Source organism: Alexandromys fortis, unplaced genomic scaffold (genome assembly GCF_014885135.2).
Source record: "Alexandromys fortis isolate MF-2015 unplaced genomic scaffold, M_Fortis_MF-2015_v1.1 scaffold_390, whole genome shotgun sequence".
Classification (NCBI taxonomy): Eukaryota; Metazoa; Chordata; class Mammalia; order Rodentia; family Cricetidae; genus Alexandromys; species Alexandromys fortis.
The window spans coordinates 258,581-309,975 of NW_026068261.1; the positions used below are offsets into that span (position 1 = coordinate 258,581).

Below are 51,395 nucleotides of genomic sequence, written 5' to 3' on the forward strand. Positions count from 1 at the left end.
TATTATATACATAATAAATAAATAAATAAAATAAAAAAAAAAAAATTCTGGGGGGGCTGGAGAGATGGCTCAGCGGTTAAGAGCATTGCCTGCTCTTCCAAAGGTCCTGAGTTCAATTCCCAGCAACCACATGGTGGCTCACAACCATCTGTGATGAGGTCTGGTGCCCTCTTCTGGCCTTCAGGCATACACACAGACAAAATATTATATACATAATAAATAAATATTTTAAAAAAATACTGGGGGGGCAGATTGTAAGAATATATCAGTGGTAAACTGTTTGGCTAGCCTATTTGAGGGCATATGTTCAACACTTAAAACTACTAATACAAAATTAAAAAAAACAACACACTTTTTGGGGGGGCTAGTTAGTAAATGGCACACCCCTTTAATCCCAGCACTTGAGAGGTAGAGATGGGTGATCTCCAAGTTCAAGGCTAGACTAGTCTACATAGTGGGTTCCAGGACAGTCAGGGCTACACCCAGAAACCCTGTCTAAAAACAAACAAAAATCTTTGATTCAAACATGTTGCCATATGTCTGTAATCCCTGTAATGGGGTGCTGAGGCAGGAAAATGAAGAGTTGGGAGACTTAGCCAGGCACGATGATGCACACGTGGTATAGCAGGCATAGCACTTGGGAGGCAGAGGCAGAGGCAGCCAGAGTTCTGTGAGTTCAAGGTTAGTCTTGTATTTACAGTCTATGTAGTTAGACCCTGTCTGTGGAAACCAGCCTTGGGTACTAAGACCTTATCCTCCAAAATGAAACAAATGATACATATGTGTATATTTATTCTTTTGGTCATGACAAAGAATTAAGGTCCAAGAATACCATTACATACAAAGGGGTGTTTTATGGGATGTTAGGTACCAGAGACTAAACTTAGGCCTCACACAAGGCAAATGCTCTACCATTGAGCTAGACTTTAAAGTATATAAGAGCATGAGAAACTGGATTGAGCTGGTATAAGTCCACAGCACCAGCTACTGAGCATGCTGAAGCAATGCAACTGCCCGAGTCCAGGAGCTCCAGGTACGCTCGGACAACATGTTAAGACCCTTTTTTAAGTTGGACGGAGGTGGCACACGCCTTTAATTGCAGCATGTGGGAGGCAGAGGCAGGAGGATCTCTGTGAGTTCGAGGCCTGCCTGATCTACAGAATGAGTTCCAGGACAACCAAGGCTACAGAGAAACCCCACTTCAAAACAAACAAGACCCTGTTTTAAAAAAAAATAGCAAGATGAGCTGGGCGGTGGTGGCACACCTTTAATCCCAGCACTTGGGAGGCAGAGGCAGGGGGATCTCTGTGAGTTCGAGGCCTGCCTGGACTACAAGAGCTAGTTCCAGCACAGGCTCCAAAGCTACAGAGAAACCGTGTCTCAAAAAAACAAAAAATAAAAATAAAAAAAAGCAAGTTTAGCGGTTGAAGGGATGGCTCAGTGGTTAAGAAAGAGTTCAACATGCTCTTCAAGAGGACCTGGGTTCAGTGCCCAAAACCCACATAGCTCACAAGTTTGTAATTCAAGTTCCAGGGGATCTGACACCTTCCTTAGAACCAGGCCTCGCCTGTGTCTAAGTGTGGTGTTGAGAAATTGCTATAAGAAATATAGTTTTCTATTTTTTCCAACCACTAAGGACACAGAGAACTGTACAAAGTCCATAGTTTATATACTCTTGTCAGTATACCTCAGCTTAAAGTGCAAAGAACCACAGATGCAACATAGAGATGTGTGTATGTTAAAAACTGTTTCCACCCCCCCCCCCCCAGCCCTAAGGCAGGTTTCTCTGTAGCCCTAGCTGTCCTGGGACTCACTCCAAAGACCAGGCTGGCCTTGAACTAAGAGATCTGCCTGAGTGCTGGAATTAAAGGCGTGCGCCACCTTGCCCGGGTCAAACTGTTTTAATACTTTAAGTTGAATGACTGATTTATTCTTCCGAAGAATCCTGTAGATATAACCATTATTTTTTCATATGAGAAACGACACAGATGGGTTTTAAGGATCCTGGTAACGCCTTGGCAAAAGCCTACGTGATCTCAACACTGTTTGGATTAAATTCAAACACGTCTTTCGCAAATCCCTCCAGATCGGAACAGGTGGGACTGTATCTGCATCTCCCCACCCCCACACCGGGGTCCAGCTTCTCTACAACATTATGGGCACCTGGTCCCTTTCGCGGTGTTTGGCACACAGCCTCAACCAAAATAAACCCTGCTCTCATGGGAGCTCCATCTCCAGAGCTCCAGACTAAGGGAAAAAAAAATTAAAGACAAAAATTCAAAATTGCATGGGTAGGTTTTACCTATAAAGATGCCACACATGGGGAAACCGTTGACAGGGAAAGTAGGAAACCCCAAGAAGGAAACTCCGTCCTGTCAACCCAGCCGATGCCTACGACTCTCGCTCCAATCTGACCCACGCGCGAGTGTGTTCCCTCGTGGCCTAAAGACTCCGCGTCACCGAACCTACACCGGGGCCATAATTAGCGCGAGGATCTAAACGGGCAGTGCACATTACCTCCGCCCAGTGACACCTAAGGCACGCCCCTCCGGCCCGCTGGAGGCATGGAGGACGTAAGCGGGGCGCGGGCGGCCGAACTCACCTACGAAACCCCGCGCGCGCGCCACCAGTAACGGCCGCCGGCGGGGTGGCGGGAACGCGGATCCCGGAAGAGGGCCGATGCGCTGATTGGCTACCGGAGCTGTCTTTCAGAGTTCGGAGCGCGCCGATTGACCCAAATCGCGCGCAGGAAGCCCCGCCCCCGCCTCGCCCCTCACAGCTTTAAAGTGTGGCTCGCGGCGGGAAACACGCCGGAGGAAACGCGGGGGGCGGGAAAGGGTGGGACCTAGGAGCCCTGCCCGGTGATTGGCCAGCGCCCTGGCCCAACCCACCGGCGCGACGTCATCTAACCGCACACTTCCCGCGCAGATTTCCAAACGCCTACCAGAGAGTCTAGCGCCAGTTGCCGGCGGCTAGAAGGGCTGTACCGTCGACGTCGTCCCGGGGCCAGAGCGCCCTTCTCGGTCATCCCAGAAATGGCGCCGACCGGCTCAAGAGAAATGAGGGGTTGCAGGCTGCAGTCGTGGCCGGAGGTTGCAGATTGGAAAACTGCCCGTAGGCGTGGCGCTTGAGAACTCTCCATTGCAGAGGAATTTCATTTCTTTTTGGTTTGGACTGCTTAGTAGAAATATATATATATATATATCTAACATGACAGACATTTTGAGGTCACCTTCCTAATGGAAAATCCTAAATAAAACAAACGTGGCTAGGCAAACTGTTTTGCTAAAACCTCAAAAGTGTCATCTTTCAAAACGGAAAAGGGAAAAATATGATAAAATAATTTGTTTCATTATAATAAAAGATGAAAGCATAGCAAGAAATTGGACTTGGGGAGTTTAGAGTTCTTTCCCATCGGTTATCTCTCGGTATGTTCACAATAAAATCGGCACACGTTGAAGCTCTAAGTTGGATTCCTAACCCCATGTTCCTACTGTTTATGGGACAAATTCAAATTCAAGAAACCAAAAATAATTACTTTCATTGTTAGCATCACCAAAATCAAAACATTTTTTAGTGAACAAGGCGACATTAGTGCTATTTAATGTTCTTTTATTTAAAAGATGACTTACCTGGGTATTGATTGAATATTAACAATGTCTTTGATACATTTTCTTTCTGACAGAGAAAGGGTCTCACTATGTACCTCACCCATGTGCATAGTGGGGCTTAGAACTGACACATCAGGTCAGCCTCGAACTCCCTGGTCCTCCAGCCTCTGTCTGGGCCAACACACTTCTACATACTGCCTATCACAGCTCTCTATTAAATATTTCATTTAACATTATGTGTTGCTACGAAGGTATCAGATCCCCTGGAACTGGAGTTAAAGACAGTTGTGAGCTGCATGTGGATGCTGGGAATTGAATTCAGATCCTCTGGAAGAACAACCAGTGCTCTTAACCACTGACCCATCGCTCCAGCCTCATTTCCTCTTTTTTAATTTTTTTGTTTTTTCGAGACAGGGTTTATCCGTGGCTTTGGAGCCTGTCTTGGAACTTGCTCAGTAGATGAGGTTGGCCTTGAACAGAGATCCGCCTGCCTCTGCCTCCCGAGTGCTGGGATTAGATTAAAGGCATGCGCCACCACCGCCCGGTTTCTTATTTTTTAAAAGATATTTATGTGTGTTAGTACCTTGCTTGGATAGCTGTCTGTGCACTATTTGTGTTCCACATGCCTGCAGAGGACAGAAAAGGGTGTTGGGTCCCTTGGAACTGGACTCATGGATAGTTGAAAGCCTTTCTGTGGGTGATGGGAATTGAACCTGGGTCTTCTTGAAAACAGTGACTACTCTTAATTGCTGAGTCATCTCTCCAACTGAAAGTATTTGGTTTTCAAGACAGACTCTCATTTTGTAGACCAAGTTAGCCTTCAACCGACAAGAATCCTTCTGTTTCAACCTCCCTACTGCTTGGGAAGTTGAGTACAAGCTAATTTTACAGTCTGAAGCTGTACCTCAGGCGGTCCAGGAACTCTCTTAATTAGCCCAGGTTGACCTTTAACTTTCTTAGACCCTTCTGCCTCTAAATCGGAAAACACCGGTGTGAACCACACCTGTTCTGACTCTAGTTAATCATTTTGTATCCTGCGCTGGGATTAAAGGCGTGCGCCACCGCCCGGCTCCCTTTACACCTTTTAGGGTACTCAATTTCTATCAGATGAAACCCTGGGAAGCTTATGGGCTCTGACCTGAGTCCATTCAGTTCCCCTATCCCCTTTTTCACAATTGCAGGACTCTGCCACAGCCACGCCTAGTGAATAAAATCAACCAACCAAAAACCCAGGTGTCTTGAAAGGCACCAGAAGACGCTGATATTCAATTAGGAATTCTAATTCACAGTCTATAATGACAAGAAGACCAGGATGTCTTCACCGTGGTCCTAAAGGCTCAACCCCACCTCACCACCCCCACGCACAGATTTACACCTTCACCCTTTATGAGCATCCCTCTCAGGCAACATTTCTAGTCTGAAAAGTCCTTGCAATTTTGTTTCTCTTTCGAAACATCCTTGGGACAACTCCCTTAGAAACAGGAGGACAATCCTTTTCTTCAGGAGGGGTGCGAGGGAGTGAGTGGTGCTTACTGAAGTTCCTGTCTTGGGACCACAAAGAACTAGATAGTATGTATCAGGGCAGGACGCCACATTTCTCGGGACTTTCCGCTGAGCTATGCAGTCTGCCCTGACCAGATCAACTGCGGTGGGCAGCTTGCTGGGCGTGCCTATACCATCTCCCAATTGAGGACACCTCAGACCTCCCAAAACTTCATAGCACAAAAACCTCTCTCAGGACTAGAGGACAGGAATCTCGTGAGAGGTACTTTCCCTTAAAAATAAATACAATCACACCCACGCGCAAGCTACCCACTAAGCCTCCCACAGTACCCACCCATGCCTAACTTCATTTTGCAGCGTGGACAACAATAGAGAACTACATCTCCCGAAAAGGACTGCGCTCGCCACTGGCTCCTAGACCAATGGTCGCCTCGCACGTGATCGAGAGGTCGAATCAGCGCCGGGCTGGAGAGGCTTTGTCTGCGACCAGGGGCTCCCGCCTATCTCCCGCCCCCGACCGCGCGAACGCGCGCCCCGCCCTGCGCGCCTTTCCTCCTGCGCTCGCCGGCCTCTCCTGCCTCTTAGAACCTTCCTGCGGTCGTGGTCGCATCTCGCTGCTGCAGCCTCCGGGGCCACGTTCCATCCTTTCAGCCTGAGACCAGCCCAGAAAGAGAAATAATTATCTTTTCTTGCTTGGTACCTATCTTAAAGCCATGAGGGAAATCGTGCACATCCAGGCCGGACAGTGTGGCAACCAGATCGGTGCTAAGGTAAGGATTTTAAAATTTAGGTGAAATATGTGAGCACGAAAAATCCAGGTTAGTCATGGGTAATGTTACCAGGGGCTTGCATTCTCCATTCGTTAGCTTTGCCCCTCAAAGTTTTGCACGTATGAATATAGCCCATATTTGTGGCTAGCATTCTGATGCTGAGAAATTGAGAAATATTTTTCTTGGCACATTTTCGGAAAGCCGTTAAAAGAGACTTAAGTATTTAGGGAACCGGGAGTCTGTGGAACTGTAAAGTACCTATTTAGAGGGGTTTTCTAACGTTTCGAGAACTGGAGAGGAGAGATGCGGAAACGATCCGAGACAAAGCCGAAGCGAGGTTTTCCCCTCGCGCCACCCCCACCCCGCCTGGAGGGGGGGGAAGGGGAGAGGTTGGGCGGGCAGCTGCAGATCCCTACGACGTGGTCCGTTGCGCGTTACCTTTCAACAAAGGCTTGGAGACCGAAGGGCATTCGCCACCCCCAGGCTTGATTAAGCTTCTAGGTAGATGATGGTTCTGTGTGGGGGCTACTTTTACTTTTCATTGCCTTTAAGAAATCTTAGGGTGTGACCTCATGGAAAAGTGAGAGGCTTGCGTGTCTGTAAGTCTCGGAACGAAGTGTGTGTGCGAGAGAGAGACTATTTAGGAGAGGGAAGCTAGCAAAGGAATAAAAATCTGCAGCCATGTTTTTTTTTTTTTCTTTTGCGCGCAATTACAATGTAGCGGGGGAGGGGTGGGGAGGAGGAAGTGCGGCCGCTAAATTGTAGCCGAAGGGTGGGACCCTCCGGGGGCGGGGCTACCGCCCCTGGCGCGCAGGGACAATGCAGCCTTAGCCGGCGGGGACGCACTGGTCCCGCCCCTCGTGCCAGGCCCCGCCCACGCTACTCCCGCCTTTGTGGGCTGCTGGAAGACCGGCCCGCCACCGCAGTCACGTGGAACGCGTAAGGGGTGGGCGACTGCAGTGGCCGCACCTTTCTCTTCCCCCAACCCTCTTTTGTGCTGGCCTAGAGGGGCGGTGCCCATCCTGAAGCGCTTGGCTGGGTGCTGGTCAAATGGGCGGGTGGCTGTCCAGTCCGTCCGACCATGTGAATGCTCGCAACCCTCAGCCCCCTGAACTTAATCCTAGCCACAAATGCGGTGATTTTTCTCTGGTGGAGGTTCGGCAGGCAGATAACGGAATTGCAGTTTCTGCACCTCTGCTTCGTTTGAGCATGTCTAGAATTGAAATGCGGGCGGGAGTCATCCCATAGGACTTGAGCCTTTGACGGTTAATTGCTCTTCCCTGTGCAGTTTTGGGAGGTGATAAGCGATGAACACGGCATCGACCCCACCGGTACCTACCACGGAGACAGCGACCTGCAGCTGGACCGAATCTCCGTCTACTACAATGAAGCCACAGGTAAAGGCGAAAATCCGCTCCTTTTTCGCTGTTAACACATTTCCCGGGTCTTTTTAAACCCTACGCTATCGAGACAGGGTCTGATTTTTGCAGTCTGGAACTTACAAAGATCGGGTTACCTCCCAAGGGCAGGACGTAAAGGCGGCATCCTTGTGCCCTGATTTCCTACATTAAGTAACTGTTATACCGTTTGCATGAAGAATCTCCCTTTTCCATTAGACACCCACCATAAGGGGCCAGAGATGAGCTCTACTGCCACCAGGTGGAAGTTCCTGGAATGACAAGTTTAGTGGTTTGTGGCATTTCCCACCCAAAATTGATCTTCACTGCAGAGGGCTCTCAAACATCTACTTGAATCTCTTTAGGTGGCAAGTATGTCCCTCGAGCTATCTTGGTGGATCTAGAACCCGGGACCATGGACTCCGTTCGATCAGGTCCTTTTGGCCAGATCTTCAGACCAGACAACTTTGTTTTTGGTGAGTTACATAAAATTTATTTTCATATACCAAGGGGGATTATTCCAAAAGTTGGAAGATTAGTGATATTCATGTATGTCTCTTCTGTCTTAGTGACTAAGCTTTTAATTTTCTTCACGCCCACATTCCAGGTCAGTCTGGGGCAGGCAACAACTGGGCTAAGGGTCACTACACAGAGGGAGCTGAGCTGGTTGACTCCGTTCTCGATGTGGTGCGGAAGGAGGCAGAGAGCTGTGACTGCCTGCAGGGCTTTCAGCTGACCCACTCTCTGGGTGGAGGCACGGGCTCGGGCATGGGCACCCTGCTCATCAGCAAGATCCGAGAAGAGTACCCCGACCGTATCATGAATACCTTCAGCGTGGTGCCTTCACCCAAAGTGTCCGACACCGTGGTTGAGCCCTATAACGCCACCCTCTCCGTCCATCAGCTGGTCGAAAACACCGATGAGACCTACTGCATTGACAACGAGGCCCTCTATGACATCTGCTTCCGTACCCTCAAGCTCACCACGCCAACCTACGGAGACCTGAACCACCTCGTCTCCGCCACCATGAGCGGTGTCACCACCTGCCTCCGCTTCCCAGGCCAGCTCAATGCTGACCTCCGAAAGTTGGCTGTCAACATGGTGCCCTTCCCGCGTCTCCACTTCTTCATGCCCGGCTTTGCCCCGCTCACCAGCCGTGGAAGCCAGCAGTACCGGGCCCTCACTGTGCCTGAACTTACCCAGCAGGTCTTCGATGCCAAGAATATGATGGCTGCCTGCGACCCCCGCCACGGCCGATACCTCACCGTCGCAGCTGTCTTCCGCGGGCGGATGTCCATGAAGGAGGTAGACGAGCAAATGCTCAACGTGCAGAATAAGAATAGCAGCTACTTTGTGGAATGGATCCCCAACAATGTCAAGACGGCGGTCTGTGACATCCCACCCCGCGGCCTCAAGATGGCAGTCACCTTCATCGGAAACAGCACGGCCATCCAGGAGCTCTTCAAGCGCATCTCGGAGCAGTTCACGGCCATGTTCCGCCGGAAGGCCTTCCTCCACTGGTACACAGGTGAGGGCATGGACGAGATGGAGTTCACCGAAGCCGAGAGCAACATGAATGACCTCGTCTCCGAGTACCAGCAGTACCAGGATGCCACTGCGGAAGAGGAGGAGGATTTCGGGGAGGAGGCAGAAGAAGAGGCCTAAGGCAGAAAGCCCCGCATCACCTCAGGCTGCTTAGTTCCCTCAGCTTTCTTCAGCTGCCCATTTTTCTCCTTCAGAGTTTTCTTTCTGCTGCCTCTGTCCTGTTTTTTCGTTTTTTTCACTGGGGCGGGGGGAAGTGAACGGTGCCTGGCACACAGTAGGCGCTCAATAAATATTTGTTTGTGGAATGTCTCCTTTCTCTTTCCACTCTGACAAACCTACACTTCTGCCATTCTGAGTGTTGCCCTGTTTCCTTCTGGTACCCATTTCTCATGACTGTCAAATGTTTCCATTATATTCCCCAGGAACCTGAGTTCTGCTCCAGAGTCCGCCTAGAACAAGTCCATTACTAAAGACCCAGATAGTGGCCACCATCCTAAAGCTAAGGAGATCAGGATGGGAAGAAGGGTGCCAGGTAGAGGTCACTGGGAAGAGAGGGGCGGGTTTTCCAGTCAAGGCCGTTTCCACAGGGGAATCCACTGAGGCTTTTTCAATTGACAGGTTTTTCTCTGCCTCATCTCTCAGCCTCAGGGGACGGATTAACAGTATTATCTCCATTTATAACCTCCAGCTGTCCTGAGCCAAATCTGCCATTGGAGGTGTCTTCCCTGTATTCCTTCTTTCTCTAAGGTGGGAGTGGAACAGAGCCTTGGTCTCTGGCTGTCCAGAAACAGCCCCGTCCATTGACCTCCAAACCTGGGAAGGTGTGCTGACACTGGGGTGTCTGGGACCTGTCTCTGCTTCTGCCGTTTTCTTCCTGGTTTGGTCATACCCTTTTTTGTGTTGAACTTGGCTGCTTTTTTTTTCATATTGAAAAGATGACATTGCCCCAAGAGCCGACAAATAAATGGGAGTTGGAAAAAAGGTGTGAGGTGTGGTCATTCAGGGTTAGGTCAAGCCACAGTCGAGGCTTTGGGGCCCAGCGCATGAGGATGTCACGGGACTTCATTTTATCTCATATTCTTGGTAAGCAAAGTATCCCATCCTATCAGACAGTGCCCTATGCTCTAGCACTGACCTAATGTGCCCAGGCTACCCTTAACTAGGTGATTAGGTCTGCCTAGCAGTTTGCTGGGGACCGTTAGCTCTGGGGGGGGGAGACAACTAGTAAAGCAAGGTTAGGCAAACCTCAAACGCCAGCATTCAGCAGAGGGTTGTGGGGTGCAGAGCTGCTTGGGCCATATTAGTGCCTGTGAATTGACTCCCATGTTCCATTTTCAAACTTCTAGCCCATTCCAGATCCCTCTGGGGCTAGTCCCCCACCTCCCCAGGTTTCTCTGTAGCCTTGGCTGTTCTGGAACTCTAGATCAGGTTGGCTCTGCCTCAACATCAGGCATTAGGCGTACACTGCCACCACTAGGTTTTAACCTGTGATTCTTTTACCTCTGGTCAGAAAGCCATAGGTGGTCAGGGGCTTTGTCTCTGCAGGCTGGAGCTACCACAATGCTAGTTGTATTAGGTAGCATAATGGGCTTTGAAAGTATAAAGCAGGGTGTTTTAGGGTTACAGATGAAGACCGTGTCACGTACTCTGGTATTTGCTGTGGTACCCCAGATGATGTCTTCTTGCTTGCAGGAGTCTGATGCCCAGTGTACCCCACAGCCCACTTCCAGTGAGTTGGGTTCTTGCTGGGTAGTTCAGGCTGATGTGGAATTTGTGATTCTCATGCTTCTGGCATGCTGCAAACTATCAGTACTTGGTTATTTAACAAGGGTCATTTTGGTGTTGGTGAAGAAAGAAGCCTCCAAACAGGTTCACACAGTCTAGTTTATTCAGGAAGTTAAATAGTTGGGATGGGCTTAAGTGGGGTCTGTAAAATCTGGTGCCAGACACCAGATTTTGAAAATCTGGGCACTGGCAATGGGCTGAGAAGGAAGCAGACCCCTCCAAGGCAAGGCACAGACTTTGGCAAGGAGATATGGTGCACCTCTGCCAGAAGGCATGCTCAGGATCAGGAGAGGTGCATGCAATGACCACTGCGGCTGGCTGATGGCTCACGCTGTCCGCAAAGGCTTGTGATTCACCTAGAGGAAAAAAGGCACTCGTGGGACTAGGCACCTGCTCTCCCCAGCAACCACTTGGAAGAATGGGTTCAGGAGGGCACTGAAAAGGCCAACAGTCTTGTTAGGCGAGGTGGCATCTACTCAGATCTCTGAGTTTAAGGCCAGTCTGGTCTACAAAGCAAGTTCCTGGCATCAATGTAGTCAGGGAGATCTGTCACTGAAGGTCAGAGGGACCAGAGCATTGTATACACTCCATAGCAAGGAGCCTAGCTCAGGCCTCAAGGATGGTCCAACAAACCCAGCTTGGTGAAGGTTGCTTTTATTAATCTCAGCACTCAGGAGGCAGAGGCAGGTGAATCTCTTGAGTTCAAGGATAGGCTCCAAAGCTACACAGTGAAACCCTAATTCAAAAAAAACAAAACAAGACAGGGTCTTGCCTGGCAGTGGTGGTGCCTGCCTTTATCCCCAGCACGGAGGAGGCAGAGGTAGGTGGATCTCTGAGTCTGAAGCCAGCTTGGTCTACAGAGTTGAGTTCCAGAATAGCCTCCCAAACAGGGTCACACTATGTGGCCCCAGATGGCCTCAAACTTACAGATCAGCCTGCTTCTGCCCCCTGTGTGCAGAGATTAGAGGTTTATACTACTACACCCAACTACATGTTTTTGTGGCGCACATAACATTGCCCTAGGCACTCTGGAGGCAATCTCCCCAATGCCCCGGCAAGGGGGCTGTGACTTACATCATCCTGACCTTTGCCATAACCCACAGTGGGTAAACTCAAGGAAAGCAATGATTGCCATGAAATGAGCAATCACCAGGCAGCAGCCAATTCTCTGCTCTCCTGTGGTGCCCAGGCAGTCTGGCTGAAGTTCTGCTTCCCAGCCGTGGAGGTGGGGGGGGGGGGCGGCACACTATTTAACTTGCTGGAGGGAGTTCTCTTGTGTCTGGAAGGTGAAGAATAACCGCAGCTGCTGTTCCTCAAGCACTGTTCACCAATTTGTTGTCAGGGTCTCACTGGCCTGGAACTTGCCAAGCAAGAACCTGACATGGTGGGTTCTGGGAATCGAACCTGGGTCCTCAGCAAGGTGACTTGGGCACCAAGGAAGCACCGTCTGTGATTTCCTGGGCTCCTGGATGCCCATCAAGCACTTAGCCTACTGTATCAGACACACACACACACGCACACACACACGGCATCCACCCTCACCTGGGAGATGCTGACGCCTGTGAGTCTCTCCACACTCTCTGGCAAGCGGCTTAGGATGTCCAGGACTTCCCCAGTCACTTTGGCTGCCCCCATTGTTCCACTTCCACTAGATACCAGCGTGATCTTATTGGCTGAGGTCAGGGGACCACTGATCTCTTCTGCCACCTGGTGAGTAGAGATAGCTCAGACCACACCGCCCATCAAACTCGCCCAACTACTGACTGGAATTCCTCACTCTGGTCGCTGGCTTACAGTTGGCACCCCTCTCCCAGAGTCCCACACACTCCCAGACCTGGGGCAGCTTCTCTAGCAGCATGTCCAGCTGGGCAGCCTCCTGGTACATCTGGAAGGCTTCTGCCTTCTTAGCCATTTGCTCAGCCTCGGCACGGGCGCGCGCCGCTATGGCAAAGGCCTCCGCTTCCCCACGCATCTGTAGAGGGTACAGGGTATTTGAGAATGACGGCACTCTTTAAGAATATGAAATGCCGAGGCCAATGAGTTGACTCAAAGGGTAAAGTGCTTGTCGGCAAGGCCAACAACCTAAGTCAAAATCCCCGGGACTCACATGTATGGGAAGAAGAGATCTGGTACATGCACCATCCTGTCCTCCATATTCAACAACAAAAAAATAGACAGCTGGGTGCAATTGAGCGTGCCTTTAATCCCAGAACTTGGGAGGAAGAGGAGGGCGGGTCTGTGTGAATTTGAACCCAGTCTGCTGTTTTACACAGTGAGACAGTCTCAAAAACCCAAAACAAGCAAAAAGGAATAAGAAACCCTGACCAAGCCCTTCCCTGTGCCAAACAGGAGCCATGCCCTAACTCACCCTCACAGACTCAGCTTCGGCCTCTGCCTGCATGATCAGCTGGGCCCTGGGGATAGAAGGGAAGTGGGCTCATTGCAGGACACCTTGCCTGCCTGTCAAGGGGGCAGGAGAGGCGCGGGAAAGGGGCATTACTTCTCTGCTTCCGCCAAGCGTTCAAGCCGGTAGCGCTCAGCCTCCGCAGGCTTGCGCACGCGGGCCTCCAGCTCCTTCTCTCGCCGGGCGATTTCCTGCTCCTGCACTGCCACCTGCTGGGCGCGCTCCACCACCTGCACCTGCACCCGCTGCTCCTCGATCTGCTGCTTGGTCTTGGCCACCTAGAGGGCAAGGGGCACTCTAGGCAGGGCTGGGGAGCAGATGCCCTACCCCTCCCTCAGATGCCCTAATACCCCCCTCCCCCCCCCCCCCCACCGAGCCCGGCAGAAAAGCCAGCGGTACGGCGCGGAAAAGGCCCATGAAGTCACTTCCTGGTCTGCTCAGTCAACTGGGTACTGGGATCCATTTCAGGGACAGAATTAAGTGCAGGTAAAGGCCTTAGCATTAGAATGGGTAAGGTTGTAAGGTTGTGACCAGGTACCGGGCCTCCCTTGGGTGAAACTAAGCGTCCCTCCCAGGTCTTCCACTTGGGTAACTCTCTAGAGTACACTGAGCCCCTGGTGATCATCTTCCACCTCCACAGTCCTGTGCACACTTCCCTCCCCACTTTCCTCTGCAGAGATTCTTAGGGGAAGCTCAATGGTCACTACCGCCTTTTCCACCCTGCCAGCAGGTGTTTTTTCCCCATCTTTTGCACACAAAATAAATTCAAAAGAAGAAGTAGATAGGGGAAAAGTGGCTACCCCCTCCCTCTTGCCTCAAACCGCTTGGTTCCCTTCCTAGCAGCAACCGCTGTGACCAGCTTCCACAAATTGAGTGTGTATGTTCATATTTCTCTCTTTTTTTTCTCATTATTACTTTTATAGTTCTTCAAGACAGAGTTTCTCTGTGTTGCCCTGGCTGTCCTGGAACTCACTCTGTAGACCATGTTGGCCTTGAACTCAGATTTCCCTGTCTCAGCCTCCCACGCGCTGGTGCTGGGATTAAAGGTATGCTTGACTACCACAGGACTGCAGTGAACCTCTAGCCCCACCTGTTGTGGAGTAGAATATCTGCTTAACTGTGTAAAGATGTGTCGCGTTTGTTTACGCTGCATTTGTTTAACTGTATAAAGATGTGTCGTGTTTGTTTACGCTGCGTTTGTTTAACTGTGTAAAGATGTGTTGCTGTTTCGGCTTGCCTGCCCGAGGTATCTGTTTGGTCTAATAAAAAGCTGAAAACAGCTAGGACTAGGAAGGATACGCAGGGCAGGCGGGCAGAGATGGAGGAAGCAGGAAAAGACTGTCCGTAGATGAGGTAAACGAGCCTGGGGCGACAAGGAGATGGACAGAAATGGCGTAATCTAACTTTAACACAAAAATAGAAAACTAGCTAGAAACAGGCTTAAGCTAAGGTCGAGCATTCATAATTAATAGTAAGCCTACATGTCATGATATGGGGGCTGGCAGCCCAAGAAAGCTGGCTAACACAGCATTTGGAGGCAGAGGCAGGAGGATCTCTGTGAGTTCAAGGAGCAGCCTAGTCTACATCCTTTATCAGCCAATCAAAGTTTAATTTTAAGTGTTTTTGTTTAAAAGATACCCTCTAGACAGATGGGTGGCGCACGCCTCTAATCCCAGCACTCAGGAGGCAGAGGTGGAGCCGTGAGTTCCAGGACAGCCAGGGTTACACAGAGAAATCATGTCTTGAAAACCCAAAAGATACCTTCTAAACTAGGCATGGTGGACACGCCTGTAATCCCTGCAGTAAAGAGGCTGAAATAGGGAGCTGGAGAGGCGGCTCAGAGGTTAATAGCAGTGGCTGCTCATCCAGAGGTCCTGAGTTCAGTTCCCAGCAACCACATGGTGGCGCAAAACCATCTATAGTGGGATCTGGTGTCCTCTTCTATATAAACTTGTACATGCAGAATAGAGCATCATCTACATAAGACAAATCTTAAAGAAAAAAGGAAGAGGCTGAAACAGGAGGCTTGCTACAAGTTTGAGCCTGGTTTGTGAGACATGGTGGTGCACAATGTTAATCCTAGCCCTCAGTTGAGGGTAGAGGCAGGTGAGTTTGAGGCCAGTCAGTGGTCTATATAGCCAGTTCCAGACCAGACAGGAATATGGTGAGTCCCTGTCTTGAAGAACAAAAGAACAGTAATAAAGACGCCTTCTATTGCACTCCTGTGGGACAGTAGCCAACTGTACTTGAATTCCTGTCTGAACAAAGGTAACAGCACACACTTTCTCCATAAGGCACATCACCGCGTCGGCGCTAAGGGACCCCACCGGCACTTTAGTACTACTGGAGTGTTGTTTCCCTGTGAGCATGTGAGTGGGTTATACCCTCAGTCCCAAGAGTCATTTGAAACAGCAAGATTACTAACAAAAAGCCCAAAAATGCAGAAATGGTGTTGATACCAGGTGAAATCGTTTGAGGCCCACGAGCTGACACAAGGCAGCACATTCTAGTCTGAGCTCATCTGCAGACGGCTTCAGGAACTAGAATTCCTCAGCATCCCGTGCCTGCCCATGCTTTACACGAATGCTGCAAGCACGGATTGGGGGCTCACTAATCCCAGCGAGCAGGCAGATTCGCAACTGTGCAACCCATGAACGACAGGGACCAGCTATTCCTCTTGTAATACAAAGGGCTGCCCATAGAGCACTTTCTACTATTCAAGGCCCACGTCTGCTTCCTTCTCACCCTCTTCTTTAAGTTTTGGGGTACCTCCGCAAGTGAGAGAAAACTTCTCTTCTTCTGAACAGGTGCAGACTCCTAACACACAGCTTGGTGAACGGAGCACAGGGTGGCTCATCACTCTGGCTTCTACCTGCAGCCAGGTGCCCTCACAGACAGGCACAGGCTAGCCCAAACATGGTGACCCTCTTGATCAACCAGATTTATGGCTTTTCTTTCTTTCTTTCTTTCTTTTTTTCTTTCTTTCTTTCTTTCTTTCTTTTTTTCTTTCTTTCTTATTTTGTTTGTTTTTTGAGACAGGGTATATCTGTGTAACAGCCCTGGCTGTCATGGAACTCATTCTGTAGACCAGGCTGGCCTCAAACTCAGAAAGATCCGCCTGCCTCTGCCTCCTGGGATTAAAGGAATGTGCTACCACTGCCGGTCTCTTTTTTGGGAGGTTTTCAGCTGAATGCTCTATTCTACATGTGTGTGCAGATACACATGCATGTACAGGTGTGCATGTACATGTGTGTTTGGGAGGCCAGAGGACATTCCTCTCGAGGCACCATCTACCTTTATTCTGAGACAACTGGCCTGAGGTTCAATGATTTATGCTAGCCCAGCTGACTGGTGATCCCCCAAGATCTACCTGTCTCTGTCTCCCCGGCATGGGGAGTGCAGGGATCACATGTGTGCCACTGAGCATGTCTGCCGAGTAAGCTTCCTCTCCAGCCTCTGCCCGAGACTCTTCTGTCACTGATCATACGGGGAAGATGGGTCAAAACTGATCCCAGTCTCTCCCAGTCCAGATGGAAGAGAGAAGGGTTACTGGGCAGCCCAGACTCGCCCAGTTTGGTCCACTTACCTGTAGCTGATAGGCTAGGTCAGCCTGTGCTCGGCGGGTGTTGACCTCGATGTCATAGGTGGCCTTCTTCAGCTCATAGTCTCTCTGTGCCTTGGCCATCTCTATTTCACTAAGACACTGGGCAGACACCTTCTCCTGCTTGGCCTTAGCCTCCTAGGTCAGATTAATGAGGAAGGCCAAAGGGTAAGGGCTTGCTCTCCACCAGATGTCTCTACTGTCACCCCCAATGACCCAGCTGGACCCTCCAAACCCCCTTGTGCCCTTGTCCACTGGGTGTCTAATAAGCCAGCAGAGACCCAGCAGCCCCCATCTCCCTCACCCGTATCCCGGCATCTCTTTTGGCCTCTGCTTCCCCAATCCGAGCATCCTTCTGGACTTGCGCTGTACGAGCCTTCCCCAAAGAGTGCAAGTAGTCCTGTGGGAGAACGAAACCAGGGTCTCGGGAGGACTTGAGAGAGGGGGTCGAGGCTTCTGTCTGCTCTGTGGTACAGGGGTTGAACCAGAGGCCCAGCACGCCGACCTGGGTCAGTGCTTTACCACTAAACTTGTTCTTTGCTTTCCCAGACAGGGTCTCTCTATCACGTAGTTCTGGATGTCTGGTCTGGAACTCATGGTGCAGCCCAGATGACCTATGGATCCCTTCTGCCTTAGTCCCCACAACCTACCCCCAGGGATGGGATGACGAGCTCCAGCCACCAAGCCTGCCTCAACTGTATATTTTCACCTGGTCATCATGAATGTCCTTCAAGGTGTAGCTAACCACGCTGATGCCCATGTTGACCAGATCTGAGGAGGCCACTTTGAAAACTTGCTCTGAGAATTTCTGTCTGTCCTTATAGATCTCCTAGAGAGAAAAGTGAGGAGGAGGAGGAGGAGGAGGAGGAGGAGGTCAGATTCATCATCTGTCACAGACAAGCTGGTCCTCAGGTGCCACTCAGCCTGGCATCCCCCAGTCCCACCTCCACAGTCATGTGGGCCATGATTGCCCTCTGGTGGCCCTCCAGCGTCTCCAGGGCAATGTGGGCAATCTCGGCCTCTGTCTTCCCCAGGAACATCTGGCAGGCGGCTGCCAGCATCTCCTTGTTCTGGCCCTGGATTTTCACCTGCAGCCACAGTAGAGAGAGGAGGAGAGGTGGGTGCCTTGGGAGCGCGGCTGGAGGAGGCGAGAGCAGCAGAAAGGCAGATTAGAGAAGTCTGTGGTCAGAGGTACTCAGTGGCCAGGGAAAGGTGGGTGTGGGCTTTGGGAGGAAGGCTCTGACAGCCTCACCTGGGCAATGCCCGTGACTGAGATGGGGACCCCATGGCGGGTATAGACCTTCTCACTCTTGACATTGAGGGTCAGTGTGTTGAGAGAGATCCTAGGGGGAAAGGAGAGACAGTAAGGGAAAGAGCGGAGAGGAAAATCGGTTGCGTCCCAGGGTTCTGTGACTACCTACCTCTGGATTTGTTGGATGCAGGGCAGGACAAAAACTCGGCCCCCAGCCACCATGACTGGGGGGCTCCTGCAGAACCCTGTAAGGTGAGGGCATAATGTGGCCATGGCAGAGCCAAAATGACTACAGGGTGAGGGTGATGGGTGGAACACACTCAAGGGAGAATCTGGGAACTGAGGGACAGCATTACAAAAGCATTCTTGGAAAATAGAGGCTGGGAATCACGGTGGTTTGCGCCCACCGTGGCCAGGAGGTTGGGGCTGGTAAGGAGAGGAGGGGGGTTTAGGGGTGGAGCGGGTGTCACGGGCTGGGACAAGACTTACCGGAGACCACCATGGCCTCATTTGGGCCACAAGTGAAAAACATAATTGAAGCTGCGGCTGGGGGATGGAGAGAAAGCCTTTGCAGAGGGGAAGGGGCCTTGTGGCACCTCCTCCTCCCTCTATCAGGAGCACGCTCTGCTTGTGCCACCGCCCCACGACAGTCCTAAAATCCTCAGGGACTACTTCCTTGTGTCTGCTGATTCTCACGGCCTTCCTCTCCTGCGCCCCCTAGCCCCTCCATCCTAAAAAGCTCTCCCGCGCCCAGGGGTCTGCAGACCGTTCCGCATTCTCCCCTCTACTCGGCCGCCCATGGCTCCGCCTCCCCTTCCCACTCACCTTCCGCTACGCGGGTAGCAACCTTACTGGGGGGTCTTGGGAAGCGCGCGCGGAGGCGCCCAGAGCCCTAGAATGAGGCAGGGGCAGCTCGGGCACCCAGCTAACTGGAAGGTGCGCTGGCGCCCCCAACCCGACCGCACCCTGTTGCTGCAGCAGACGCGACCCCGCCCTCCGACCAACCCCTCGGTCCGCCCCTTTCCCAGCAGGCCCCGCTCGGGTCCGCAGCACTCCAGCTCTCGGCTGCGCGTGGGGACGCCAGGCGCTCCCCCCTCAGCACCCACCCCCCGAGGAAGCCCCGCCCCACGAGGCCACGCCCTCCATGTCAGGTCGTTGGGTACCCGCCGTCCACCGTGAGTAAGCAGGTTACCACACTACCGGCTAACCGGGAAAACCGCAGACCCAGCAATGTATGACAGCATCCGGTGACCGGATGTAGGTCTGGAACTCCAAGAAAAAGAGCTCGGGCACCAAGAAGGGGTGCGGACCTGGGACCTAGTCACATCCTCCCGCCGCCTCCTTTTTTAATTTTTTTATTTTTCGTCTTTTTAATGTTTGGTCACTTGGGAAAAAAAAAAAACACTTGGAGAACTGCTGATAATAATAACCGGCAATCAAGTTTATTCGTGTTCACAGAACATACTAGGCGACCCCCGACATCCGCCCTCTGACCCATGGACCCAAGACTCCCGCAGCCGCCCCTGAGAAGCAACCAGGGAGATATCAAAGGCCACAGACCGGATTCCCAAGGGTCTGCCGAAAGCCTTACAACAGACTACAGAGTTGGGGTGCTGGAAGACGGAGTGTTACCCTAAACCTACGAACTACCACCAAGTCTAACTCCCAGTTGCTCCCTCCCGCCACTCTGTCTCCCCGACCCTATAACTCATTAATAAATAATCCAGACAACTGTGTTACAGCAAGGGGGCATATCTCGCACCCCTGCATAAATTAGAATAAATATTACATACACCCCCTCCTTCACCTAGGAGGATATACATAAATACATAAATATTCATTAGAACACTGGGAAGGCCTCTGTCCTTCTCCAGTAGGCCTAGCCGGGACGCACGGTGCCTCGGGCTCCCCAAGCACTGGCATCTTGGCTGTAGTGTTCTGAGCTGGCGTTGCCCTTATAAGTCCCAGTTTGGGATACGCTCTGGCGCACCAGGTACGGCTGGTGCCTCTTTCTTTTTCTCGGACTGAGTGTGACCGGTCGCATTTAGAAGGCTGCTGGGTGTTGCTGAAGAAAAGCTTTGAGGTCCAGAGCGTAGTCCGAGGACTCGGAGGTCAGATTGAAGGGCTCGAAGAAGGGCGGCGCAGTGATGGGCGCAGAGACGGGCTCAGGTGACGCGGCACCGGTAGCATCCTCTGCGGCCAGGGTCTGCGATACACCTTCCTCAGCCATCAAGATCTGGCAGAAGACGATGGTGAGCAGGAGAAAGAGGACCCTCTTGGCAATGTTGGGTTCCTCGGTTGGCAACTGGCGCCGGACCTGGGAAGAGATAAAAGAGGGAAAAGTCAGATCAAGGTCTCCGCGTCTAGTTGTTCCCGGTAAGTACCACAGCGACGCGAGCCCCTGCTGCCCACTCCGGCGATACTACTCACCACTCGAGGGTAGAGCACCCTTCGGCTGCGTTTTCGGTGTCCGCGGGAAGTGTTCAGACGCGTGGCGGACGCTACCGCCGGCTCCGGGAGAGGGTCGAAGGTGAAAATCTCGGGACCGGAGCCCCGCCGGAGTTCCGAGCTGGCGGAGGGAGCGGGAGCCGGGGCCCGCAGGGCAGTCATGGTGTGGAGATGGTTGCGCGAGTGGCACATAGTTTCAGCGCTGTGCAGAGAGTGAGGAAGAATGCAGATCTCCAGCGAGGCGGCGCTAGTTATATAGTCAAATAAGGGGACGGTCCCACGGAACTCCGCCCTTCTCAGCTGGGGAGCAGTTGGCTGCGAAGGGCTGGAAATTCCGAGGAGGAAGCAAAAAGTGTAGGTGGAGCCTTGACTGCCTACTCCTTAGGTGCCCCAGTGCACGTTTTTGCCCCGAAGTAGTGAATGCGGGTGGGTGCAATCGCTGGAAGTAAGCACATGTCCGGACAAGCGGTGTCTAGAGGGGGCTCCCAGACGTGTAGCAGATGGTTCAGCCACCATGGTTAGAGACGTCCCGCAAGATCAAGGGAGCACAGAAAACACATCCACGTACTTGGAAGTATGCGTAGAAAAATTGCACAAACTTCCAAGAAGACTAAGAACACACTAAAACCCACAGACCCAGCTTTGCTTGCCTAGGCATACGTGAGAACGCAGACACACATCACGTGTATTTCACAAGCACACACGTATGTGCAATGACTGTTAGTGACAAACCGGTGAAGTTATTCAAAGAGGGGTAGAGCGGGGACAAGAAGTCAGCAGCCTCTGTTGGATGGGTCACAAAATGAGCCATAAAATGAAGAGCTTTCTAAAATTGTGAGACATCGTGTCAAGTGTCGCAGGCAGCATCATTCAGAACCCACAGGAATTCTCTGCTCCTTTGGAGACCTCTCTCTTCCTGGACACAGAAGTCAACATTTCAGGGGACCCGGAACAGTTTGAATAAAGGTGTTAAGGAAGTCACCCAGCACAATATAAAACTGTGACCCTCTTCCCTGAGGCTTGCCAAGGAGGGTATCTTGAACCCAGGATGTTTGGGACCAGTCTAGGGAACATAGCAAGATCAGTTTCAAAACAAACAAAAAAACAAAAAAGGGTCTGGAGAGATGGCACAGTGGTTAAGAGCACTTGCTGCTCTTGCGGTGGTCCTGGGATCAGTTCCAAGAACTCAAAGGGCAGCTCACAACCAGTCCCAGGGGATCTGGTGCCCTTTTCTGGACTCTGTAGGCACCAGGTATGCATGCAGTGCACATACAGACAGACAGACAAAATACTCATATACATAAAATAAAAGTGAAATGTTTTAAAATGAAACCAAACACCCCCCTCCCAAAAGCCAGGTGAGATGGCTCAGAGGGTGAAGGTGATTGTTGCTAGGTCTGATGACCCGAATTTGACCCCTGGGATCCACATGGTAGAAGTGGTTCTTAGAAAGCCACCCTCTGACTTCCACATGTGGTCTACATATGCCCACGCATACACACATCCGAATAAATAATCAAATTACATACAAATATATATGTGCTACTGGAAGCTCCCAGCTTAGCGTTGTAGGAGGGAAGCAAGCCAGATACAGCTGTCACTTTGGTCTGGGCTTACAAGGCGGCCATGACCAGAACTCTTCTGAGGGTCCTAAGAAGACTATCAAAGGGGACCCCGAGGAGCTGGTGTTCACCTCTGACTAATCAGTCAGGAAGACTTCAGCCAAGAGTGACCTTTGAGATGACCCAATAGGTGGGATATGACACATTCAGATGGGAAGAGGTGACTGTGGAAAAATTGGAGCTGGAAAAGTACAGGACTCATCTGGAGGAAAGCAATGTCACACACAGTAAGTTTCCTGGGAAGTGCTAATGGCGGGCGAGGAACTAGACAGAGAGGAGCACTCACAGGGCAGACCCCAGACTATGGAGCACAATCCAGGAGAAGAGCAATCAATCTAAGCTGGGAACTGTCTGGGATGGGCTCATCCCAGGTAAAGGTAACAGCAGCCCAAAACAAGACCGGAAGACACATTGCTGGCGTGAGATCACCAGATTTGGGTGATTTGGGTACTACGTTGGCGTATCGACGGAGGAAGAACACGTAGGAGCCTTAAAATAGAACTGGGTCCAGGGTGAGCCTGGCCCAGAACTTCATCTCGTTTTGAGCCCGGTGAGTACATGTGAGTCCCATCATTCGGTCAGAAGCTGTGCTACACACACTTGTCCTTCATAGAACCCAGCACAGTGGAGCCAAAGGAGCGAGAAGAGGGTGCTGGAAGCCCTGGAACTGGGTATAAGCCGCCGGTTATGGCTGTTGGGAGCCAAACTGCAGCCTTCCGCAAGAGCGAGAAGTGCTCCTACCTCCTGAGCCTTCTCTCTAGCCCTCAATAATCTTACTAAGTAAAGATGAAAATACAGAGCTATAAGGGTACACATAATATTCTCAGACTGGCTAGGGCCTCCAGGCTTCTGGAACATGAATACGTTCCTTTAAACTTCCCAGAGAAACAGCGTCTTAGGAAAAGCTGGGGAGCTTCTGCTCTTGTTGAGGATCCGGCTTTGACCAGCATCTGCATGGTGGCCACCCTTAACTCCAGTTCTAGGGGCTCTAATAGTGTCTCTGATCTCTGGAACTAGAGATGCACGTGGGTGCACAGACACACACATAAAAAACAGATTTATTTATTTTTATTTATTTATTATGTATACAGTGTTTTGCCTGCACATATATTTGCAGGCCAGAAGAGGGCACCGGATCTCATTACAGATGGTTGCGAGCCTCCATGTGGTTGCTGGGAATTGAACTCAGGACCTCTGGAAGAATAGTTAGTGCTCTTAACCGCTGAGGCATCCCTCCAGCCCAGAACGAATAAATTTAATTATTTGTGTGTGTGTGTGTGTGTGTGTGTGTGTGTGTTTGTTTTTCAAGACAGGGTTTCTCTGTAGCTTTGAAGCCTGTTCTGGAACTCTCTTTGTAGAGTAGGCTGGCCTTGAACTCACAGAGATGTGACTGTCTCGTCTCTGTCTCCCGAGTGCTGGGATTAAAGGCTGTGCCACCACTACCTGGCTAATCAAAACTTTTTTTTAAAAGGAAAAGCTGAAATTTCTTTTTTTAAACTTAAAAACAAAAACCCAAAAAACTGGAAACTGAAAACGAGGCCTCTGTCTGCTAGGCTAATGCTTTACCACTGAGCTATGTTCAACCTAGAAGTTTTCTGTTTATTAATTTATTTCACTTTTCAAGACAGGGTTTCTCTGTGTAGTCCTGGCTGACCTGAAACTAGCTCCATAGACCAGGCTGGCCTTGAACTCACAGAGCTCTATCTGCCTGTCTCCCGAGTGCTGGGATTAAAGCCATACACTGCCGTGGCTTCTAACTCAACATGAAAGTTTTAACATTATTATTGCATTTATTTGGGGGTGGATGGGTCACAGGAGAACTTTCCTTCCTCCATGTGGGCTTCACTGGGCTGAGCTCAGGACTCCAGGCTTGGTAGTGAGTACCTTTTCCTCCCGAGACATCTCGTCAGCCCTAGAACTGCGTTTACACCAAACTGGAAACACACGGGCTTTTTTTTTTTTTTTCAACCAAGGATGCTTAGGAAAGCACATAAGCCTCACACTTGTGCTATAAGTAGAGGTTTCACTGCTGTGTGTGTGACTGTTTCCTGGGATTAGTATCCCCATCTAAACACGGGGGACAGCTCCCACATTGCATACACCTCTTCCTGTAGGGGAAACAAACAACCCTCCTCCTCAAATCTGCCTTGCCTATTGGCCAGCGTCCCCAGATTTGCATCTGAGCGGAGGCTACTGCACACCTGCCCACACTCTCCTCACACATGGAGAGGATGAGAGGAAACTGTTTGGTGGGGGAGAGGAGGAGAGGGGGAGAGGGGGAGCCCCCCAGGTTAGGGATGCTTCACTTGTTTGTGATGGAAAATTTCTTCAGGGCTTCAGTCAGGGAGGGGAAAGAAAGGAGACCTCGGGTTCAGGTTTCAACACAAACTCCCACATCTGAATTCTGGCTCCAGCTGGGCCTAGTTAGCTTTACCGTCCTCCCCAAACAGGGACATTTCTTGTGGCCGGCCGTAGCAGCACGGGATGGCGAGATGACCCAGAGAACCCAGCTTGTTGCCGTTCCTTCTCCCCCAGTCTCATCCCATTCTCCAGAGTCTCTGGAGACTCTGGAATCTGCCACCCAGGAAGCTGGGGAAGGTGGGGAATGAGTCATTAAACCAAGGAGGGGGCGTGGGAGTGGGGGCTGGGGGGAGTTAAAGCCAGGAAGTACCAGAGGCTGAGAGCATCAGCTGGGCCAGTGCCCAGTGCTCCCATCCTAGAGACACAGGCCCCTGGCTTCCCTTCCTCTCCCAGGCCAGCGTGCTCCTTCATTTCCTCCCTCTGACCTGGGGTCTTGTCTCCCACCAGCACCCCCTTCTCAGCCTCTCATTTTACTTCACAAACCAACAAAAGTAGTTGGAAAAAAATTTTATATCTTGGTTTACATTTTTAATAATTCTTTTGGTGCTGGAGATTGAACCCAGAACTTGTTGAATGCTCGCCCTGTACTCCATCTCTGAACTACACCCCAAGGCTGGGTCTAATCTCATCTTCAGGAGTGGACAAGTCACACACGCTCTTCACCTCCATGGGGCTCCCTGGCATCCTCAGTAGCTGGCCTGGTGCCTCGATGGGGTTAATACAAAGTTTTACCTTCGGAAAAAAAAAAAAACCCACTTGTTTCATGTGTATGGATGTTTGACCTGTATGTGGGTCTATACACCATGGGCAGTGCCAATCCCCTGGGATTAGAATTACGGACAGTTGTGAGCTTCTGTGGGTGTTGTGGATCTGACGAGGGTCGTACGTACGGAGCCATTGCTCCAGCCCTGAACACATGGTTTTCAGTCTATCCCTTCTAAACTTCATTCCGGTGTTTGTCCAGGTTTATCCCTTCAGAACCTTGCTTGCGCTTCCTCTTCCAAGCAAAAGTTGGAGTCTACTCAGCTGTGGCTCAGGTTCATCTGCCCCTCCTGCAGATAAAGAAGCCCCTACCTTCTCCTTCACCAGGACTAGGCCAGGGTGGCGTCCCACCTGAAGTGCCACAATGTGGCTTTCCACAGCCTAATGGCAACCCAGGGACCTGGGAAATGGCTGCAGACAGAAGAGGGGAACAGTAGACCTTCGAAAGTGTGTGCTTCTGAGATAGAGAAGCGGGGCGGAGAGATGCAGCCAGAGATGTGGGGGCTGAGAAGGACAGCCAAAGGCTCTTACTCGCACGGCATGTCGATATGTTGCTGACCGAGACAAGTTTGAGGCGGAAACCAAGGGAGGCAAAAGGAACATATTACAAGCTAGGGGCACCGAGGAAATCCGGTTCTGTTATTTGTTAACCATGCCATGCTAGGCCGGTTACTCTTTGAAAACCTGTTTCCTCAATTAGCAAGTGGGCGGACCGGTCTTTCAGTAAGGCAGAGATTAAATGCTTGGTGCACAAGTTATCATCGCGTTACAAGGTATGCTGCATGCTTTCTCTCACATTTGCCATCGAGATCATAAAACCTAAAAAAGAAAATGAAAGAAGAAACAGGGATTCACTGAGAGAAAAGAGCCAGTGGGAAGACAACGGGGAGGAGGGGAATCTGAGCAAAGCATACGATACAGACAATGCCGTAATAAAACAAAACCCTTCCCTCTAGACAATGAATGCACACTATTAAAAATAACCAAGGCGCTGGCTCAGCGGTCACGTGCGTTTGCTGCTCTTCCAGAGGTCTCTAGCAACTCACACCAGCCTACTCCAGCTCGACACCCAGTGGCCTCTTCTGATCCTAGGGGGCACCTGCTTTCATGTGTGTATACACCCCAATAGCCACACATACAGTCACAGAATTAAAAATAAAATGAATCTTAGAAAAAAAAATGAATCGAGTACGCCGGCACACGCCTTTAATGCTAGGTGGTCTCTGTGAGTTGGAATCAACCTATTGACATAGCAAGTTCCTGGACAGCCAGGTCTACATGGACAGACCCTGACTAAAAAGCAAAAAATAAAAAGGACAGAGGAAGGAGGCTAGTGATCCTATTCACCCCCCCACGAAAGAGCCAAAAATAATAAATAAACTTGGGTAGCAGCCATTGTTGTGAGTCTGGGGGCAGGAGCTTTTGGGAGCAAAGATGGGCACTGTGAGTGGGCTCCAGCGGGAAAGCAGCCTAACTCGGTAAGATTCGAGGAGACACAATCTGCAGTTCCTTCTCCCTTCCCTCGCTTTCTATCTCAGGCAGTTTTTGTGGTTCTTTGTTTATCACCGAGAAAGGAGGCTTCTGCATTCCTGCTTCTTGCTCAGCCAATGCAAGCGATTTTACACGCTCACCCTTGCTCCCAGCTGGCCTAAGCGCGCACACACAGTCCAGCAGGAACAATTCTGGCCAGAGGCGTACACTCCCCGACAGGAGTAGAGCACAGCGTGTGTCTTAGGCGGTTAATAAATGACCCCTGAAGCCGACTGTGAGCTTCGACCAGACCCTGGCAATTTCCTATGACGTAAAAGCGAAGCAAGTATGCCTGGAGCACCGGGCGGGCGAGCTGCAGCAGTAAGTGGACCACCTGCTCCGTGATGCAGCTCTGCCTGGCCCAGCCCAGCTCTGTCCAGCTGCATCTCAGGTGAGCCGGAGTCTACCGAGATCAAACTCTCCACACCCCTGTTCTCCCACCACGGCAGCCTTCCCAAACCAGCTTTCAGGACCCAGGTTTTCTCTTTGACTCTCAGTTTCTTTCTTGCCAGATTATAATTCTTTTGTTTGTTTACTTTGGTTTGTTTTTTTCAAGACAGGGTTTCTCTGCAGCTTTAGATCCTGTCCTAGAACTCACTCTGTAGACCAGGCTGGCCTCGAACTCACAGAGATCTGCCTGCCTCTGCCTCCCGAGTGCTGGGATTAAAGGCGTGCACCACCACAGTCCGGCACCAGATTATCATTCTACGAAGGTTGACCTGTCCATTTTGTTGGCTGCTGTTTCCAATTTTCCTGTTCCCAGGAATAGTGGGAACATGGTGGAAGGGGAGGACCAACTCCCACAGATGGTCTTCTGATTTCCACTCACACACTGTGGCAGGAATGTTTACATACACACACACACACACACACACACACACACACGCTCACACACACACACACACACACACACACACACACACGCTCACACGAGTTTAAAAAAAAAGGCAGGGACTAGTGTAGACCAAGTTGACCTCGAACTCTGACAGGACTGAGGATGACCTTGAACTGATTGACCCTCCAGCCTCTACCTTCTGAATGCTGGGGCTACAGGCAAGTGTGACCACCATGCCCAGTTTATGGGGTACTGGACTTTGAACTCAGGGCCTCCTGTATGCTAGGCCAGCACTCTACCAACTACTCTACAAGGCCTCACACAGCTCACTGACACAGATCTTGCTTTGTAGCTCAGCTTGGCTTCCAGTTCTTCTTGATTTTAGCCAAAAGGCCAAAGAGTGACAGTGATGCTCCCTCACCTCCCTGCCTATGCCTCCTGAGTGTTCCTCACTCGGCTTAACTGAAATTTTAAAGCCCCCCCTGGGGGGTGGGGTGGGATTCAACCCAGTGCCTTACACATGCTAGGCCAGCACTTTTCCCAGTGAGCCACACCGCAGCCCCCTAGAGCTGGGCGTCAACAGAGACTGACTGGAAAGAGCTAGAGACCGAATCATATGGGAGTCGGTCTGCGGCTCCCTTCACTACTCCAGCGTCAGCCATCGGAGAGGGGGCTGAACCTAGGGCACTCTCCCCCTGAGCCACAGCCTCCCCCACCCCTGCACACCTTTTTGAGACAAGATCAAAATATAATCACCGGGGAAAGGTACAACGAATAAAGTCGTCTCTTGCCTTTTCCGGCACCCTGTATTTACCGACGACTGATCTCTACAGTCGAAGGCCTTTCACCGAAGGCCCGCCAGCCGAGGTCTATTTCCGAAGCCCCATGATTCAGCAGCATCTCTCACAGATCCCCGAAAGTCAGACGTGCCTCCCTCCCCCTTTCACAACAACCGCCAAAGGCCCTTTTCTTTAAAGGTTCGAAGGGAATGTCCCCTCCCAGGGAGGCCTGGGGCCAGAGGTGGTGCTCCGTGGAGGGCTGGCCATATGCCAGCGGGGATCGCGTGTTAGGACCGGCTTGATCTGCTGCCAAGGGTGAGCCCTGCCGTGGTTTTCTGGGAAGAGTAGATGCCATGTGACTCAGAACCAAGTTAGGGAAAAAACAACCTCACTAAATCCCTGGCACCCTGCCGCCCCAGTATGGCTTTGGCTGTGACCTCATGAAAGAGGAAGCTGGGCCGGGCAGACTGGATGTAGCTTTGTTTCCCCTTCGGGTTTTCTCTCCCCGCCTCACAGTTTCCCTAGAGTGTCTGGGCCTGAAGCTGCCGTCATCCTGGCTCCCGAGCCGACTTTCCCTGCCTCAATCAGGGCGTTGAAAACCCCACCCAGCACGGTGGGTGGGTGGCTCGCAAGGGGAACGTGGCGGACAGCATGCGCTCTTCTCTTGGTCAGTGCTGAACTCCTTCTCTGGATGGTGCCTGCCCATTTAGAGTTGCTCCTGTCTGCTGAATCTCAAGATGAACCCCAGAATATAGGAGTGGTTGTATAGCTACATTCCGCAGTTCAGAAAAGAAAACAGGGGCTCCCACATTCCCGCACAGCTGAGCCACACTTGGAACTGCTGAATCTCAGCCGAGACCAACTTATCTAATGATGTTGGTATTCAGAACTATTCACTACCAGAAATGAGCACAGCGATGGGCCACAAAGAACCTTACGAAATCCAGGTGTGTGTGTAGTGTGAGCTTGAAGTCTACGAGGCTACACAAGCCCCTGACTCAAAAGACAAAAGCTAAGTGTTGGTAATCACCTGGCCGGCTGAGGCAGGAAGCTCATTCTGAGTTCTAGGCCAGTCTGATTTAAGTATAGAGCCTTAGGCCACTCAGGATGACATAGCAAGACACTGTTTCAAAAAAAAAAAAAAAAAAAAAACAATGACAGAAGAAATGCCTCAGTGCCCAAAGGTACTTTGCCTCCAAGCCTGAAAAACCCGATTTCGTCCAGGTCCCACATGATGGAAGGAGAGAATCAGTTCTTAGAGTTTCCTGTCTACTTCCCTCTTTCTCCTGCATGCACCTATACACAGCACACTAAATACATAAATGCACTGTAATGATAATTTTTAAGAAACCATTGAGCCATCAAGATGGCTTGGAGGGTGGAAGAGCTGGCTGCCAGTCCTGCCACGGCCCACACGGTAAAGGAGACAACCGACTCCCGCAAACTGAATAACTGGATATTTTTTAATTTTCTCTCTTGGGATACTTTTTGTCCTAAAAGCTTTAAGAAAAGATTTACTTATTTTATGTGTCTGAGTGTTTTCCAGCCATATGCATGTCTGGTACCCACATAGGTCAAAAAAGGATGCATCAGATCCTCTGGAATTGGAGTCGCAGAAGGTTGTGATCCACAGATCCACAGGTGGTTGTGAGCTGCCATGTGGGTGCCTAGATTGTGGAGCCTTCTCTTTAGACCTAATTTATTCTTTAAGAGGTTTATTTGTGTGTGTGTGTGTGTGTGTAAATGTTTCACCTGCAGTATGTAAATACACCTTATACATGTCTAGTGCTCATGGATGCTAGAAGAAGGTGCTGGATTCCCTGGAACTGGAGTTGCAGAAGGTTGTGATCCACAGATGTGGGTACTAAGAATTATAGCTGGGTCCTCTGCAAGAGCAGTCAGTGCTTTTAATAAGACCATCTCTCCAGTCCCTGTTTTGTTTCTCTCTCTCTCTCTTTTTTTGGGGGGGGGGGTTGAGACATGGTTTCTCTGTGTAGTCCTGGCTGTCCTGGAACTAGCTCTTGTAAACCAAGCTGGCCCCAAACTCACAGAGATCCACCTGCCTTTGCCTCCTGGGTGCTGGGATTAAAGGTGTGTGCCACCACTACCCGTCCTACTCTCTTTTTGTAGAAATAGATGTATTTATTTTCATCTAATGTGTATCTTATGTGTGAGTGTACATCATGTGGTTAGTGAGCGGAGGTCAGAAAAGTGCGCTGGATTCCCTAGAACTGAAGTAACAAGTGTTTGTGAGCTGACCTGTGGGTGCTGGGAATCCAAGCCTGGTCCTCCGCAAGGGCAGCAAGTGCTCTTAACCTCTGGCTGCTCCGGGGCCCTTATTTTTATTCTTTTGTTTGTTTGTTTGTTTAGTAGGAAAACATCACACCACTGAGCCACAAACCCAGCTTACTGGTATATGTTTAACTTCAGGAAAATTGTCAACTGTTTTTTCCCAAAGTGGTTTGGTTCTTGAGCTAGGCCTTACTTTGCGTTTCAGGTCTCGAACTTTCTGCTTTCGCGTGATGACAGGCAAGGCTGCAATTGCCACGCCCCGTTTTGCAAGACTGTTAAAGAGATGGCGTTGAAATGTCCCTGAGGTAAAGTCTTGCTTTAGAAATACAAGCCAAAGCATTTTCTTTGTCAAAGACAGGTTCCTACCTGGGTTACCTCAGGGGACAGAAATGGGCTGGCATGTTACCAGAAGCTTCTTCAGACCTGCACATCCTGGGAGCCCACAGCAGCTTCAGCACCAGCCTCTCCCCATTGGCTTCGCACCAGTGCTGGGTGTGTGTGACGTTACCAGCCCAGGTCCTGCAGCTCACAAGAAGCCCTGCGTAAAGGCACAGTGCTAAGGGCTGAAATCCAACCTCGCCCCCACAGTTACTGTCTCTGTCTTTGTTTCGTGGTTGATGGACTTTCTCACGACTATACATCCACACAGTGGGTGTCGGTTTGACTCCAGGTCTCCCTCATTTGACACATGGGCTGCAGCAGGGTAGGATGGAGTAGGGGAGGCTAGAACCGGTTCACCATGGTCCACTTCCACGTTTTTAACCCGTTTCCTTCTCCAGTGAGCTCTGGAGAAGGTAAGGTTGGCCCTCTGTTGGCGTTTTGGGAGAGGGCCCTGGAGGCGCTGAAGAGCTGGTTGAGGCAAGCTGGATTTGGCTCCCAGGAACTTTGGCTTCGGGAACAAAACTAAACAATGCCCTTGCTTTCCTGCCTCTCTGAGGCCGTCAGACTTGCAGGTGCTGCTCACTGCCCTCGGGCTGAGGCTTGGTGGTTTGTGCCTCTCAAAGGCTTAGTCTCACAGGTCGTGTATATAACTCCCTGGGCTACAGTTATCCAGTTGGTTATTCTGACCCAATGCCAGCCCTTGGGGAGAAATCAGTACCCCTAGCTTGGGTCCTGGTTTAGGGGGCAAGACAGCCAATGAGTATGAACTTTCCTTCAACTGAGGTGAGACTCTTGCAGGTCTCGAGATCATTTCAGAGGACCGTTTGCAGCCCTGGGAGAGGGCGTAGCACCAGAAGGCAAAGGCAGAAGAATCAAGAGTTCAAGGTCACCCTGAACTACAGGAGACCTGTCTTTAAAAAAAAAAAAAAAAAACCCAACAACAAACAAAACCAATTAGTCTAAACACAAAAGATTAGAACCAATAATGATCTATCAGCAAGTGTGCTGGTGACCTGGCAGGAAAGAGCAGAGACACAACATTCCCATCTCTGGTACTGACACTAGGCTGGAGAGGACCTGGGAAGACATGGGTGCAGACCGATGGGGTTAATTTTGTGTGCCTTGCTGAGGATAAGCCCAGAGAGTGACGCGCGCCACGCAAGCGATGTATGGTGCCATCTCGCCTCATCCCCAGCTCTTCTGCTTCTTCCCAGAGCCAGGTTCATCCCCTCTCTTTTCTTTTCTTCCACTGACTATTCAAGAGTCTGGAAACCACTTCCTAAGAAATCTCTGAAGAAAGGGAAACACACTTACGGTCACATCCACGACCACACTTCTACGGAAAGGAAGCCCAGAGTGCGAAAGGGAACCCAGGCCACTGAGTTCCCATTCTCACTGGCCATCTGGAAAATCAACTAGTCCAGAGCGTTCTGAGCTCGTGAGCGCCGCAGTCCTCCCAGCAGCCCTAGAGGACACAGGCGTGTGGCGGAGGACACGGCTGCAGGCCCCAGGGTGGCTGTATGTGCTGTGAACCCCACACTCGCAGGCTGACTGTCAATGCCTCTCAACTAAGAGCATAGGGAGGTTAGGACTGGACCAGGTATAGGGCACACACCTTTAAATATAGCACCGGGGAGTTAGAAGAAGTTTGAGGTCAGCTTGGTTTGTGTATCAAGTTCCAAGCCAATTTAGGGCTACATAGTGAGACTGTCTTTTAAAGAAAAGTTTATAGGTCAGGCAGTGGTGGCGCACGCCTTTAATCCCAGTACTCAGGAGGAGAGGCAAGCAGATCTCTGTGAGTTTGAGGCCAGCCTAATCTACAGAACTAGCCCCAGGACAGGCCCCAAGACAGAGAAACTCTGTCTTGAAAAACTAAAAAAAATTAAAAAATGAAAAAAAAAATAAAATTATAACCTAGTTAAGGGAACATACGCGATAAGAATATCTCCATAAAAGTGTTCTATATTCCCGTGTGCCTCCATCTCACACATAGTAACGAACATTATTTCGGATATTAGACCCTAACAAGTACTTTCTCCTCCTATGATGATGCGACAGAGCTAGGCATGAGGGCCAGTGCCTATGAATCCCAGAGCTTCGAAGCTGAGGCAGGGGAATTGTTACACATATGAGGTCAGCTTGTTCTCCACAGTGAGACCTTGTCTCACCCCCTACACACACTCCCCACAGAACAAAAAAGGGAGATGGAGCCGGTGACAGAGCTGGCTGAGCGTGATTGGAATGCTAAGGCAGAAAGCAAATGTCCCGGAATTCCCTTGGAATTCCCTGACCATGGCACAGGGTCTTGGGTGAAGCAGAGTCAGCAAGAGGGTCACTGTGACACCAACCTGGATGAGACTCCTTGCTCTCTTACTGAAAATAAAACTTGCCCATTTTTCCCCTTAGAGTTTCTTTTCTTTTCTTCCTTTCTTTTTCTTTTTGGTGTTTTTTTGTTTTGTTTTCCGAGACAGGGTTTTTCTGTGTGTATCCCTGGCTGTCCTGGAACTTGCTCTGTAGACCAGGCTGGCCTCAGACTCACAGAGATCCTCCTGCCTCTGCCTCCCGAAGGCTGGGATCAAAGGCGTGCGCCACCACAGCCCGGCTTCCCTTGTAGTTTTTAAGGAGATAATTGAAAAATCTATTTTAATTTCTAGAAGATAAAGTTCAGATTGACAATACTTGGTGGTCTCTTTTCTCTCCATCTAAATGATCAGCATATTAAAAACAAAGCCAGCACCGCCCCCCTCCCCACGCATTCACAGAACTCTCGACACAGCGGCTTGGACATCCAGCTGCAATAGAGCACCAGCTGCCTTTATTTCATAACCCTATCCACGATGAGTTTCCACTGGCCTGTACCAGCACCCAACCCAACACGGTTATATAATTCCAGCTCTGCCCTCAGCTCCTGCCGCGAGGAACACAAGAAGCCCAGCCTCACCCTCCGAGCAGGCTTGCCCAGCCTGGTTCACAGTCTCTTTCTTGCCAGTAGGGATTAGGAAAGATCCTGAGGTTCTGAGCCTCTCACCTCAGCTTTCTTATATTTTCCCAATGCTTTTACTTTTCTTCTTTCTCTGTGTGAGCCTGCGCAGGCCAGAGGTCAACTTCTGCCCACCCTCCTCACCCTCCACTCCCTCGTTTTTCTTTGAAACAGGAACTTTTACTGAGGCCTGGAACTTAGGCATTGGGCAAGATTGGCTGGCATGCTGTCCCAGACATGAGCCTGTCTCCACTTCCTCAGCACTGAGATTGCAAGGGGGTGCCCAGGTGCCCTATCATGGTTTTCTCTTTCTTTCTTTCTTTCTTTCTTTCTTTCTTTCTTTCTTTCTTTCTTTCTTTCTTTCTTTCTTTCTTTCTTTCTTTCTTTCTCAGAGATCCACCTGCCTCTGCCTCCCAAGTGCAGAGACTAAAGGAGTGTACTAGCAAATCTAATTAATTGATTTTATTTAGTGAACTGGAAAGATGCTCATTTGTTGAGAGCACTGGCTGCTCTTCCACAGAACCCAGGTTCAATTCCCAGCACCCACATGGTAGCTCACAGCTGTCTGAAACTCCAGTTCCGTGGGGTCTGACAACCTCTCCTGGTCTTTCAGGGCACCAGGCACACATATGTGTACAGACATACATTCAGGCAAAACACTCAAACAGAAAATAACAAAGTAATAAAACATTTTAAGAGATTTTAATCTGAAAAATATTTCTATCTATGTATTACCTGTCTATCTATCATCTATCTATCTATCTATCTATCTATCTATCTATCTATCTATCTATTATCTATCTATCTATCTATCTATCTATCTATCTATCTATCNTCTATCTATCATCTATCTATCTATCTATCTATCTATCTATCTATTATCTATCTATCTATCTATCTATCTATCTATCTATCTATCTATCTATCATCTGTGTTTGTGTGAAGGTATGCCACATGTGTGGGTGCCCATGGAGGCCAGAAGAAGGTGTCCGATCCCCTGGACCTGGAGTTACAGGAGATTGTGAGCCACCTGACGTGGATGTTAGGCATCCAATCCAGGTCCTCTACAAGAGCAGCAAGCCCTCTTAACTGCAGAGCCATCTCTCCAGACCTGATTTTTCTGGCATTTTGGAGACAGACAGAGTCTCATTCTGTAACCCAGGCTGCAGTGGAACTCACTGTGTAGCCCACATTGGCTTCTAACTTGCAGCAATTCCCCTAGAACCCACAACCCACCCAGTGTTCAGTGTGGTATTCGGTTCGTGGTGACCATTTAAAGCCTCAGGAGTCTCTGGTCATCTGAGGTCAGGACAGGGTCTTGCAAGGCCTGTGATCCCAGCACACTGAGTTCAAGTCCAGGCTAGGCTGCAGGATGGCCCTTGTCTCAGAAAAGCTACAGCAAGCCGATAATCCTCACACTACAGAGGTGGACGCAGGGGGTGAGTAACTCAAGGATGGCCTGGGTACTTGAGACACCACTTCAATAAAGCAAAATCCAAAATAATTGGAAAAGGACACATTAATTAATAGCTCTCTGGTGTTTTGTTTTGGTTTTGAGGCAGGATCTCTTATAGCCCAGCCTGAACGTGAGGTTCCAATCTTCCCGCCTCTCTCAGGTTTCAAGATTTAAGGAATGTGCCGCCATGCCTGGCTTTTGCGGTAGCTGCTGATTTTGAGACAGGTTCTTACTATGCAACATGCGTGGCCTGAAATTTGGTATGTAAAACAGGCCTCAAAGTGACAGCGATCCTCTGCCTCTCCAGGGCTGGGATTAAGGTGTGAGCCACCATGGGCAGCAATAGTTTTGGTGTTTTGAGACAGAGTCTTATGTAACTCAGGCTGGCTTGGAACTCACGGACTTTGAAGTCATGATCCTCCTACCTTTTCTCCACTAGAATTACAGGCTGTGCACACAGGTAACACAGGTAACTCCTCACAAGGACACAACTGTTACCAGAGGAGGAAATACCCCTGCTAGGGGTAGCCAATGAATCTACCAAAGGTTTGTTTTTTTTTTTTTTTTGAGACAAGGTCTTTCTCTATAACCCTGGCTATCCTGGAACTCACTCTGTAGACCAAACTGTCCTTGAACTCAGAACCTGCCTCTGCCTCCCAAGTGCTAGTATTAAAGGCGTGCTCCACCACCACCAGGCCCAAAGTTGTTTAAAAAGATACATAAAAATAAACCTATCTGTGCTGGATTTTTAAAAAGTTATTTATTTATCTTTTATTTTTATGCGTGTGGGACCTTATGTGCCTCACATGAATTCAGGATCCTGCAGAAGAGGGCATTGGATCCCCTGGAACTGGAGATACAGAGAGCTGTGAGCCACCATATGGTTGCTGGGAATTGAAGAGCAGCCACTGCTCTTAACCACTAAGCTATCTCTCCAGCCCTTTGTGCTGGATTTTTCCTAAGAAGACGAATGGCTAAACAATTTTGGCTTTTCTTCCTCTCAGTACTGAACTTAAGATTAAGGAGGCCCTGACTGGGACATGTTTGTTACGGGGCCTGTGCGTGGTGAACTGAGTTAGCTGTCTGTCTTCTTCTAGCCCTTGCTGCTGTCCCCAGAGCCAGGGGACACCATGTTGGACTTACAGTTCTTTTAGTTACTGTTTCTAAGGGTGTGTTTATTTTTATGCATGCTTATGTGTGTCTGAGATGCATGTGCACATACATGCTTGGTGCCTAGGGAGGTCAGGGGACTGGGATTGCAGGCAGTGTGAGCTGAATGTGGAGCTGGGAACCACGCCCCGGTCCTCTTAGCCCTGGAGCCATCTCTCCTGCTTCGTCATTTTTTTATGTTTATTTGAGTGTGTGTGCTCCTGTATGTGTTTCCGTGTGTGGTCCCATGTGTTCTCCCGTGTGTGCTCCTGTATGTGCTTCCATGTGTGGTCCTGTATGTGCTCTGTGTGTGCTCTTGTGTGTGCTCCCATGTGTGGCCCCATGTGTGCTCCGTGTGTGCTCCTGTGTGTGCTCCCATGTATATTCCTGTGTGTGCTCCCATGTGTGGTCCTGTGTGTGCTCCGTGTATGCTCCCGTGTGTGCTCCCATGTGTATTCCTGTGTATGCACCCATGTGTGCTCCTGTGGATGCTCCCGTGTGTGCTCCCATGTGTATTCCTGTGTATGCACCTATGTGTGCTCCTGTGGATGCTCCCGTGTGTGCTCCCATGTGTATTCCTGTGTATGCACCCATGTGTGCTCCTGTGGATGCTCCCGTGTGTGCTCCCATGTGTATTCCTGTGGATGCTCCCGTGTGTGCTCCCATGTGTGCTCCTGTGGATGCTTCCGTGTGTGCTCCCATGTGTACCACAGTATGCACATGAATAACTCTGTGTGTGTGGTCCAGGAATTAAACTCAGGTTATCAGGTTTGGTGGCAAGTGGCCCTCAGAATTATCCTGGCAACCCCTGGCAATTTAGTATTGACTCTGGTAGCTCCATCCTCTTGCCAACGGGGTGGGGGGACACACTCCTATTAAGACCCCTGACAGAAGAAGCTCACAGGTGTGTGTACTTTGAACGGGTTGCAGTGAAGTCCCGAGCCCGTCTGGCTGCAGGTGGAGGTCTAGAGAAGACCGAGTTGACCTTGTGTCCTGTGGGATGGCTTGGGCAGGCAGCCACCCCACCCACAAAGGAGCACTACTTGTAAACCTGTGGGAGAGGGAAAGGCAAGCTGGTCTGCCAGGAAGAAGGGGAGTTTGTACTTTAAAGGAGCTAACTGGAAGAGAGACAGGAACATTGACAAATGAGGTTAAGTAAATAAGGTGGAGGCCCGCTCTCTGTGAGGATCTTGGAAAGGACACAGAAAAACCTTTCATCTCTTGCCATTTCGTTCCTCAAGGCAGTGAACTTTTCTGCATGGAGACAAACCGGCAGAGGCATTTTGGAATTTTAATCTGACACACATGCGTGCTGAACCTGGTGGAGGAGGAAGAGACGCAGGAAGTAGCAGGGAATGGATGAGAAGTGAGAAGCCGTTGCTAGGAGACGCATTGGGATGGATGGATGGTCTCATAATGAACTTCCAGTTATGGGGCTTGAGGGCCAGGCTCCCGAGGAGAAAGGGAAAAGAACATGACTTGGTAGGTGTTTGAGGCTGAGTTACCTAGAAGCACAGCCATCGGCAGGGACTTGTGTTCGAGGGATTCACTGGAGGGCGCTGTCAGGAGTGAGAAACTGAGGGGAACGGGATGGTAAAGGGGAGAAACTAAGCTGGTGCACACTTAAACTGCATCAGAGGGTCAGGAGTTAGGTTCACCTTGGTGCAAGGGCTGTGTGTGTGTGTGTGTGTGTGTGTGTGTGTGTGTGTGTATGCTCCAGGGAGGCTGCCAACAAGAGGTGGCTGAGTGCTGGGAACAGGGTCTTGGCCCATGTGGCAGCAGTGAAGCTCACCCTTACAGCCTGTGTTGGATTTGAGGTCCTAAGGAAACAGAGGATTGGCAACGGCTAATGTGAACCCGGAGGCCCAAGGTCAGGGTTCACATCTGAAGAATGGGAATAGATGCCCAGGTTGGACTGGGGGACCATGGCACACAGGTGACGTTTCGAACGATCTTGGAGCTCTTAGAAGGTCACAGACGGACAGAGGGGTGCTCCTTTCGGAAGACTATTGACGCGGTGGAAGAAGTGGAAGAAGAGGCTGGTAGGGGAAGCATGCTGTGTGGTGAGCGGCTCTTTGTTAGGACGATGTTGAGGGACATCCAGTGGGAGAAAAGGTCGAAGTGTTTTTTCTTCAGTTCAGTGGTTGGTCTTTGAGAGAAGAGCTTGAGGCAAACTGGGTGAGAGGCCGCAGTGAGCTCACGGTCTGGTCCGTGGCCTGACATTATGATAAACTCGAACCTTCCCCAGGGTGCTTTATTTTCTGTTTCTTTTTGGGGCTGGGGCTGAACTTTGGGCTCACACATGTTAGACAAGAGCTCTTCCCCTGAGCTGTAGTTTCAGCCTTTTTTTTAAATGTTTACTTTTATTTTAGGTGTGTGTGCGTGTTTACCTGCATAGATGTGCACTAAATGTGTGCAGCGCCTGGAGAGGCCAGAAAAGGCATTAGATTCTCTGGACCCGGATCCATCACGTGGGCTCTGGGAACTGAACCTGGATCCTCTGTAAGAGCAGCCAGTGCTCTTCACGGCTGAGCCATCCGTCCAGTCCACTCTTTAGAATTTTGGGACAAGGTCTTACTAAGCTGCCCAGGCTTGTCTTGAGCTCACTCTGTAGCGCAGGCAGGCCTTGAACTTGCCATCTGCCTTAACCTCCCAAGTAGCTGGGGTTACACCCCGCTCTCAAGGGAACCTTTAGATGAAATTCACAAGTTGTTCAACTGACCTAAAACTACTTCATGGTCCGGTGGCAGCATGCGCCCAGCAAACTGCCCCGACTTAGCGGCATCTGACGGGCTTTGCCATCCTGCAGGTGAGGCACTAGAGCAGAACGGTAGGGCCAGGCTTGCCCCTGCAACTGGGACCTCCCACAACCTCCTCCACTCCAGTGGGTACTGGGTTCTGGCTATTGTTGTGGGGCCTCAGGTCTCCACTGTGGTAACTGGGCTCTGATTAGGACTGGAAACTGAGGGGCTATGTTGAAGGACAAGGAGCGTGGAGAAGGCTTTGAGGTGTTTTTGCTAGCTCAGGCGTTGCTGCCCTTTGAAGAACAGTGTCACCTCAGAAATGGGTCTAAGCCGGGCAGTGGTGGTGCACGCCTTTGATCCCAGCGCTCGGGAGGCAGAGGCAGGCAGATCTCTGTGAATTCGAGGCCAGCCTGGTCTACATAGCAAGTTCCAGGTCTGGTTCCATAGCTACTGAGAAACCCTGTCTCAAAAAAAAAAAAAAACAAAACAAAGAAAAATGGGTCTAGCTTGTTTTACTTTGCATTTCTCTCGCATGCTGGCTGGTTGCTAAGATACGAGGCACGGCACCCCACCCCCCAGTACTGGGGCTCAAACACAGGCCTCATGTTACCTGTGCAGATGCTCTACCACCGAGCTACACCTCAGCCCCATGGTTGATGTCACTTTAAAATACTTACTTTATTTTTAATAATATTTATGTGAGAATGTCTGTGTTTGGGTATGCGAATGTGTGGATCTGAGTGCCCAGAGAGGCCGGCAGGGGCTGTTGTATCCTGTGGGGCTGGAGTTCCAGGCGGTTGTGAGCTGCCCAGTGCAGGTGTTTGGAACAACTTGGTCCTCTGCAAGAACGAGTTCTCTTCACTGCTCAACTGTCTCTCTAGTCCCATTTTTTTTGTTATGGTCACATTAGGAAGCAGAACAAATAAAGGGACCCAGTGACACCCTACCTCTTTTTGAGATGGAGTCTTATATATCCCAGACCGGCCTTGAACTTTCTCAATAACCAAGAATGCCTTAAACAACTCTTACGTTTGTTTCTGAGACAGGGTCCTTCTCCGTGTGCCCTGGCTGTCCTGGATTTGCTAAGCAGGATGGACCGGCCTTGAAATCACCGAGAACTCCCAGCTCTGGGTCCTGAGTGCTGCCATTAAAGGTGTCCGGTAACAACTTTTTCTCTGGAAAGTTGGTTCTGTCCTTGCACTGTGGGTTTTGGGAATCAGACTCAGTTGGGGTGGAGCTGTCACCTCTGAATCAGGCTGACTTTTTCTTCCTGTTTTTGAGACAGATAGTGTCTCTCTATGTCTCTCCACAAAGCTCTGGCTGGCCTGGAGCTCACAGCGAGCCACCTGCCTCTGCCTCCTCCTGGGTGCTGGACCTACACCCTCCCTGCCTTTTAACAACCTCCTCCTCTTCTCCAGCTTTTTATTACATTGATTTACTTACTATTACATTGAATATCAATGTGTATCAATGGAGGTCAGAGAGGAATCATATCCACCTCTAGTGTCAGGCTTGGTGACAAGCGTCTTTGCCTACCAAACCATCCTCCCAGTCTGATAGCATCCCTTTTTAAGTAACTGTATCACTTTCCGCACACCCCATTGGTCAGAATGGGCCCCCACAGCAGAGTGTCAGTCACGTGCCCAGGAGAGCCTGTAGCAGGGGCTGTCTTTGGAAAATGCTGTAGTCGCCCCTTACGGTAGAGGGACACGTTCCACCACGTCCCATGTATGTCTAAATTGGTGCCGAATCCACATAATATACATTTTCTTATATGTGTGTACCTATGATGAAGTTTAACTCATAAGTGAGGCACAGTAATAGATGAATAATAAGTATAATAAATAGCATAATTATTGTAATATTGTAGTAAAAATTATGTGATGTAGTCTCTTGAAATAGCTTACTGTGACCAGGCAGTTGTGGGGCACGCCTTTAATCCCAGCACTCGGGAGGCAGAGGCAGACAGATCTCTGAGTCGAGGCCAGCCTGCTCTACAGAGTGAGTTCCAGGACAGCCGGGGCTACACAGAGAAACCCTGACTTGAAAAAAAAGGTAGCCCACTGTGTCATACTCATCCTGGCGTACGGTGACGTGACGAATTGAGGTGCTTGGCGCAGGCGTTGTGACATAGCACTGGCTACTGCTGACCGTTTGACGTGTCAGAAGGCTCCTCTCCCCGAGGGGATCCTGGGTCACGGGACTGTGATGATGCAGGGTAGGCAGTGTATACAGGATGGATCCACTGAACCAGAGATGAATCACATCCTGGGTGGGACAGCACCAGATTTCATCACGCCACTCAAAGCAGCAGAACGTGTGAATTGTTTATCACTGGAATTTTCCATCTATTGTTTTCAGGGGCAGCTGGAACCTGAGTGAAAACATGGATAGGGTTACTACTGTAGATGTCCGTGGAAGGAGGGGTGCTTTCTGGTCCAGCATCTTCTCACATAGACTGTGTGATTTGCTCTAAACTGGCTGTTGAGAGGATTTCAGCGAAAGGGACTCAAGGGGAAAGTGGTTTGGCCCAGGTTCAGGTCCAAGAGTTCAGCTGTGGCAGGAACCCAGGTCTCTAGGTGCGTGTTCGTCTTACTGAGAAAGCGCTACTTCCAGTCTGGAGCTGTTTCTTTAGGGTAATGTCTCCTTCATCCCCACATCAGTCCAGGGCCACCACAGGGGTGTAGGGGAGCCCCTGGGACCCTTGTTGACTGGCTCTACATTTTAGACGTATGGTGACTTAGTTTATTTGTTTAAAATATTTTATTATTTTTATTTATTTATTTATTTATTTATTTATTTATTTATTTATTTATTTATTCTGAGACAGGGTTTCTCTGTGTAGTCTCAACTATCCAGGAATTCACTCTGTAAGCCAGCCTGGACTTAAACTCAGAGATCCGCCTGCCTCTGCCTCCCGAGTGATGGGTTTAAAGGCGTGCGCCACCAACACCCAGCTGTTGTTTTATGTGTATGGGTGTTTTGCCTCCATGTATGTCTCTGTACATGTCTGGTGCCAGAAGCCAGAAAACGGGGAGAGATTCCTTAGAACTCCAGTTATAGGTGGCTGTGAGTTATGGGGTTCTGGGAGCCCAAACTAAGTCTTCTAAAGAGGAAGACAATGCTCTTCATCACTGAGCCATCTCTCCAGCATCAGGTGATTTAAAATGAAGACTTTAGGGGGAGCTGGATAAACAAATTTTTGAAATGAAGACTTTTATGATTTCCTAGAACAGAATTTCACTCTGGGTTCAGCGTCTGAATCAGAAAGGTCAGGAGGAAGCCTCCTCCAACCACATGTCAGGGTCCTGGTTGATGAGTGAGGGACATGAGGTGGGAAGTGGGCACTAATGGGATCTTCCCCAGACAGTGCAGGTGGAGTCACCAGGCCCAGATCTGCACAGGGGAGAGGGAAGCAAAAGCAGGTACTGGCTGGGGCAGTTCCTGTAGGTCCAACTCCGAGGGACTAAGGGGAGTCAGCTGTCCCCTCCCCAAGTTACATCTCAACCCTAAACAACTCAGTCCTCTCCGGAGAGAAATCCTGTGGAGGACGCAGTGGATGGGTGCTGAGGACGCAGTGGATGGGTGCTGAGGACGCAGTGGATGGGTGCTGAGGACACAGTGGAGTGGACGCTTATCTCAACCAGAGGAAGGCCAGGACAGATCTTGGGACTTGTATCAAGCTTCAATTTCTAAATCTTGCTGGTGCTCTTCTCTCTCCCCAAGCAATCTTTGACTGTATCTCTTAGAAATGTCCCAGGCTGGATTTCTTTTGGAGATTAGAGATCAGGAAGGGGTTTTCAAACCACAACTTCTACTTCTCACGTGGGGACTGAAGGCAGAGGGCTTTCTTCTCCTTTGATGTACCAAGGAGGGTACTCTCTTGCTTGATCCGTGTTCCTGATGCCCATATGACACCAACCTCACAGAGTCTTCTTGGATAGGTGATGCTTGGTTCATTTATTTTATGTGTATATGTTTGCTTCAGGGGCTGTTGGTCTGAGGAGACATAAACAAACATCTGTCTCTTTATTGGACACCAAACCCAACCAAAAGGACCATTTCACCAAAGTCCGATGTGGGGAACCCGTGTGCCTGTGAGGTTTACTTAAGAGCACAGGTGAGAGGTTACTCATAGGAGCATGAGTGCACACATGCAGACTTGAACTTGCGGCTATCCTCCTGCCTTAGCCTCCTGAGTGCCGGGATTGAGGGCAAGTGCCTTCATCCCTGACGTGGGTGGGCTCTCTCTGCCCAGTTGTCTGCATTCTCCCTCTGCTGAAGGGACCGCCTCTTCCATGAAGTCCCCGATGAAAATTCGCTGTGTCTCCTAGGGCCCCCACTGCTCCAGCTTTACCTTCACGGGCTGTGGGCAGGCTTCCACGTACCACGCGTGAGTCACCCTTGCTTCTTTGTTCATGCCCGGCCAATGAGCCTCCTGGTTCCTCCACAGGAGAATTAGTCACTGCTTACGTCATCAACCCCCTGGAATGTGCACTGTCCCCCAAGACACGCTTCTCTCCACACCCTCCACTGTTTTGTTTAAACTAACAACTATTCCTCCTCAGAGGGCTAAACCAGGAGTGTTTGTTGTCGATGCAAAATGTATACAAAGGAAAAATTCCCATGGTTCTCCGGCTTAAATCACACTGATATGTCTTTCAGGGCGTTCCTCTCCAGTGCTTCTCTTCCAGGCCTTCACATGTCTGTTAGTTCTTCTGCGGCTTCATTCTGACAACCCTCACCATGTCACCCAGGCTGGCTTCAACCTCCTGTGTGCGGGATGGAGTGGAGGTGACGGGCCCTGCAGCGCCATGCTGGATTCTAGCTTTTCCTTCTTTCTAAAGGCCTCCTTTGCTGTCCTCTTCCCTTGCTCTATGAGTAAATCTCATCTTTTCTGCTGTGAATTCATCCTCCAAGTCGGGACTCCTGTGACACACTCAGGACCCTAGGAAAAAAAAAAAAACACCTGTCGTTTGGGTTCCTCTCGCTTGATTTGTCTCCTAGATACGTGACTTGATGTACAGGTTAAGATTGGCCTTTCTTGTGTGTGTGTGTGTGTGTGTGTGTGTGTGTGTGTGTGTGTGTGCAGGTTAAGGCTGGCCTTTCTTGTGTGTATGTGCATGTGTGTGTGTACAGGTTAAGATTGGCCTTTCTTGTGTGTGTGTGTGCACATGCGTGTGTTGTGAAGTCTCATCAAGCAGCCGAGGCTAACCTCACACTTGTGACTCTGGTGCATACCGAGAGACTGCAGACACGTGCCCAGCCCAATGGATTCACTGCCCAGCCCAATGTCCAGCATACAGAAAACATATTAACACATTGCACCAGGACTCTGTCCTAGAAAAACCACATGCCCACCCTCTGTTACTCTTTATAAGATCAGTTTGAAGACTGATGTGGCTTAAATTGTAGATTATTTAGTAAGTGTGTCCCAGTACTGAATAAATGGGGTGTGGTGTCATATGCTTATAACCCTAGCACTCAGGAGCTAGATGCAGAAGGATCAGAAGTTGAGCCCATCCTCAGCCACAAGGTGAGTTCAAAATCACTTGAACCACATGAGACCTTGTCTTTAAAAACGAGTGTGTTGGGGACTAGCACTGCAGAGTTAACTTGGGGTTCCTCTCGGGGGACCACCCTGGTTTGGTCCCAGCACACGGTGGATCAAACAATCTGAGCTTTGTGGGCTCCGGGCACACACTGGGTGGACACCGGGCACACACTGGGTGGACACTATACATATGTGCAGACAGACAAACATTTATACACATAGAAATAGATACGTTAAAAAATTTTACAGATCAGTGGGTAGATATGGCTTAGCAGTTAACAATACATACTGATTTTGAAGAGGACCCACGTTTGATTTCTTCCTTTCTTTACTTTTTGTTTTTGAGACAGGGTTTCTCTGTAGCTTTGGAACCTGTCCTGAAACTTGCTCTGTAGACCAGGCTGGCCTCGAACTCACAGAGATCCACCTGCCTCTGCCTCCTGTGTGCTGGGATTAAAGGCGTGCGCCACCACCACCCGGTTCCCATGTTTGATTTCTGTCTCCCACGTCAGACAGTTTACGATGGCCTGTGAGGGCAGCTCCAGGGGATGGATGGTGCTCCAGCACACGCAAACACACACAGACTCACAGAAACACATGATTAAAAAGTATCAATTGACAAACAAAGCTAATCAATTATGGTGTGATGTGGGATTCCTCTCTGTAAGCTGTTTTATTGTCATTGGTTAATAAAGAAGCTGCTTTTGGGCAATGGCCTCACAGAATATAGCCAGGTTGGAAAAGATATATATAGAGAGTAGGCAAAGTCAAGGAGAAAAACCATGTAGCTGCCACAGGAGACAGACGCCAGACACTGGACAGAACCTTACTGGTAGGCCACAACCACTTGGCAATACATAGATTAATAGAAATGGGTTAATTTAAGATGTAAGAGTTTCCTGTAAATACACTTAAGCTATTGGCCAAACAGTATCACAATGAATGAATGAATGAATTAGTTTCTGTGTGATAATTTTATGTCTGGGTGGCTGGGAAAAAGATGAGCAGTCTTGGATAACAAAGGTGCACCCGTCAGGATCCCAGGGACTGGACATGGAGCTAAAGGCTCCTGCTACCTCTTCATCCGGAATTTCATAAACAAGACCAGGAACTTTTGTTGATTTCTTTGTTTTTTTATTTATTTCTGTGTGATCAGATTTGTGATTTCTGTTTACAGTGGAGACATCCTAACCTCCTGCAGGCCTGTGAGCTAAGATCTGACCTTATCAGTGCCATCCTGTAAATTCCGCACAAGACTCACACTTAGATTCTTAGCAACTCTTTGAAGAGCTCACCAGAAATGTGCACATAGGGGCTGGGGGTGGAGTTTACTTGGTAGAGTAAGCGCTGTGCCCAGCTCCCCGCCCACTAAGTGCATGCCCATTAGTTATCCCAGCCCTTGGGAACAGAGGCAAGTGGATCTGAAGTTTGAGGTCATCCTGGAAAACTAGCGAGTTTGAGGCTAGCCTGGGCTACTGGAGATGCTGTCTTCAGGGACAGCAACAAGGCAAACCTAGATCCTCTCATTCCTAAGGTAGTACCCACCATTCTTTTGATCCAGCCACCTTAGAAACTTTTAGTGTGTTCCTCTTCTGCCTCCTCCCATTCTGAGGATCTTTACATCTTAATTTTTATGTAGACAGGTTCTAGCTATGCAGCCCTAGCTGGCCTTAAACTCAGAACTTCTCTGCCTCTGCTTCCCGAGTGCCGCCGTGCCTGGTAATCCCTGGTAATCCTTACAGCTTTTGAGTTTTCTCTCATAAAGATCTCTCTGGCTTTCACCTTCACCTCCCACCTCTGCTCTCTGCTGCCCTTGCTTAGATCCTGTCTTTGAAGTGAGACTAAGCCGTCCTAGATGCAAGCACACACAGCTTTGTCTTGGAACTCCAGTGGCTTCCTGCAGGCTTTGCAAAATACGTTCAAAGGAGAGATGGCCCAGTGGCTCTTCTTGCAGGGGACCTGGGCTTGGTTCCTAGCACCCTCGTGGCTGCTCATAACTCTCCTTTCAATTCCTCTTTCCCTCCTTCCTTTCTGAGAGAGAGGGGGCCTCGTATAACCCAGGCTGGCCTCACGCTCAGGGTGTTCGCGGATAAGCTTGACTTCCTCACTCTCCCGCCTCTACCACCCTTCCGAGATACAGCGCCATACTGTCTCTGTGCCGCCTGTCACCTAAAGCATTTTAGTGAGTGCTCCACCTACTGAGCCGCATCCCCAGCAAAAGATATAAACCAGGAGTGCTTTAATCCCAGCATTTGGGAGGCAGAGGCAGACAGCTGCTCAAGGCCAGCTTGGTCTACAGAGTGAGTTCTAGTAACAGCTAGGGAATAGTTGTTGAAAAAGAATAATTTTGATAATTAATTTATTATATGTGTACGAGTATTTTCTCTGTGTATAAATCTGTGCACCACATACACACCTGGTTCCCCATGGAGGTCAGCAGAGGACTCTGGAGCCCCTGGGACTGGAGCTACAGATGCCTGAGATAGCCTCAGTAGGAGATTAGATCCTTTTGTGTAATCATGCTTCCTCACAGCTGCTAGCCCCAGGCATGCCTGTGCAAACTGGACAATCATGTTTCCTCACAGCTGCTAGCCCCAGGTGGTAACACCTGCCCTTGTGATCCTAACATTGGCTTGGCAGAGGCTGGAGAATCTTGCCTTGAGTTCCAAAGCCAGGTTGGTGTACAGAATGAGTTCTAGGCCAGCCAGCGCTACGTAGTGAGATGCCTTTGGAAGACCAAAAAAGGTTTGGGGACTGTGGATCAGGGGCCACAGGAAGGTTGTATGTACAGTGGGAATAGGGTCCCCACACTCAAACTCCCACGTCCTGCCTGGTGCATCTCTACCACAGTGCCTTTTGAAATCTCTTTATGATAAATCTGCAGACACCGCATTTCCCTGAGTGCCATGAGCTGTGAATATCCAGAGGGAATTGTGGGAATTTCAACTTATAGAACAGTTAAAACAAGCTTGGATTTTGTGCTGGACAGTTTTATGTCCACTTGACACAGGCTAGAGTTATCTGAAAGGAGGGAACCTCAACTGAGAAAACGCCTTCGTAAGATCGGACTGTAAGGCATTTTCGTTTTGTTTTTTGTTTTTTAGTTTTTTTGAGATAAGGTTTCTCTGTAGCTTTGGAGCCTGTCCTGGAACTTGCTCTTGTAGACCAGACTGGCTGTGAACTCACAGAGATCCACCTGCCTCTGCCTCCCAAGTGCTGGGATTAAAGGTGTGCGCCACCACTGCCTGACACTAATGATTTTTTTTTTTTTTTGGCATTTTCTTAATTAGTGATTAATGGGCCCATCATATTGTGTGTGATTCCATCCCTGGGCTGGTGGTCCTGGGTTCTATAAGAAATCAGACTGAGCAAGCCATGAGGAGCAAACCAATAAGCAGCTCCCCTCCCTCCATGGCCTCGGCCTCAGCTCCTGCCTCCAGATACCCGCCTGACTTCCCTCAGTGATGGGCGGTTGTCTTTAAGTGTAAGCCTTAATAAGCCCTTTCCTCCCCAGGTTGCTGTGGTCATGTTTCTTCACGGTAACAGTACCCTAATTAGGACAGAAGTTGGCGTGAGGGTTGTGGGGTATTTCTGTGACAGACCTGACCGTGTTGTTTCTGGGAGGATGTGGAAGGACTTTGGAACTCTGGGCGAGAAAAGCCATTGAGTGTTCAAAGCTTGGTGAGCTGTTCTGTGGGACCTTGGAAGAAAGGAGTTTTGGGAGAACTGCACACCTTGGAGGCCTGGTTTGTAAAGTTTTAGACGGAAGCAAAGACTCCATTTGTGCGTCTGATCAGCTGGAGCAGAAGAATCGGTTGTGACTACAAGAGACCAAAATCACTAAAGTGAAACCTTCACTTTACCGGCACAACGGATGCTGATCAGCTGGGGCTGAAGATTCAGCTGTGATTATCACTGAGGGGGAAATCCTCTGGGGTTTCCCACACAAGCTGCGTTCCAGAGGCGGTCAAGGTTACAACGTGTGCTGGCAGATGAACTTGATAGTACAAGAGTCACCTAGGTAGTATTGGCTTTGAAGGCATGATGGGGTCATGGAGAGTGGCCGAGTCTTATGCTTGGCATTGTGTGGTGTTGATGGAGGTTTCTGTCCCACCTGGTCCTGCAGCTGTTCAGTCCCAAAGAAACACACAGAGGTCTACATTAAGCACAAACTGGTTGACCTATCAGCTCAGGCTTCTTATTAACTCTTACAACATACATTAACCCATAATTCTAGTCTGTGTCAGCCATGTGGCTTGGTTCCTTATCAGCGAGGCATTCTCATCTTGTTTCCTCTGTGTCTGGCTTCCTCTGTGATGACTGCAGAATGTGTCTTTCCTCTTCCCAGAATTCTCCTGTTCTCATCACCCCACCTCTACTTCCTGCCTGATGGCCCCACCTATACTTCCTGCCTGGCTACTGGCCAATCAGCATTTATTAAAGCAATACAGCTGACAGTCTGTACAGGGTACAAGATCATTGACCACAGCAGTGTGACAGGGCTGGAGTCCCTGAAGAGATCCCAGAAGAAGCTACCGTGTAAGTGTAGCCGGTTGCTAGAAGGGACCTGTCTTAGGGTCTCTATAGCTGTGCAGAGACACCATGACCTTGACAACTCTTGTAAAGGAAACACAGAATGTGGTGGCTCGCTTACGGTGTCTGCTCTCTAGTCTATTACAATCAGGGCAGTGAAAGACCTCCTGGAGCGGGGAGACTCTCACTCAGGTCTTGGGATAACACGACCCCCAGGAACTCACGAGAGACGGTCCTTGCTGCAAGCACATGAGGTTTATTGACAGGACAGGACCCAGTGCACTGGCACAGAAACTCATTTCCCAAGCAGGGGTAGAGGAGTTCGACCCCGAGTAGCTGGGAGAAGGGGTATTTAAGGGAAGAAACCACAACCCAGTAATCCAAAGGGGGGTAGGGAGGGCATCATTGGAAAATTCCGAAAATACCAGTGATAATCACAAGGGGTAACTCCCTGTTTCTCAAGATTATAATCTAACTTTATCTTCAGCTAGTTCCCAAAACAGTCACCTAACCGGCTAACCTAGATTTGGCTCTTCTCTTCCTGCTTAGATTTTTGGCTCTATTTTTTCTGCTAGAGGGGTCTGGATTTATCCAGATCTTTCAGCAGGAAGCATGGTAGCATGCTGGCAGACATGGTCCTGGAGCTGAGGGTTCTTGCATCTTGACTCACAGGCAACAAGAAGTAGTCTCTCTCTCTCTCTCTCTCTCTCTCTCTCTCTCTCTCTCTCTCTCTCTGTGTGTGTGTGTGTGTGTGACTTGAGCATCTATGAGCCCTCAAAGCCAGCCTCCCCAGTGACACACTTTCTCCAACAAGATCACACCTACTCTGACAAGGCTACATTCCTAATAGTGCCACCCCCTTTGGGGACCATTTTCTTTCAAACCATCACAGGCACGCATGTGTCTCCCTATCAGTAACTGTAACTAAGGTTTTCAGCACATGCTCCCAGAGAGCACTGTGGACTGGTTTTGTGCTCTTCCAAGTCCTAAATCAGAAGATGCGTAACTTTTTCTTCTTATCCTTCTTTCATGCCCTGTCTAAACTGCAAGCCTGCTTTCCGTGGGCTTCTCCACGCTGTCCCTCAAGCCCTTCCCTCTGCCGTGTGGCTGCTGGTTGACCTCCATCACAAACAGCACGGCTCTCCCTCTTTCTCTCCTCCATCCCCTTTTTTTCTGGCTGTTGACAAGGTTTACAGCTTACCTGCCTGTTTGTTTGTTTAGAGTGGGACCCTGTGGGGCTGGAGACAAGTCTCAGTTGGTAGGTGGCTGACTTGTCTGGTTTGTGCGAGGTCTTAGGTTCAATCAGTCCCTAGTGCCACACAGAACAGGGTATGGTGGCTCACACCTGGAATCTCAGCATGTGGGGAGTGGGAAGTGTAGACAGGAAGATCATGTAAGTTCAAGGCTGGGGCTGGAGCGATGACTACAGTTAGGAGCACTTTGTGTTCTTCTTGTGGACTCAGGTTAAGGTCCCAGCACTCACGACCACTGGTGACTGGTTACTGGTATCTGATGCCCTCTTCCGAACTCTGCAGGCACTGAACGGGCCTGGTGTACATAGATGCACACATATACACATAAACAAAATAAATAAATATTTTTTTAAAAGTTCAAGGTCGTTCTCAACTAATTAGAGTCTGGCCTGGGGTACATGACACCCCGACTAGAGAATAAGGAGGTGGACAAAGCCTGGGTTTAATCTCCAGCACCACCATTTAAAAAGGCGGGGGCCAGTTCAGAGACTGAGCCCTTATCCTGAAGGATTTGACCCCCATCTTTAGAACAGGTCAAGACTGAATCAGAGCCGGGCGGTGGTGGCGCACGCCTTTAATCCCAGCACTCGGGAGGCAGAGGCAGGCGGATCTCTGTGAGTTCGAGACCAGCCTGGTCTATAAGTGCTAGTTCCAGGAAAGGCTCCAAAACCACAGAGAAACCCTGTCTTGAACCCCCCCCCCCCAAAAAAAAGACTGAATCAGATTAGAATACTTGGGAAGGACAATTCATTACGAACTTAATGTAACAATTTGTTTAGAACTAACAGGCAATAAAAGTGTCCCCTCCCTCCTCAGGGCAGCCAGGACACAGTTCCCCTGTCCTTGTA

General features: G+C 49.9%; 4 protein-coding genes and 1 long non-coding RNA gene across 13 annotated transcripts in view; 2 read left to right on the forward strand and 3 right to left on the reverse strand.

Moving 5' to 3' along the window:
* Mdc1 (mediator of DNA damage checkpoint 1) overlaps positions 1–2,738 on the reverse strand; it is a 17,974-nt gene extending 15,236 nt beyond the window's left edge. For 5 of the 7 annotated variants that reach the window (XM_050131727.1, XM_050131724.1, XM_050131723.1 and 2 more), the window contains exon 1: positions 2,303–2,511. The gene's annotated coding sequence lies outside the window, so the exon portion shown is untranslated. The other 2 variants (XM_050131721.1, XM_050131722.1) reach the window with 2 other exon arrangements.
* Positions 2,739–5,653: 2,915 nt separating this feature from the next.
* Positions 5,654–9,131, forward strand: Tubb (tubulin beta class I). The gene is made up of 4 exons (XM_050131779.1): positions 5,654–5,884; positions 7,173–7,281; positions 7,647–7,757; positions 7,889–9,131. The coding sequence occupies exons 1-4, from the start codon at positions 5,828–5,830 to the stop codon at positions 8,944–8,946; spliced, it is 1,335 nt and encodes a 444-aa protein (XP_049987736.1). The 5' UTR covers positions 5,654–5,827; the 3' UTR covers positions 8,947–9,131.
* Positions 9,132–10,691: 1,560 nt separating this feature from the next.
* Flot1 (flotillin 1) lies at positions 10,692–18,874 on the reverse strand. 3 transcript variants are annotated; one of them, XM_050131782.1, is made up of 13 exons: positions 18,694–18,874; positions 18,358–18,414; positions 18,038–18,113; positions 17,869–17,959; positions 17,561–17,704; positions 17,326–17,445; positions 16,921–17,016; positions 16,602–16,754; positions 13,112–13,293; positions 12,980–13,025; positions 12,446–12,583; positions 12,154–12,318; positions 10,692–10,967 (listed from the first exon to the last, which is right to left on the reverse strand). In XM_050131782.1, exons 2-13 carry the CDS (start codon positions 18,398–18,400, stop codon positions 10,938–10,940), a joined length of 1,284 nt encoding a protein of 427 aa, XP_049987739.1. In that variant the 5' UTR covers positions 18,401–18,414; positions 18,694–18,874; the 3' UTR covers positions 10,692–10,937. The 3 variants fall into 3 exon arrangements, with proteins under 3 accessions (XP_049987739.1, XP_049987741.1, XP_049987740.1); XM_050131784.1 differs by lacking the exon at positions 18,694–18,874 and having other exon boundaries at positions 18,034–18,113; positions 18,358–18,378; XM_050131783.1 differs by lacking the exons at positions 17,869–17,959; positions 18,694–18,874 and having other exon boundaries at positions 18,358–18,416.
* A 414-nt stretch (positions 18,875–19,288) lies between these two features.
* On the reverse strand, positions 19,289–20,553 carry Ier3 (immediate early response 3). The gene is made up of 2 exons (XM_050131785.1): positions 20,299–20,553; positions 19,289–20,185 (listed from the first exon to the last, which is right to left on the reverse strand). The coding sequence occupies exons 1-2, from the start codon at positions 20,506–20,508 to the stop codon at positions 19,913–19,915; spliced, it is 483 nt and encodes a 160-aa protein (XP_049987742.1). The 5' UTR covers positions 20,509–20,553; the 3' UTR covers positions 19,289–19,912.
* Positions 20,554–37,560: 17,007 nt separating this feature from the next.
* On the forward strand, positions 37,561–40,374 carry LOC126494422 (uncharacterized). Its single transcript, XR_007590003.1, has 2 exons — positions 37,561–37,945; positions 40,254–40,374. It is a non-coding gene; the product is annotated as an uncharacterized lncRNA (long non-coding RNA).
* Positions 40,375–51,395: the final 11,021 nt, after the last annotated feature.

Bases quoted from the DNA above. Each gene is read 5' to 3' on its own strand.
- Ier3 (XM_050131785.1), bottom strand. From the start codon at position 20,508: ATGTGCCACTCGCGCAACCATCTCCACACCATGACTGCCCTGCGGGCC. The intron at 20,186-20,298 runs GTGAGTAGTATC...ATCTCTTCCCAG, and splicing joins GGGTGCTCTACCCTCGAGTG to GTCCGGCGCCAGTTGCCAAC.
- Tubb (XM_050131779.1), top strand. From the start codon at position 5,828: ATGAGGGAAATCGTGCACATCCAGGCCGGACAGTGTGGCAACCAGATC. The intron at 5,885-7,172 runs GTAAGGATTTTA...TTCCCTGTGCAG, and splicing joins GCAACCAGATCGGTGCTAAG to TTTTGGGAGGTGATAAGCGA. The intron at 7,758-7,888 runs GTGAGTTACATA...CCCACATTCCAG, and splicing joins ACCAGACAACTTTGTTTTTG to GTCAGTCTGGGGCAGGCAAC.
- Flot1 (XM_050131782.1), bottom strand. From the start codon at position 18,400: ATGTTTTTCACTTGTGGCCCAAATGAGGCCATGGTGGTCTCCG. The intron at 18,114-18,357 runs GTAAGTCTTGTC...CTCACCTTACAG, and splicing joins TGAGGCCATGGTGGTCTCCG to GGTTCTGCAGGAGCCCCCCA. The intron at 16,755-16,920 runs GTGAGGGAGATG...AATCTGACCTAG, and splicing joins AAAGAGATGCCGGGATACGG to GAGGCTAAGGCCAAGCAGGA.